Source organism: Ictidomys tridecemlineatus, chromosome 5 (assembly GCF_052094955.1).
Source record: "Ictidomys tridecemlineatus isolate mIctTri1 chromosome 5, mIctTri1.hap1, whole genome shotgun sequence".
NCBI lineage: Eukaryota > Metazoa > Chordata > Mammalia > Rodentia > Sciuridae > Ictidomys > Ictidomys tridecemlineatus.
The window spans coordinates 102,133,495-102,205,583 of NC_135481.1; the positions used below are offsets into that span (position 1 = coordinate 102,133,495).

At 36.2% G+C, this 72,089-nt stretch overlaps 1 protein-coding gene and 1 long non-coding RNA gene across 4 annotated transcripts in view; one reads left to right on the forward strand and one right to left on the reverse strand.

Moving 5' to 3' along the window:
• Positions 1 to 21,822: 21,822 nt before the first annotated feature.
• LOC144377567 (uncharacterized) lies at positions 21,823 to 44,926 on the forward strand. 3 transcript variants are annotated; one of them, XR_013438559.1, is made up of 4 exons: positions 21,839 to 21,919; positions 39,655 to 39,851; positions 43,942 to 44,111; positions 44,462 to 44,926. It is a non-coding gene; the product is annotated as an uncharacterized LOC144377567 (long non-coding RNA). The 3 variants fall into 3 exon arrangements; XR_013438560.1 differs by having other exon boundaries at positions 21,823 to 21,919; positions 39,752 to 39,851; positions 43,942 to 44,926; XR_013438558.1 differs by having other exon boundaries at positions 43,942 to 44,926.
• A 25,232-nt stretch (positions 44,927 to 70,158) lies between these two features.
• Dio2 (iodothyronine deiodinase 2) overlaps positions 70,159 to 72,089 on the reverse strand; it is an 11,114-nt gene continuing 9,183 nt past the window's right edge. Inside the window, 2 exon segments of the mRNA XM_005321287.5 lie at positions 70,159 to 71,977; positions 71,980 to 72,089. The exon segment at positions 71,980 to 72,089 is cut by the window's right edge and continues 461 nt beyond it. Coding sequence (XP_005321344.3) covers positions 71,955 to 71,977; positions 71,980 to 72,089 — 133 coding nt within the window. The 3' untranslated portion in view covers positions 70,159 to 71,954.

The window sequence follows — 72,089 nt, forward strand, 5'->3', positions numbered from 1 at the left end:
CTCTGGCTGTCCCCTCCATGATTGACGCTCTTTTGAACCCTCTAGATACTTGAAATCTCAGGGAACACTGTCGTCTCCCTCTGGCCCCTGGAAATGAAGTTGCTGACCTGGTTTTGTGCTTTCCACCCTCAGATTTCAGCGTGATTCAATTGGCCTGATGCTCTGGTGAAACGCAGTTCACCCTGAACTCTGGTGTCCGGCCTCATGGCCTGAGCTGTGGCTGCCAAGTCACCAGGGCAGCTCAGATTCCTGGCCTTCTGGCTCTTCCCTGTCAGAGTCTGGTGGGGTAATGAAGTGCAGCCCTTGCTTTCCTGGCAGTTCCCAGCGTCTGCTCCATTTTACTCGCATTTACTCCGCTGGCTTTTGACAGGTCACTTTCTACATGAAACCGCAGCTGAAACTGGAATCTGATGAGGCTCCTGAGGGCTCTCTCTGGGAATGAGGAAGAAGCCAACAACAAACAAACAAAGCCTTGAGGCAGAGCAATTAGGGCACCGTTCCTGGCTGACAAGTCCTTGCCCAGCCATTCCTCGGCTTATCTTGCCTTCTTCCCTGGTAGATGCCAACAGAGCAGTGAAGAGCAGAACAAGGAAGGACACACTGGAGAACCAGAGGAATACACAGCTTGCCTCCCCAGGCTCTGAGTTCATGGGAGGTAGCTCCGTGGCTACATTTAAAAATTGGACTTGTCTTCTGTGACTCAAATTCTCTTTTGAAGTGATGTAGAAAGACTGTGGGTTTGCAGCCTCCCCAATTAGTAGATGGAAAGTTACGAGGTATCTGTGTTTGCCACCAGAATTTCTAGTCCTTTCTGCAAAATTAGAAATCCAGCATCATATTTCCTATTTCAGGACCCTCTTCAACCAAGGATGTCACCACTCCCTGCCTAGTACCCTGACTTCCCATCTTAATTATTGTTCTAAACATGGCTCACTCTCTCTTACCACCCCAGCAGTGAAGAGCATTTAGGAAATCTCACACTCTTCCACACTGTTCAGATAAAAGATTCTACTATGAATCTCAGAAGCACTCCATAAAGAAACTCTCCATGGTCATAGATTCGTTTTCCTAAGATTTAAAAATATATATACAAAATATAAATGGTGAATCTCTTGTGACCAAGTTGGGGGACAGTAGTTAACATTTGGAATTAGTACTCTCCTTGGGGTTATTGTTTTTATCACTGGGGATGGCCGAGTTGCTAAGCTCACCCAAGATTAGAAGTGTTTCCAAACTGTCTCAGTGTGCACATAGGTCAGAACGTGTCCCCACGGGGCCGCTGGCTCTTAACTTCAACTCTTAATCAGGTTCCTTTGGGACACTGCCATGTCACAGTTTCATGAACATCATTATCAAGACTGAGTTTCGCCCTATGACGGCAACAATGGACTTTTGCCCTATTTTTGTTTTAACTTTCAGAATTAAGTTATTCTTTTTTTCCCCTTTTTCTTTTTTCCAGGTGAGATTTTTGGGAATGTGATATGGACCTCAGGTTGTTTTTTTTTTTCCCCAATTATTTTGGTAAAATACTACCTCAAATTTCACCTTTCCTGACCCCTTAGAAAACCTGGTCTCCTCCTCATAGAGAAGAGATCGTCCAATTTCCTGACAGAGGAAATTTCAAGGTAAATATTAAGAGCACAGAAATTGATGCTTACAGATCCCATTCTGTTCTCTGATCACAAGGCTGTGCATATTCAAATCTAGGAAAAACAGCCCAATTATATGTGAAGCATGTTATATTATCAGGGGCTGTGTGTGGAGGAGTCTGGGAGGATCGTGGGAAAGGGGATGGAGTGTCTTGGACCACTCTTAATCTAAGAGGATTGGAGGATTCTAAAAGCATCATAGTCATCTTGGGCATCATGTTCCCGAAATAGAACCCTTGCTTTCTCCTGTGACTCTGTTTCCATAGTAGTAAATAGCACAATCAGCTATTTAAATTGTGAAAACCAATAATCCAAGTGTCAGCCCTCATTTATCTCTGCCCCCTCATCCACCTTGACTTATGATGACTAACACTATCTTGCCACCATGCCTCCTGGGAAAAGGATCTCATCAGCTCATTGCCAGCAAGGCAAATGATGCCTGGGAATAAAACCCAAACTGACTTTAGGAATATGTCTCTTAATTTATAACAAAAACAACTCCAGGACATTTCAAGGGGAAAAAATGAGGTTTGGCTGAGCAAACCACCAGGTGTGGCAGAGCATCTCAAACAGACATGGACACCCAGGTTCCCATGAAAAGAGATCTCCTTCCCAGGAGAGGGCAGGAACAAAAGGGACTGTCACAGCAATGGAAGTGGGGGGCTATCGATAACGGTGGCATTCTTTTTCCTAAGGAGCAGAGTCACCATGGGATGAACCCATGTGTATTTTCACTGTATCAGAGAATCTCTTCCTCTCTATCCTCCCTATTCAAAAATACACAAACATAAGCCATTCACACCTGTCTGTATAATTACAATCTCAGTCTGGTTACATCCCTATTTTCTCCTACCCTCCGCAAGAAAACTGCCTGTGCTTGTATTCTTCTCCTTACTTCGAGTCCCACTTTTGCTTTTCCCATTAGTTCATCAGGTCAGCCTGGCTTTAGGCCCATCATTTCCACCAAGACTGCTCTCGTCAAAGTCAGCAGTGACCTCTGTGTTGCCAAATACTAAGAATATTTTCTGTCTCCTTCTTGACGCTTGTAATAGGATCCTCTTTCTGTGTATTTTCCCTCCTATTACTGGTCACTCCTTCTCATTTCTTTTGCTTGCCTGTCCTCCATTACCTAAACTTATTGGTATTCCTCAGGAACATTCCTTGCCTTGGACTCTCTTTGCCTTTCTTCATGCAACTCCTTCTAAGTGACTTAATTATTTTCATTAACTTAATTATCTGTGTGCTCTGCTTCTTCCTTTATATTTTTGGTCTATATATCTTCTCTAAGCTTCTTATCCAACTGCCTATTTGACAGCTTCACTTGGAAACATTATGGTCATCTCAGGCATCATGTTCCCAAAATAGAACCCTTGCTTTCTCAACTGTGCCTCTGTTTTCCATACCAGTTTATAATACAATCAACTATTTAATTGTGAAAACTGAAAATCTAAGTGTCATCCCTTATTTATCTTTGCCCCTCATCCTCCGTGTCTGATCCATCTAAATCCCAATTATTTTATCTCTAAAATTAACCTCAGCTCTGTTCCTGATGCTGCATCTCCATTGACACCATCCTGTCTCAACCAGCATATTCTTCTTGATTTTATGGCCACACCTCACTCTGCTTCCACTGCCATTCATCTCCTACCCATTTTCTTTTTTTTTTTAATTTTTTTATTGATTTAAAAAATGATAGCAGAATGCATTACAATTTTTATTACACATATATACCACAATTTTTCACATCTCTGTTTATATATAAAGTATGTTGACAACCAATTCGTGTCTTCATACGTGTACTTTGGATAATAATGTCCATCACATTCCACTATCCTTGCTAATCCACTGCCCCCTCTCTTCCCATTCCACTCCTCTTCCCTATCTAGAGTTCATCTATTCCTTCCATGCTGCCCCTCCCTACCCCACTATGAATCAGTCTCCTTATATCAGAGAAAACATTTGGCATTTGTTTTTTGGGGATTGGCTAACTTCACATAACTTAACAAGATCATTATCTTCTCCAACGTCATCCATTTATCTGCAAATGCCATAATTTTATTCTCTTTTATTGCTGAGTAAAATTATATTGTGTATATATGCCACATTTTTTTTATCCATTCATCTAATGAAGGGCATCTAGGTTGGCTCCACAGTTTAGCTATTGTGAATTGTGCTTCTATAAACATTGATGTGGCTGTGTCCCTGTAATATGCTGTTTTTAAGTTCTTTAGGTATAGTCTGAGGAGAGGGATAGCTGGGTCAAATGGTGGTTCCATTCCCAGATTTCCAAGGAATCTCCATACTGCTTTCCATACTGGCTATACCAATTTGCAATTCCACCACAATGTATGAGTGTACCTTTTCCCCCACATCCTTGCCAACACTTATTGATTTTTGTATGCATAATATCTGCCATTCTGACTGCAGTGAGATGATATCTTAGAGTAGTTTTGATTTGCATTTCTCTAATTGCTAGAGATGCTGAGCATTTTTAATATATTTGTTGATTGATTGTACATCCTCTTCTGAGAAATATATGTTCAGGTCCTTGGACCATTTGTTGATTGGGTTATTTGTATTTTCAGTGCTTGGCTTTTTGAGTTCTTTATATACCCTAGAGATTAGTGCTCTATCTGATGTGTGAGGGGTAAAAATTTGTTCCCAGGATATAGACTCTCTGTTCACCTCACAGGTTGTTCCTTTTGCTGAGGAGAAACTTTTTAGTTTAATTTCATCCCATTTATTGATTCTTGGTTTTAATTCTTGTGCTATAGGAGACTTATTAAGGAAGTTGGGGCCTAATACCACACGATGAAGATTAGGACCTAGTTTTTCTTCTAATGGACACAGAGTCTCTGGTCTAATTCCTAGGTCCTTGATCCATTTGGAGTTAAATTTGTACATGGTGAGAGATAGGGGTTTAATTTCATTTTGTTGCATATGGATTTTCAGTTTTTCCAGCACCATTTATTGAAGATGCTATCTTTTCTCCAGTGCATGTTTTTGGCACCTTTGTGTAATATAAGATAATTGTAATCTTGTGGGTTAGTCTCTGTGCCCTCTATTCTTTACCATTGATCTACCAGTCTGTTTTGGTGCCAATACCATGCTACTTTTGTTACTATTGCTCTGTAGTATAGTTTAAGGTCTGGTATAGTGATGCCGCCTGCTTCGCTCTTCCTGCTAAGCATTGCTTTAGTTATTCTGGGTCTCTTATTTTTCTAGACCTTTGTAAACATGTAAATCAAATTCCACTGCCTTTCTAATTCAGTTTTTAGATGAGTTCCCAAAGCATTTAGAATAAAATCTAGACACCTGCAAGGCTTTAAATGCTCAAATCTTAGTCCCTTTCTGGTTTAGTTTTTATTACTAGCTTCCATCCATCAACATTATCGTCCTTCATGGTTCCTTATTTTTTTTCCCTCTATATAGTGTGTGGTAGGCAGAAAAATGACCTTCAAAAGGTATCCAGGTCCTAATCTCTGAATCCTGTTGATGTCTCCTTATACAGAAAAAAAAAAAAATTTGTGGATATGATTTGTTTAGGGATCTTGAGATGGATAAATTATCCTGCATTTTCCAGGAAGGCCCTAAATACAACCATCCTTATAAGAGGAAAACTAAGGGAAATTTCACTGCAGGAAAGGAAAAGACAGAAACAGAAGTGATGCAAACAGCAATCAAAGAATGCAAGCAGAAACTGAAGAGCAAGTTTGTATGCCCCTCTAGAGCCCCTTGAGCATATAGCCCTGCTGTCCTGTTCATTTCAATCCAGTGGTATTTATTCAAATTTATGGCCTACATAAAGAAGTTTGTAAAAAGAAGAAATGTTTATGGTCCAAGACACCATGTTTGTGCTAACTTATTACGGCAGCCATTGACACTGATCTGGGCTTCTCATAGTGTGTGATTAATTTATCAATTTATTTGGTTATGGTCTCTCATACAGTTTGCAAGCACTACAAGAGAAGAGAACACATCTGTCTCTAATATTCATGATTTTATGTTTAGTAGTCTCTTGTTAGCAGGATTTCAATGAATTAATCTCTTTGAATAAAATTACTGTTCTTTCAACAACTTTAATTTAGTCCTTTGTCCAAAAGCTAAGATCTTTCAATTTAGTCCTTTGTCCAAAAGCTAAGATCTTCCATATCAACCAACAAAGCAAGCAGTTTTTCATCCTACCTCACATCCCCCTAATCCCATCGATTACCTATTCTTTAATCTCAAGGTGTGCATCTTTCTCCAACAGCGCCACTCCCCTATCTTCTCATGGTATTTTTAAGCCCTCAATATTCACTTTACTCTTTTCCACTACAAAGCTTTGGACCATACTTACATCCATATCTATCTCTATCTCTCTCTCTCTCTCTCTCTCTCTCTCTCTCTCTCTCTCATCTCCATTTTCGTTGTTGTTAGTCTCCTTCAGTAGACCCTCTAAGAGGGTATGAGGTAGAAATTATAAGTTTAAAAATCATGACAATAACTGCATAATTTAGCAGTGTTCCGTACAGTGACAGATTTCATAAAAAATTGTTAAATGATGACTCCAGTAAAAACATAGTTTTTACTTTCAGAAGACACTTGATTTTTTATGATGACTTCAAATGCTTTAAAGCAACTTTACCACAATTGCACTTAATACTCCTAGGGATCTTGTGATAAAGACAGGATAGATAGTGTAATTCTTTCCACTTCACAAGAGCCTCAACCAGTTGCATGGTAAATTTTAAAAGATATAATGATATTATATACAAACCTATGAGATAATTTGTACATTACATATAAAAAAATCCATAATGTGTCCAAGGTATAGCATATCAAGCAATTGGTGCTAAACCTTGTAAGTGCATTAATTTATGTAATCTAGGAAAAAACCTTACATTGGAAGTACTGTTGTGTTCCCATCTTAAGGATGAAGTAATTGATCTTTGACTGAGTAGCTGTTTCAAAACACATGGCTATTTATTATCTAGGAAAACCAAGAATTAAACTTAGGCCTGTGTTACTTCACAGCCCCAAATTCTTAACCACTCACCTGGGCATTTAAAAAAAAATGTATAAAAGTAGTTTAATAAAAATCCATAGATTCATCATTCAACAAAAGAAATAAAACACTATAGATAAGTGATGTCTCCTAAGTCTCCTATCATATTCCCTTCTCTTACTAGTAGAGCTACTTACTAGAATTTATTTGATTATTTCTGTCCAAGTTTATATTTTTACTACATATGTATGTGTTACTAAATAATTTGAGTCATTGTTAAACACATTATATAAATGCTATCCAACTATTTCCTTCTATGACTTTCTTTATTTATTTGAATATGCATTCTTCCAGCTATCTGTGGCTCTCCTTCACTTATGCTGAAAGTAATTTCTCTGCAAACTTAGATTTCCACCAAGGAAACCAACTAATCTTTTGTAGGGGAAGGATCCCTCTACTGTTCTAAACTATGAATGGGGAAAAGTGGACAAAGGAAGAATAGTTTTACACCTCTCCTCCTCTCCTTGCCATAATTATCCCATAATTATTTTGAACTTACTTTTCCTTACTTTGCAAGGGAAAAAAAAAAGTAATCTCACTCTTCTTGTCAAGTCAGAGACAATGAGAACCTAGCCAATAAGGAGGTACCCTTAAAAGGAGACCTTTGGAAAATACCCCAGTAACCTAGCTTAACAAGTTTCCGCTGACAGAGCCCTAGAACCCTCCTGAGAGCAGGGAACTATTTCTGCTGTATCTCCTTAATTCCACAGAGGGCTAATTTAAAATTTCAATGGGGTTTTAGATAAAGTATTTTTCAGAATACTTGGAAACCAAATCTTTGAGGGAATCAAGCTTCTTTGTCAATTAATTGGTTAGTGGAAAGAAACAAGTTAGATGAGAAATAACACTGTATTTTTGACCAACTAATGGGATTTTTTTTTGATACAAAGAAGACCTGGTTGTAGAATTCATGGAATAGTCCTCCAACATTGCCCTGTTTAACTTGGAGAGAGCCTGCCTGCAGGAAAAGAAAATGGAACAGATGGTTGTTTTCCATGACAAACATATAAAATATTTCATCTTAAATTCTCCTTCATCAGCTGGTTATTTTGAACCTGAGCTCTGGCTTGTATCATTAATTCAAAAGGCTTGTAATAGCATGCAATGGTATGTCCATTAGCCATAATACTTTCCCTAATTGTGAGTATTAGGTAATGCCATTTCCTTTATGGTTCTTCCATATTCTAGAAAAATGTCCTGGTCATATAAGCAAGGCAAAGGCCTATTTTATTGATGCTTATTGCATGTCACTCTGTCAATTACTTAAGATTACAGAGTCACTCTATAATTTAGAGTGGATCTCTATATAGTTGTATACTTGTAAAAACATAGAAAATAACTAAAACAAAAAATAAGAATACTTTCTCTATAAACCACAGTGAACTAAACATGTTTTGATCCTTCTTCGAGTAAATTACTCCTTTCCTTTACATAATAACATCAAGTTAAAGTTGAAGATTGGCCCAAAGGGCAAACAAATGAAGAAGAATAAGGGAAATTTCGTTCCATTTTCAATAAATTGATAAAAGTAAAAGAAAAGTGCAATGCATATAGCCTTCTAAAAAGAAATTGTGGGCTGGGGATATAGCTCAGTTGGTACAATGCTTGCCTTGCATGCACAAGGCCCTGGGTTCAATCCCCAGAAGCAAAGAAAGAAAGAAAGAAAGAAAGAAAGAAAGAAAGAAAGAAAGAAAGAAAGAAAGAAAGAAAGAAAGAAAGAGAAATCTGCAAAAATTATTTTGCAGTTCGTGTCTATGAAAAGACTTTTTAATAAATCCCGGACAGACTGGCTCTCGGAATGGATACAAGACAGGTCATCCTGGAAAAGTCAAATGGACTTTACTAAATATCCCCAAATCAAATATGAAAGTGCTTGGTTCCAGGCAGCTGCAGGTGGAAATGTGTCCTGACATTGGGCATCAGTGTTTGCTCTTGTCCGGGATGTTTTCACATTTCACATTTAATTCCCTACCTCCTTCCTCCCTACCCCACCCTCTCCCACTTCTACTCCCTGCAGTCAAAAAAGATTCATAATGGAATGTTGACTTGGTGATCTCATTTCAAGGCCCTGTCTATTTAGACACAATAATTTGAAAAGGAAATAAAACTGGTCATAGTGGGAAAGGAAAACTAATAAAGAGTTTTCACTCTGTCACTTAAAAGGAATAAACTGAATTAAATCTCTGTTTCATTCCCAAAAGCTGGTTTATGCATGAAGTCCAAGGTTGGGTAGAACACAAATCCAAAGAATTGGAATTCTGTTTATGAGATACTCAACATGTAGCCAAAAGGCCCTAATATTGGGGTTCTGCATTCATGGCTGATTTGCAGTCAGTTCTGGGGCAGAACGTGGCATCTGTCTCACAGCTGGCTAACATTAAAGACCAGCAATGACATTAGACAATGACAAATAACTTACTGAATTTGCACTGTCAAGCTAGTAAGGAAAAAAAGGAAGGAAGGAAGGAAGGAAAGAAAGAAGGAAAAGGAAAGGAAAGAAAAAAAAAGCGGAATTAAATCCAAATTCCAGGTTGGAACATAGCTAAAATTTTGAATTCACTTTTCCAATATTAGTGAAAAGAAGTCAAAGAGACTGATGAGCCATACACAAAAAAAGTTACAGATGATTCCATTAGGAGCGGTCTCTCCAACACATAAGGAATCAACAAACCAAAATTTTGGGAAAGATAACTTCTAAGAAAGAATGTATTTTAATGAAATTTAATTTTATATTATTTCCTTGGGGTTAAAAAAATGTCTATTCAACATTCACCTCATGTCAGGCTTGGTTCTGGAAAATTTACATGTTTCATCCCACTAAATTGTAATAATACTCCAATGAGTTCCTGCAAAGAGAAGTAAAAGTCCATAGCAATACTCCCTTTTAGTAATGTGTGTTTGTGTGTGGGCGTGGGTGTGGGTGTGGGTGTATTTTTAAAACCGCAGATGATAAAATGTAAAGCAATCAGATAGTTCTCCCATCTACCCTAGACAGAGAAGAACTTGAACTGAACACTGACAACCACCCTAGTGACTGAGATATTGGACATCTTGGAGATACAAGGATCCTCCACAATAGTAGTAAAGTAGAGGTTTGTTCAGTGGAAAAATTTTATGAATTTAGCAGAAGGACATTTTCTTAAATAGGATCCAAAGGGACTTGATTTGGAAGTGAACTAAGAACAATTACATAATTCTGCCTCTCGATCGAAATATTTGCCCTTTGATCTCCAAATTTTGATAAAAGATCATTCTATTTGACTAAAATATATTTAATAACTCTTTACTATATGAGGCAGGGAAATCTGTAATGACAACCAAAGTATGGTCACTTCTTTCAAATAGTTAATTACCTAACTATCACATATAGTTATGGGTAGGATCATCTCTGCAGCATCCAGTGGTTTCTCCTCCACCCTTTGGGGTCTTACTGTACCAAATTACTTCTCAATTCTTTTCTGAACCATAATCAGTTAGTTAAAACCATGGTTTAGTTTCTATATTTACTCATAACCTTGATTGTTTGACTAGTTGCTTTGGTGACTAGCCTATTCAACCCAAATAGTCAATCTTTTAAGCCTCAGGTAAATCCAACTATTAAAAACTTAATTCCTTATGACTTTAGGGATGATGTCAGTGTGCAAAGTTGTTTTTCAAAGGATAGTGTGAACTGACAGTCTGTTTGGGAAAACTTGAGCACCTATATCCAATCATGGTGTCAGTACTTTGACAGCATGGTCATAAAAAGTTATAGCACAATTCAACCACATATATCACCACATCTGGTGTTCTCTGTTGAGAGAGGGCATATTGTATTGCCAGGCCTATGTGAGATTAAGATATTAATTTTTAACAATCATAGACCAAAGGCATTGGGAAATATTTATTCATAATATTGAGCAATTCCTACCTTGGATTTTGGCCTGAGTGCTGCATTGTCATTAAGGTATATCTGATTTATACTGCTTGGATATTTTGGTATCATCAAGAGAACAATGTATCCTGCATATTGTGTTGGAACTGCCACCAATGTTCTACATGAGTTTCATTCTCTAAGTATGGAGTGATACATTTGCAGAGTAAGAATTCTGAGAGATCTGGGGGAAAAAAAACATCTGGAATTCTACTGAGACTTAATGCCCTTGAAACTTTTCACTGACTCATGGTTTTGGAATATAATCTGGGCAACCTTGTTTAAGAAGCTGATGCCTTATGAAAGAACGGGACAGTAATTGTTTATCTTGGATAATTATCTTGATAATCAGCAGCCTTTGATATCATTGGACCTCGGGTCTAACTAAGGTGACTGTGATGTTTATAAGAGACGGATAGATTTCATTACAGTGGTTCTTTTCAAGTTTCTTGGAAGAGATCTAGAATGAAGTGTTGGAAGACTTCTTGTCTACCTAAAAGATCAGTTTATGCCTCTCCTAATCACCACCTATTAGGAAAGAGAATAAATGAGGACATTGGATGGCAGTCTTACCATTATCTCAATAAGTAGCAACAATCAAACTGACATTGCCACTTATGACTCCCTACATTACATTCTCCCTTCTTCTAATAGATGGTTTCCCTCCAAATCCACTCTATAAATGCATCACTCACCATTAGATCACTGGAAATCTCACCTTTTCCATAAAGACTAAGTAGAAAGGCGATATTGTGACTAGGTAATCTCTTTGGCTAAAGAATAAGAGGGAACAAAGTTATTTTGATTCTCTTCCTAATGAATTCCTAAAAAGTAATTTTAAAATGTTGATGAAATATCTTAATTATAGTTCATTAAATGTTTTAAAGTATTTTAAAGTATATTAAAATAAAGTACCATATATATTTAAAAAGATTTTTAAAGTCTTAATATAACAGGATGATCCCCTTCTTTAAAACACTTAAAAGATTTTCCAAATTTTCTTACATTAAGGTAAATAGAGTTCTTACAAGCATCTATAAAGCAAAATAAAATGGCAACGGGATTTAAGTCCATACTGGCCTTTTAAGGCTCTTTTAAGACATTTGTGTTTATAGATCAATTAAATTCTCATGTTTGTCACAGATTATCTGTTCATGTCACAGTCGTCAAACCACCATGGTATAATGATTTAACACTTGGCTTCTTGTGCCATATTGCCTGGATTTGAAATCTGTTTTCTTCACTTTGCAGGCAAGTGCCCTCAAGCAGTAAGGTGACGTTACTCTATCTGTCCTTGTCTGTGAAATGAGCATCCAAACTCTGTCTGCCTCAATGGATTATCATCAACTGGATTAAGATATTATTTATATTATGTAATGTTATATGTTGCATTGCATATAATATCCATGTATTATCCATTATACATATATGTATTATTATTTATTATTATATCAATGAACATGAAGGGTTTAGAATAGTGCCTGGTACTAAGTAAGGTGGCAATAATTAAAAGGGTTTTCACTTGGTGCTAGTCCACTTGTACTCATATCACATCAGTAGCTTTCCCTTGTCACCTTCTCTATCATGCTCCAAATTTCTCTCTTTTGATTTGCCCATGCCAACACCTCACCCTGACTCAAAGCACCACAGAAACTCCTTAAAGTCAGAGAGCATGTCCTGTACACCTTTGAACTTCCCCCATGATCTGGCATTGCTTTCAGTATTAGGTGGCTAAAGACCAAGTGGTTTTCAAAACATATTTCCCTGTTTGTCCCCTATGGAAAAATTGTCAGCCAGGCACATATCGCTCTCTACTTCCTAGTGAGATGACTTAATGCCACTCTTGAGATTTATTAAAAGAAATATTATAAGTAGCATGGCTGTAATTAAGTCATTAAATATTACAGGGTGTGATCTGCAATATATTCATTACTTTGCACTCCGTGAATTATTGGGCAAATGGATAAAGGCCAAGAACATGTGTGAAAATAGATGCCAGCCAATGGACCCTGATATTCAGATTATGGACTATCATGGTCCAAGTATTCTTTCTGAAAGAATAACTGTATTATTAGTAAGAGATAGCGTGGTGAGGAATCCAATTAAAATTCCAAGAATCCGGCCTACCAAACGCTTTCTACCTGAATACCTGACTGATTTCTGAGACAATAAACAAAACTAAATACTAGTAAAATATGTGGGACAATTCAAACAATGCAGAAAAAAAATGAATGATCATCAAAAATCACACCATTTTACCTCTTTCAAGTTCTTGTTTTGTTTTATTTTCTCATCCACATGAGAAGAGAGCTACACCTCCATATGATAGACAGAGTGCTCTTTCCGGATTCTATGATTCTAACTTTGTTTAGGCTATCAGAAGCAGAATATACGGTATACTTCCCAACCACTCATGCTGACATGGTCTATGGCCATACAAAAATAAATGGAACCAAAGAAAGTCTAATAGGAGAGCCCTGAGTCACCACTTAATATGATATGGTAAATGATGTGCATAACAAAAACAAAAGATGAACCCTCTTACTGGTCAACCTTACCGCTCCAAGTTTCAGTCAGGCATTTTAGATCTACAGGAGTTGACAAATAAACATGAGAAGCACAATTTGTATACTTTTTAAACATGCATTTTGGAAAGATTCTCTCTACATTAATGCTTTGTGAATTTGATGGTACTTGAAATGTGGTAGAAAAGAATGGTATTTTAAGAAACTCTGTGATGATTGTTTTCCCAAGTAGCCAATAATTGACAGCTCATGTGTATGACTGATGGATTCACTCTTTCCTTTATGCACAGTCCACCCTTAGCAGAAAATGAGGTGCCATAATGCCAGGGTTTCTCATCAGGTTTGTTCTTGCCTTTGTTTTGTGAAGATTAAGCAAGTTAATATATGTAAAGCCCTTCAAACCCAGCCCAACAGCTGTAAGCATTCAAGAAATGTCAGCTTCTGTCATTCATGTTGCATTTTTTTCTTTGTGAGAGTATATTCATAAATTCCCAAATATTCCTTAGTGAGGTGGGTTGGAGAAAACTCTTTGCTTTTCATAGAAAAGACTTCTTTTCTACGAACCTCTTCTTACTACCAGATTCTCCCTGAGGCAAATAAAAACTCTAACTGGAAAAACAGGATTCAACTAAATTCTTGAGAGGATTTCACAATCAGATTCAGCCCGAGTAATGCATTATTCATCACACTGAGTTCCTATTTTGGCAAAGATAGAAAGCCAGCTATAGGCCTTGGTGATATTACTGATATTAACTTCAATAGTAAAATCACATTTGTATTTAGTGTTTTGTTTTTTTCAAATAGGGTCTCACTAAATTGCCTGGCTTGTCCTTAAACTTGTACTCACACTGCCGCAACATCCTGAATAGCTGGGATTACAAAGCAAGGGCCTCTACATGGAGCTTGTATTTATCCTTTCATTGTCAAATCAAATGACTTAATTTGTTGAAGTTTATTTACCTTCGTTATCACCTGTGAAAATTGAAGAGTTTCATTAAGGTTTTTATTTTTAATTGATAGGTTCATTTAAATTTCAAATATTTTACAACTTAAAAACACAGATATATGTTAATACTACCAGTTCTGACACAAAGTATAAAGTAGGCAGCATAGCATAGCTTTAAAACCTGGGTTTGGGAATCCAATACAACCAGGCTCATTCTTTAGCCATGAAGCCGGAGGATCATTACTTATCCTTTTCTAACTTCAGTTTCTTTATTTCTATTGTAGGGCCAAAAGAGTTCAGAGTTCTTGGAGATATTGGGAAGAATTAAATTATTTAAAATAAATGGTCAAGACCTTAATACATGGTTAAGTTCACAATATGTGTAATTCTACAAGAATTGCTGAAGTGAGCAGAATTTCAGGGGCCATTAGCATATCTTTGAAGAGGTAATTATTAACCTCAGCAACTATTCCTTTACTGAAAGAATCAATGGAAATACAATACATATAGGCTCCTTAAGTAGATATTTACTTGTACATTTTACATTAACCTTCACTTGAATTTAAGCACACATACACACACACACAACATTTATATGTGCATTTGTATATTCAATGTGTATATTACTAGTCTATAACTTCCTTTGCACAAATTTAAGGACACAGTATCTGTGTATCTTTTAATCTTGAGATTAGCTCAGTGTTCTCTCATTGAAAATCAAATGTTCTGTGACCTAATGTTTTCATACAGCATTTTACAACACCCATTATTATGTATTCTTAATCCAGTATAAATCTGAAGACCTTAGTGATTTATGTCTAAATTTGGACTACCTATCAAAACTTTAGAAGGAGCCAAGAGTGGTAGTGCATGCATGTAATCCAGCAACTAGAGAGGCTGATGCAGGAGGTCAAGTTCAAGGTCAGCTTCAGCAACTTAGCAAGGACCTGAGCAACTTAAAAATAAAAAGGGCTGGTTATGTGGATCAGTGGTTAAGCACCCCTGGATTCAATCCCTGGTACCAAAAACAAACAAACAAAAAGAACTTTAGATAGAGTATTTCTTTATCATTAAACATTTCCAAAACATCAAATACATTAACCATGTTACAAGGTCACTTGGGCCCTGCAGTACTTAGTTAGGTAATACTAAAATTTCTCTTGCTAAAAGTGTGCAAAATTACCCAAGTGTAGGAAAGTATCCAATACAGAAATAACTGGATACTTTTAGGGTTGAGTAACCTACTGATTTTAGGAAATAATAATATCTTATACTTTGTAGTAAAGATGCTGGTACTATCTAACCTTCACAGCACAGGAATTTTGAGTTGCTTTTGCCAATATAGTAATGCAAATCATGAATATTCTCCTTTTAAAATAAGTTTTGCCCTGCCTGCTCCCACCTTTCAATCCACTTCACTCCTTTCATAATCAAATACATTTATGGCAAGGTTAACATGGGCTTAGAGTATAGCACGTGTCTCCAACAGATCTCCAGGCTTAACTGGCACATATGGAACACGTGACCCCAACATCATTAAGAACTTACACTTATTAATGAAACTAACTGGATTACACTTAATTAATATTATTTGGATTATTGAATAAATTGAATTAACCCCAATATGATTTTAATTCCCTTATGGTCTCAGGAAAAACCCCAGCTCACAGTGAAGTTACTTTATTCACAACCCTCTCTCTCTTTTACAAATATTAATAGGGTAACTAAAACAAGACCATCTTAACTCTTCAGGGTTCTGCTTTGTTTCTTTTTTTGTAATATGTGTGTGTGTGTGTGTGTATGTGTGTGTGTGTGTAATTGTTGTTGTTTGTTCTACTTAGTTGTACATGACAGCAGAATGCATTTCAATTCATCATACACAAATGGAGCTCAACATTTCAATTCTCTGGTTGTACACGACGTAGAGATGCACCATTCGTGCAATCATACACGTACCTAGGGAAATGATGTCTATCTCATTCCACCATCTTTCCTACCCTCATAACCCCTCCACATCTTCCCATTGGTCCACTCCAAATTTCCTCCATTCTTCCCACATACCTGCCCCCCATCATAGATCAGCATCCACTAATCAAAGAAAAATTTCAGCCTCTATTTTTTTTGGAATTGGCTTACTTAGCATAATATTCTTCATCTCCATCCAACTACCTACAAATTCCATAATTTTTATTCTTTTTTAATGCTGAGTAATATTTCATTGTATATATAATCACCATTTGACCCAGCTATCCCACTCCTCTGTCTATACCCAAAGGACTTAAAATCAGCATACTATAGTGTCATAGCCACACCAATGTTTATAGCAGCTGACTTCACAATAGCTAAACTATGGAACCAACCTAGATGCCCATCAATAAATGAATGGATAAAGAAACTGTGGTATATATACACAATGGAATATTACTCAGCATTAAAAGAGAATAAAATTATGGCATTTGCAGGTAAACAGATGGGGTTGGAGAATATTATGTGGCTTTGTTTCTGATTGGTATTTTTTCACATTGTATATTGGCATGTGCTTGCATTTAGGGTTTTATGTTATTTGACACTGAGGATTGAACCCAAGGGCACTTAACCACCGAGCCACATTCCCAGCTCATCTTTTATATTTTACTTAGAGATAGGTCTCACTGCAGTTTTTTAGGGGCTCGTTAAGTTGTTGAACCTAACTTTGAATTTACAATCCTCCTGGTTCAGCCTCCAGAGCCACTGGGATTAACAGGTGTATGCCACTGTGCCTAGCTGCATTTATGGTTTTCTTTTATATTTAAATCCATTGTTTCTTCATCCCAATTTCTCTTATTGTTCATAAAAATGCTAAATATTGTTGGTATGATATCTCATTTCTGTGTTTTCTGTGAAGTTGGTTGTCTCCACATTATTTTATTTATTTCTTCATCTTTTTTAAAAGTTTACCATCTGCTTTTTCCTTTAAACTGTATTTTCCTCTTGTTTCTGAACTTTCACTTAAAGCAGAATTTCACTATTAGAGAATTAAGACAAAGAATAGGAAGGTATACATTCACCTAAGTCATTAAAAAAGAGAAACAATTTAATGCAGTCTGGAGCCTGTTTTAGGGAAATTCTATTTTGTGCTCAGTTATCTATAGATGAACTTGAGCAATTTCAGGCCAACAGACAATGCTTATATTAAATAATAACAACAATGTGAATATATAGTTATATAATTTTATAAAACAATTTGAATTATATAAATATTAGTACAAATTATGCATTCGAGTTTATAATTGGATATTTAAAATAAAATATACAATGAGTAAACATGTTAGAACTATTAATATCAATTTATATGGTATAATTGAAGACTCTGCAATGATAAACAGCATAATAGCCTTATGCTATTTATATTATTAAATGTTGTTTTAGTATTATTAACTCACTTATAGAATTAATTACAGGAGCAATGCTTTGGACATCATTTTTGGCCTCATTGTGCTACTTAGTAAATATAAATCAGAAATCATCAGATATCCCTTACTCATTTGTTTGACACTGAATTCACTCTTGTGCCTCTTAGGCTCTTTGTTGAGAACTGAGGACACTGCTTAAAACAGGGCAGCAGTGCCCACTGCCCTGATGTGACCTGCATTCTTGGGTGATGCAAGCAACATTAGAGTAACATTCTGTATCTTACACCACCAAATGCTTCTCTCCTCTGGAGAGGTGGGGTGGTGGCTCATCAGATTTGTGAGTTCTCAGCATGCCTATTCCATCCCTTTCATTTTCCACTGTTGGGATGATCCCTCTGATAGGTACCATTCTGAATATAGCATTAAATATTTGGAAGCTCCCTTTGGCCGCACATCTAAGGCATTTCTTCCAGTCTAGTATTCAGTAATAAAACTTAAATTTTGACCTCCAGGATTATCTTTACATTTTCGGTTGCATCCCCCATGTGTGTCCAAATTCAGATGGTAAAGACTCTTGCTCTTTCATGGATTTCCTCCAGCCAAACACTGAGCTAGAAAAAAACCTGGGAACTGATTCCAGGTAAGATAACTTCTACCTGCCAGGATTTCTAGTTCTTCTCTTGTGACCATACAGACTGTAATTCCTTACCTCATCAAATTGGGCCATGGACTTTTGCATCAGCCAATGAGCAGAGGACCTGTGTGACTTGCATATGGATGTATTCAAGAGCCAGCATTTCAGTGCAATATCCAGTGTGCCTATTCTGTTCTGCCAGGGATTTCATAGAGGGAAACCCATCAGCTTAGAATCCTGAATGACTACAGTGAACAGAATCGTCCTGCTGAGTTGTGCTGGACTTGACATGTGAATGAGGAACAGAATTTTGATGTTTTAGGCCATAGAGACTTTGGTGTTCTCAGACATGAATGCAGACGGTCACATTAAGATTCATCTTTCTGAGGAAGGACAGTGACAAGGGAGTTAAGGCTAGGGATAAGAAAAAAGCAACACCAATGAGGAGCAGAAAGATAATTTTAAACATACACTGAAGAAACAGCTGGCACAAAGGACCTGACTAAGTAAAGAGCATGGATTATTTAAGGAATTGATGGAATTCCAGCTTGAATAGGATTTGAAAGAAAAAGACAGTGGCTAGAGGGTGTCCTGCCCACTTATTCTACAGAACATCAACCCCAGAGAATTGACATGTGATTTTTATTGACCCAGCATGTTACCAATCCTGATTTTCCTGCTCAATGAGGAGGTATAAAAGGGAATGTTTAGGAGAAATTAGAGAAACACAACTTGGGCAAATAATTTTCTTAATAGAAAGGCATCACCATTTGAGCCATGATAGATAAACTATCCTAGTGAGCACAGATGCAAAATGATTAGTACAAAGTCATCTGTGTCCTGTCTGAAGTATATGCCATCTTGGGGGAGAGGTCTCTTTAGGGCTTTGAAGATGGAGGTCTCAGAAGTTTAAACTTCATCAACTCAAGTCAACATACCTTTTGTGTGTGTGTGTGTGTGTGTGTGTGTGTGTATGTGTGTGCCTACTTTAGTACTTCTCAAGCTTTTTAAAATTTAGTACTTCTCAAGCTTTTTAAAATTCAAGTTTCTTTTGAGCTACATGAAAGTCTCATGATTCCTCACCACCCATTGATTCAGACATCCTGTAGGGACATTAAATACCTTCACCAGTAGACCCCAGTCTGTATTTGTAGACCTATCATTTTCACAGGTGTCCCTCAGCCAAACCACAAGGCTTTCTGTGTATCTTTAACTTGTGCTAAAGTGTTTTCTTAAACTACAAATCTCTGACTCCTACGTTCTCGATGATTGCCCAAACTGTGGTCATTCTTCAAATTTCAGTTTGAATGTCTTTCATCAGGTTAATACTGTTTCAGACCTATTTATTCAATTAAGCAACTCTTTTTGTGTGCTCCTCAGAATTCCATCCTAGCGCAGAATAAAATGCATTGTTATTTGTAAATGCATCTCTCTCCACCATGAACTGTCAACTTCTGTGGATAAAGCATTATTTGTTGGTGGTTCAACAAATGTTTGCTGATGAAAGGCTTGAAGGAAAGGAAGGAGGGAAGCAGCACTAAAAGGGAGGTAGAAGAGGCCGCGTAGTTGAGAAGTATTTGTATTTTTATGAAACTGCCGTATCAACACTTGGCTTTTGGGTCCTTGTGATTTTTTTTTTCTATTTCAAAAGTGATGCATGTTAAGTGTAGAATTTTAATGTAGAGAATTTAAAGAAAAAAATCACCTGCAATCTCCTTCATATTGCTCTAAATTAGTGTTTTTCCTTGGGCCTTCAAATTTCCCATGACTTTGAAAATTCCTTTTTGTGTAAACTGTGAAAACAGATTTTTGTTATTTTGAAGAAATTATGTTCATTTAAAAAATGAATTGAAAAATATATCAACATCCTCATATGGTTTGACTTTAAATGCTGACTATAATTTGTGGTGGGCAAATATCTAAAAATGATGAACATGTGTTATGATATTTACTCTGTATTTCCATGAATTTAGCTAATTTAAATAGAAAATGAACTTTTGATGTATTATACTAGTTTCAGCCATTGTTTCCTAATTGACTATCAAATGAAAGTATTGTATATTACAATTTGTGGAAGACAAAATAGCAAAATAGGCTGAAAACTTATTTTAGAGAAAAGATAATTTTTAGATATTAAATTTTTAAAGTAATATATGCTCATGATTAAAATTCTAAGAGTCAGAAAAACAAAAATGGATTCTATTGCCCAAGATAAAACTAATAAAAACAGCTTCTTGGCATCCATGCAGAGTTTTCTATTCATTTATAAGCTTTTTAATCAAATTATTCCATGCTATTAAAAATTCTTGTGCAACTTCTTTTCAGATAACAGAATATTTTAGCTTTATCCATGTATTAGCGAGTTTTCTATACCTCTAAGCGAGTGGATTTGCAAACAGATAGACAAATGATGGGTACCTATCTCAGTCTTCTTCTTTTATTTCTGTGTTCTCTGGTATGGCTGAGCCAAAACACATTTATGCCCTCCAATTGACTGAAATATAGGCTTTTTTCCAGGTATATTAGTCAGGATTCTCCAAAGAGACAGAACCAGGAGAATACAGACACACACCACCAACACACCCACAGATAGGAGAGGGGATTTCCTAGGGGAATTATCTTATGCGGATACAGAGAGGCTCAAATTCCCACCATATGCCGTTGGAAAACTGAAGAACCAAGAAAGCGGTAGCATGGGTTGGTCTAAATCCAAAGGCCACAGACCAGAGAGTCAATGATGTAACTCTCAGTCTGAGTTCAAAATCCTGAGAAGCTGGAGTTCTGATGGCCAAGGATAGGAGAGAAAGGGTGTCCAGCTCCAGATCTTCACCATTCAGACAATTGAGACACCAATCTCCTCCAACAGCATGCTCAGGGACCCGTCAGAAGTAATGCTTTACCAGCTATCCAACTACTTCTTTGTCTAGTCGAACTGACACCTAAAATTGACCATCACTCCAGGGTTTTTATATTTTAACAGTACAGATTTTTTTTATCTGATTGTAATTTGTTTTAAATCCAAACGAAACATATTTTTCTTTCAAAAGTAATTTTATTTTATTTATCAGTTTTTCTTATAATAGGTAAGTTGGATCTTAAACGAATTTTTATGACACCCTATTAAATTTATTTTGGGGTTTCTAACCATTGCTATATGTTGTTTTATCCATTTTGCTTTATTTCTTTCTTATAGTAGTTGTCTTCGTGATTATATTTAAATTTCATTTTGAATACTCTAATATGGAAATTGCTAGTTCTTGACGTTTTTTTTTTTTTTTTTCAACTTCAGGTAGCTTTCATAGTTTGTAATACTGGCAGCTATAAAACATACGATTTCCCCATCAGCATTTTCTTTCACCTATTCTGGCTTCCAAGTCAGATAATTGCTTTCTCTCCTTTAAGTTCGCATTGTTAAAGCTTTAACGTTTATATCCAGTTTGCCATCATAATCCCATTGATGTTCAGGAGAAGTCTTACATTTAAATTGATTTTATGTTCCTTGACAATTCTTTCAAGGCAATTTTTTTTTCCCCTGACTTCTTTGATTCATCTCTTAGAAAGCTGAATTATATCATCAAGGAAGTTTTTTCATTTTGGTTTTTGTTATCTTTATCTAAGACCTAGTCATGAGTACTATATTTCATGATTACTTGTTTGTACTTTTCTTTAAAAACAGAACTTTGAGAAGGTTGCAAATTCTTGCCTCTCATTGGTCTCAGGGTTCGGCTCTGGCAATGAGTTCTGATGGCCAAGGGCAGAGAGGAAGGGTGTCCAGCTCCAGATTTTCTGCTCTGAGACGGAAAACACTTAAAGGTAAACTGCTTTTTTTTCTGTTTCTGTTTATAGATTTGGTCTCCCACACCTACCAACGGGATTTTTTTTTTTTTATCTTTACTTTTGAAAATTTTCTTCTGCTTCATCTTTGGATATTTTTCCATTTCTGTATGCTATACCTCACATGTATTCATTATATGATCATTTGATATTTTTTGTTTTCCATATCTATCAATTCTCTAATTATATGTTTCTTTGTGGCATATGTAACCCTATGGTGTTAATAACATATTTGAGGTTTAAAAAATTTTGAATAATATCTATTCTATTTTTATTATTGCCTTTAGTATATTTTCTAATTATTCAAGTGTTATTTTTAAAACTTCATTCTTGAACTTTTCCAGTTTCCTAACATTGTCTTATATCTTTAATCACTCATATCGCACGAATTTTATAAAAATATTCACATCTCTCTCTAATTCTCTGAGGATTTATATAAAGAAGTACTGGGCTAAATTTTTCCTCTCTGTGTTGTACTAAAGTGTACTTTCACCTGCCCTTTATGATAAAGTCTGTCTGTTTCATCCTCTTATTTGTGTAGCATCCATGCTAAGGTCCTGTTGGGCTATCTTTTGCTTATCATCCATCTTTGGATATTAGCTGCTCTAAGCTGGCCTACTTTTCCCTAAAGAACATTATGGGGAAGGGCCAGGTATGACCTGCATCAACTGATTTGTCATCTCTGAACTCTTTTTCACCAAATCTGTTTTCTGTCCTGGGGACATCACTCTGCCACAGATTAGCCAGGCAATTAGTTCTATGTGACTTGCAGAGAAGCATCACAAAGTTCCTTAATTGTATGGTTAATTTTTCTCCTTGGCCAGCAAGCAGTACAAGCCCAACCATCATGTTCTTCATTTTTCTCATGACTATCCGCACCTTCACTTCCTCTATTCCCAAGTTTAATCATCATCATCATCATGGGATGGAATCATAAGGACACTTACTCACTTTGAGAGAATGTATATTCTGCTTAAAGCCCCCCTCCAGAGATATATATGGGTTTTCATTGTCTTCCCTCCATTTGCTCCAAGTTACACTATGTTGGATGTATAGTTACAATTCATAGATTGTGTGTTGGGTTATAATCATCTCCAAGTTTCAATGAAAATAAGATTTTGCATTTCCAAATTTAAGTTTGTATTTTTGAGGTTCCTGGCATGGGGAAAAAATAGACATTAAATAAATATGATTTTATATCACCACATTTTGTAGGAAATGTTCTTTGTGTGACAGCAGTCTGTTTTAGGGAATTCATTTTCATATATCAGTCACAAAGTTTTTGCTAAGTTTAATTCAAAAAATAAAATAAGAATAGGGGGTGGGTGTAGCTCAGTGGTAGAGTGAATGTCTAGTATATGCAAAGATCTGAGTTTGGTTCCCAACACTGAAGAAAGAAAGAAATAAAGGAAGGAAGGAAGGAAGGAAAGAAAGAAGGAAAAATTACTGATGTTTACTATCTATATTTCTGGTTATGGGGATGTTCTAACTATTTTCAACACTTGAAAATCAACTTTTTTCTGAAAATAAAAGTAATACATTTCAACATCTCTAGCAATTAGAGAAATACAAATTAAAACTACTCTAAGATTTCATCTCACTCCAGTCAGAATGGCAATCATCAAGAATACAAGCAACAATAAATGTTGGCAAGGATGAGGGAGAAAAAGGTACACTCATACGTTGCTGGTGGGACTGCAAATTGGTGCAACTGCTATGGAAAGCAGTATGGAGTCCTCAGAAGACTTGGTATGGAACCATCATTTGACCCAGCTATCCCATTCCTTGGTTTATACCCAAAGGACTTGAAATCAACCTACTACTGTTACATGGCCATGACAATGTTTATAGCAGCTCAATTCACAATAGCTAAACTATGGAACCAACCTATGTGCCCTTCAACACATGAATGGATAAAGAAAATGAGGCATGTATATTTGATGGACTACTACTCAGCTTTAAAGAAAAATGAAATTATGACATTTACTGACAAATGGATGGAGCTAGAGAATATCATGCTAAGCAAAATAAGCCAATTCCAAAAAACCAAAGGCCAAATATTCTCTCTGATATGGGGATGCTAATTCACAATAAGGGTGGGGGTTACTAGGGAAGAATAGAGTTACTTTAGATTTGATAGAGGGGAGTAAATGGAGGGTAGGAGATATGGGGATAGGAAGGATAGTAGAAGGAAACAGATATTATTATATTATGTACATATATGACTGCATGACTGAAGTGATTCTACAACATGTGCAATCAGAAAAATGAGACATTATACCCCATTTATGTATATCAAAGTGCATAAATGCATTCTACTATCATGTATAATTAATTAAAATAAATACAAAACTATTTCATTTTAAAAAGTAATATATGTTAAGTGCCAAAAATTTATAAATGCACAAATTATAAAAAGGGAATTCAAACTATGCATAATTCTACTACTCAATAACCAATATATTTAATAAGATGGGATTTTTTTCACATTTTAATCTCTCCTAAAAGGGTTGTGACTTACAATTGGTGGCATGTCAAATTTAATTGAAAGCATATTTTATTTTTAGTGGCATATGAATAATGGTGTTTTATCAGAATACCATTTAATGCCATCTTAGATTTAATGAAATAGCACTCAATATAATGTCATATTTTTTCAAATATGCTACGACAGGTTGTTTATCCCTAATCCAAAATTCAAAGATTTTTGAATTATAACATATCACTCAAAAAGTTTTAAATTTTGGAGCATTTCAGATTTGGAATTTTCAAATTAGAGATACTCAACCGGTAAAGTCTGAAAATATTTAAAAAAAAAAAAAAACTCCCCAAATGGGAATACTTCTAATCTAAGCATTTCAGCTAAGGAATACTCAACCTGTATTAAAACCAGAATTGGGGTCGTATTTATGTAATCTTGTGGCCAAGGTTAAATGAAACAAAATAATGAGATCCTTGTATAGTAAAGAAACTGTATAATATCATGATAGTTTTACAAAGTACAATTTTTAAAAATAAGTCTAAGCCAACTGCATAATTTAAAATACAAAGAAAAAAAGGATTATTTCAAAATCAACAGGTCACTTAACTTCTCTAAGTCAGTTCTATGAATCTCTAAAATGAACTTATGACCAGTACCTACTGCCTAGAGAAGGTATGATGACCCAGTGAAGTTACCACCTCACTGCAGCACATATTAAATACTCAAAAAATGTTGAGTACTAGCTCAACCATTACTAGTGGCAGTATTATTAGTGGTTCTCCTTCAGGGAATGGTTCCTTGTGCATTTGCTTCGAAGAACAGGTGACAAGCTCTATTTTATTAAATTGACTTTGCTAGGCACTGGGAACACATCACATCTCCTGCCTAGGATCCTCTATGAACCGGTTCAGTTTCAGGATCTTGTCTCTTTTTGTTTGTGTTTTAGTTAACAGATCAATTTTCTCTGAACTGATCCTTCCTGTCCATTAACCTCCAGCCAAATCTCTATGAACTATATGCTCACACATGACCTGCCACACTTTCTCAGACTGTCACCCTATTTCTGCAATTGTCTTCTAGTCCCTTCTTCCTTTAGAATGCTCTTCTTTCCTATTTTCAGAAATTCAAATCTTCCCTAATCCAAAGAATATTTTAGAATTGAGAAAGAGGTTCTCTTTCACTTATGTTCTGTTCAACCAAAAGCAAAATGAGGAACAAGAAGTAGATAATAAATTAGTTCAGAATGTTGAGCAATGGCATTCACCTCAACTCTCCTGGCTCCCTCCCCTAATCCAGCTACTCTAACATTACTCTTCCTCCATACTCCCCAGAGCATTATTTGCAACATTTCATTTTACCTTTTCCATCATAGTATTTGTGTGTATGTCTTATTTGCCCTACATTGAGAGGTCCTTGAACAGAAAAATGTTATTTGTCTCTATAACATCTGGCACACAGCACATTGAATAAGTAATTTTTGAATTAAAATTGTTCTTGTTGCCTCTTAAGAATATCATCAGAGATACTTAGCCTTTGAAACGAAAGATACCATATCACATATATGTGTATATTGATATATATGAAAAATCATAATATATATAATAAAATATCGTATTTATATATAATACATGATATGTATATTACATATATGTATAATTTTATATACACAAGTGTGTGTATATATATGTATAGATATACATATATGTGTATATGTGTGTTTATATGTGTGTGTGTGTGTATATATATATATATATATTATATATTCACACACAGACACATAGGTTTTTCTTTTTTTTAATTTCAATTTTCAAAAGTTTTCAAGACAAAAAACTGTCATCTCATTGAGCTTCTTCCCACCCTGGCCTCATCCTCAGAGGCAAACATTTCAATCCCTTGTAGCTAATCCTTCCTGCCACTTGTTCCTGTATATATACACAGTGTAGAGTGATTTTCCTAACCTTTCCCATGTTATTTAGTGGAAGATGAACATTGAGCTTTGTACTGCCTTCCCTTCCCTCACACATGTTTTGCCTCCCTCCACACTCCATCATTGTTCAGTTTAACCCTCCTCAGTTCTTCTGCCGTCTCTTTCCAATCTGGACTATTGTTCCTAAGGTCTGTTGGACAGCCACCATCCAGAGTTTTTCTTCAGCCTCATCTTAACTATTCCTTTCTGTCCTCTCCTATGTGGGTTCCCATGTTTCCTGGATCCCAGACATTTGTATTTGGGGTTTATTTCTTACTTTGGTGCATCACTTCCTTGGCACCTTTTTCAAGAAAATTTTTATCAAAAAATAGTATTTAAAAATACAACTGTTCTCAAATCTTTCTTTTTTCTGAAGTGAGATGAAATCTTAGAGTGGTTTTGATTTGCATTTCTCTAAATACTAATGATGATGAACATTTTTTCATATATTTTGTTGATTGATTGTATATCCTCTTCTGATAAGTGTCTGTTTAAGTCCTTAGACCATTTATTGATTAGGTTATTTGTTTTTTTGGTGCTTAGCTTTTTGAGTTCTTTATATATCCTAGAGATTAGTGCTCTATCTGATGTGTGAGGGGGAACCAACCTAGATGCCCTTCAATACATGAATGGATAAAAAAATGTGGCATATATACACAATGGAATATTACTCAGCAATAAAAGAGAATAAAATCATGGTATTTGCAGGTAAATGTATGGAGTTGGAGAAGATAATAATAAGTGAAGTTAGCCCAATCCCCATAAAAACAAAATCCGAATATTTTCTTTGATAAAAGGAGGCTAATCCATAGTGGGATAGGGAGACGAAGCATGGGAGGAATAGACGATCTCTAGATAGGGCACAGGGGTGGAGGGGAAGGGAGGGGCATGGGGTTATAAATGCTGGTGGAATCTGATGATCATTATTATTCAAAGTACATGTATGAAGACAAAAAATGGTGTGAATATACTTTGTATACAACCAGAGATATGAAAAATTGTGCTGTATATGTGTAATAAGAATTGTAATGCATTCTGTTGTCATATGAAAATACAATTTCTGACCACAAAAAAAAAAATAGTATTTACTCTTTGGGGAAGTAACATTTTAAAAATCTTGCATGTCGTAAAAAAAAATAAATAAATGAAAACCTTCATTCCACTTTTCACATGTGATTAGAAGTTTGTCTTAGAATAGAAATTCCAAGTTAGAGATGACAATTTGGAAGGCATCACCTACCTCCAGAGGCCTCAAGGAAGCTCAAGCAAAGGATCTCTAAAATTATGTGAAAAGGCGAATCATTGCTTGTCCATGAAATGCAAGATACAAATCCAAGTTAGGCAACATTGGCAGAGACTGGGAAGAGGGACAGTGCCAAGTTTAAGGAGAGGCAGAGCTTCCAAATCATCAGTGATTTAATAATGATAGAACAGGGTAAAACTGAGAAAGTCCCCTGAGAACAAAGGGATTGGCTATGCAAACAATTATGTGGACCCAGAAAAAAAAATTGTCCTGCGACAAAAAAATACATAAAATAAACTATATCTACTTTCAACTGGGTGCCAACAATTGGCTGAGGCAGAGCCCCTTTAGGTGCTAACTAAAATCTTGACACCCCGATACCATTTTCTTAGGCAAGATTAGCTTGGCTCTCAACAAATTATATATGATCCTGAAATATGAAATGCAATCACCACCAGGAAGTTTTCTTACACTGATGATCTTTTCAGTCCAGCAAATAAGGCCAAGAACAAAATGACTCAAGAGCTCTTTCAAACGATCTTGCTGAAGAGGACCCTTCAGTTCTACAACATTAGGCAGCTGCCATCTCTGAGATGGGATGGTTAGGGATACTAGCCAGGAAAATAACAACCTATCTGGCTACTGAGCAATCAGAATTATCACTGCGTGCAGAATTCCATGAAGATACAGGATTCCAACTGAATCTGCACAACTACAAACAAGTGTGCGGTTATGCGTATGCTTAGACTGATGGAAAGCATCTCTTTGGTTAGTGGTATACACAACACAGCTTGATCTTTCATACTTATTGTGGAGAGTCTCAGGATAATTCAGGTGCTGATCCCATACCAGACCACAATACAATAGTATTTCCTACTTGTGGATATCAGATGATATTAACAGTCTGAGGCTATCCACTATTATTATTAGGTACGATGTGCTTGGATCTTCTGCCTCTTCCAAAAAAGATCTGCTATATATCTGCTCTGAGAAAGAAACACTTATGGTACAAGCAAATCCTTCATTGAAAGCTTCTTCCCTGCAAATACTACTTATTTGAGTTTGGTATATTTATGATGCTAAAAAAGCACTGGAGAAAGAAAAGAATCCCAGCATATCCCAAGTAAGGTAAAGGAGATTCTAAGGGAAGGTCATAAAAGAGATATGAATACTCTCCCTTCTTTTCCCCCTTTGCTAAAGTTTGTGGGGTTTTCATATGGGCCTTGATTCATAAAGTGTGGTTCCCTTGACGTTAACATCGGATCACCAAGGATCTTGTTAGAAACTTAGTCTTTTCAGACCTCCTCATTCAGAATCTTCTACTTAACAAGATCCCTAGGTGAAACATATAAATATTAAAACTTGAGAAGCGCTACCTGTAGAATCATTGCAACATATCAGAAAGGCATAGGATGCCAATATCTTTCAATACTAGTGAAATGGTTGAAGTGATTGTTTGGTTAAGGCTATGTCTGCAAGGTTCCTCCACTATAAAGGTACAGTAGTCCTCCCTTAACTGCGGTTTTGGTTTCTGTGGTTTCAGTTATTGTCAGTTAACCAAAGTCTTGAAATAATAAATGAAAAATTCTGGAAATAAACGGTTTATAAATTTTAAATTTTGCCTCATTCTTAGTAGTGATGAAATCTTGCCCCTGCCCACTCTATCCCACCTGGGTTGTGAATTAATCCTTTGTCTAGGTTATTCATGCTGTATATATAACACACCTATGTGTCACTTAGTAGGTTTCTTTCTCAGTTGTTGGATTAACAGTCATAGTATTACAGTATGCTCAAGTAATATTGATTTTATTTAATAATGGCCACAAAATGCAAGAGTAGTGAGCTGATCACCAAAATATGCCAAAGAGAAACTGTAAAGTACTTCCTTTAAGTAAAAAGGTAAAACTTCTCAACTTAATAAGGAAAAAAATTGTATGTTGATATTACTAAAACCTATAGTATGATAATATATTTTAAGATAGACCATGTTCATATAATTTTTATTACAGTATGTTGTTATAATTACTCTATTTTACTATTAGTTTATTTTCATTGACTTTTTACTGTGCCTGTTAAACTTTATCATAAGGTATGTGTAAGGAAAAAATATAGTGTATAGAGGGTTCAGAAATATCCATGGTTTCAGGCATTCTCTGGAGTCGAGGAATGTATTCCCTGTGGTAAGAGGGGACTATTCTACTCTGTAAGAATCAGAATTTTGTGATGAGATACTTTAAACTGCACAAATACTTTGCCCACTAATTTTAGGATCCATTAGTCATACTTGATCACAGCAATTATTACTATGGTATTTGTCAAAAGGTTATTTTATTATTTTTAATGGACTATTTCAGAACAATTTAAAAATACACATATATTCTAAAGTTTCCCCTATCACTAACATATTAATATGATGTATTGGTTATCATTAATATACAAATATTGATACATTCTGACTAAAATTCATAGATTATTCATATTTCTTTTTCTTTAGCTAATGTCCTTTTCAATTCCAGAATTCTATTTGGTTGTCTTATCTCCTTTGACTCTACCGCAGCCCGGCTGGTTGGGCAAAATAACTGGGGGGGGGTGACGAGCAACTTGTGTAGATTGATTCAGCAGGAGTGGGAGCCGTTTATTGTAGGACAGGAGGGGTATATATACATTCACACAGCTTATCTTAATTAACATAAACTAGATACAGCAGTCAACCAATAAGGAATCTCCACACTTAATGGCTCGCTGGCCTTACTTCACAAACCACTCCCTCTGGCAAAATGCGAGGAGCCATCTTGACTTGTTTACAGACCCTAACATTCTATTTGGTTGTCCTATCTCCTTTGACTGGTTTGTGACACTTTCTCAGTTCTCTACTTCTACCACTCCTTCCTCTTAACACAAACCGACTCAGATGCTATTTAGGAAGTTTTTGAAATTGATTTCCTGACATGTATATCAGTTTTTGTTGTTGTTTTAGTTCTTTTCTAGTTTCTACTATCATGAAATGCTCTAGGTTTATCTTGTACTTTCCTGATTTCAGCTCTTGAGCCAGATATTTGTCTGGTATGGAGTCTGGATCCTCTAATTTGTAAATGATATTTAGAAACCAAGATCTGGGGGTTAGATGTCCTTTTTGCTATGGGGATGTCATTACTTCTAGGTTACTTCAGCAGCAGAACTTGAAAGTATATGTATGTGTGTTAACCCCTGCATACAAATACATCCATGTTTCCATGTATGTTAAAACCCATGAGCTCAGCCAGACACAGTGGCACATGCCTGTAATCCCAGTGGCTTAGGAGGGTGAGGCAGGAGGATCACAAGTTCAAAGCCAGCCTCATCAAAAGCGAGGAACTAAGCAACTCAGTGAGACACCACCCCCCACCTCCTAAATGAAATACAACATAGGGCTGGGGATGTGGTTCAGTGATTGAATACCTCTGAGTTCAATCCCCTGTACCAAACAAAGAGACAAAACAAAAAGCCCATGAGCTCATACTGAGACCTCAGATCCCAGCCTAACAGCATGAGGTTCTCTTTAGCCTTCCTCTTTTACTTATTTGCAAGTTTTCTGACAACAAGAAATTTGTTTTTCATTATCTAAGATATCCACTTAATTATCTGGTTCTAGAATACAAATAAAGAAGTTTCAGAAATGCTTATTCATGTTTCTGTGAAAAATAAATCAACTAAGGAAAATGTTTGTGTAAAGTTCTTTTTATCTACAACCTTTCAGTATTCAGCTGAAGTTATGTTTCCCAAAAGTAGGTAGATTGGCTCTTCTCTTCTCCATCCACTTCACTATAGTTATGTGAGTCACTTGTAATACAGTGAGATTCATCTATTGCTTTGTGAGATTTATTTTGAGATTCATTCATTTATTATTATATTCAATCTTAGATTCTAGAGAAGGGGATTGTGTCAAATGTCAATGAATCCCACCTGTAACAAAGAGCCAGAAGCAGAGCAATCAATATTCCAGGACCTTTTGGCATTATGAGGTATTCAATGGGTATTGACAGAAACTTAAACCTCTTTGATCGGGATATGATTATGAATATTTTTAATTATTATTTTAAATAAAACCCCCAAAGAAAAGTGAGATATAGTCCAGAAAAGAGATGTATTCCTAATTTATGCTTGCCCTAGAACAATGATATACTTCTCTTACTCATTTAATGAAATTTCTAACCTGAATTTATACATTCAAATAAAACTTGGTTGAAAAGAGAAGGATGTGACAATCAAAAAGCCATTATTGAAAAATATATTAGGCATTTACAAAATAAAACAGGGAAATCAAAAACAAGTGTAGGAAGTCTAAAAGATATCTAATATTCCATAAAACAGAAAAAGCACAAATAACTGAAAAAAATATAATAATTTACAAGAGAAAAATATATATCCCTTTGGGGACTAGGTATCTAAAACTCACTATAACCATATACGTTTTTTGTGGACTCAAGACAGATGTTCAGGATCGTAAATTCATAGAAAACCCTTTCTTAATACAGGCCCACAAATAATATCCCAAGCCTTAGTATGGCCCCTGAGGGTCTGAGTCAATACCTCTAGTCTCACTCTTATTGGTGTGCTTTCCTACTGATAGCTAAATCCCAGAAAGTCTCTCCTCTGAGTAAAAATTCTGGAACAAGATCTTTCTCACTCTCCTTATTGATTAGGAGAAAACAGTTTAATAGCTCTTTAGAAACAAATAGGCATACATTGAGAAATTCATGGGCCAGGCCTGGAAGTGATACATATCACTTTTGTCCACTATCCAATGGCAGAACCCAGTCATGTTGTCATGGCCAACTGTAGGGAGGCTGAAAAATGAGTACAACTGAGCACCTTTCAGAAAGGAGTAAGAGTTGGATCAATAGTCAAACTGCTGCACCATGGCTAATAAATTCCCATCTGATGAATTCTTTTTTTTGCTTAAACTCATTTGATTTGGCATATTATACTTGCAACCAAGGATATAGTCTAATATAGACCTTGATGATAATGATTGTTATGGTTTGGATGTGAGGTGTCCCCCAAAACCTCACATGTAAGACAATTCAAGAAAGTTAAGAGAAGAAATGACTGGGCTACAAGAGCCCTACCACAATCAGTGAATTAATCACCTGATGGGATTAATTGAATGATGACTGAAGGCAGGTGGGGTGTGGCTAGAGGAGATGTGGCATTGGGGTACACGGCTTTGGGGTACATTTTGTGTCTGGCAAGTGGACTGACTCACTCTCTCTCTCTCTCTCTCTCTCTCTCTCTCTCTCTCTCTCTCTCTCTCTCTCTCTCTCTCTCTCTCCTTCCTGATTATATGAGCTGGTTCTCAGTGCCACACTCTTCTGCCATGATGTTCTGCCTCACCCCGAGGAATGGGAATAGCCTTCTGTGGATTAAGACCTCTGAAACCAGGGGCCCTCAAATAAACTTTTCTTGCTTAAAATTGTTCTGGTCAGATCTTTTAGTTACTGCAGCAAAAAAGCTGACTAAAACAATGATATAAGATTGGCCAAGAACAAGTCCTAAATCCCCCAGCTGAGCATTCAATTAATTGTGGTATAAATTCCATTTCATTATTTTTCTTATGAAAAATAAGAACAAAGACAAAACATAAAGAAAGAAGTTAAACATGCAATGAGAAGGGTTACACTATTTTGCAAAATATTAAAGATCTGGGGGATTTTTTTTTTTGAGTTAAACTTTTTCTCTATTCTCTAATATGCAATGCTGTCTTATAAAGTGACAGATTTCTTTATACTTTCTAAAAAAAATTCAAACTTAAACACTCAGAGGTTTTATAAACTCTACAGTTATTTTCTACAGGTCTCCACACACACACACACCTGTGGTTCTTATATTTGTACATGATCAAAATAAGGAGCTGATTTAAAACATTGATAACCGGGCCAAAATCCCAGACATCATCAATCATTGGTCTAGGTTAGGGCCTGTGTGTCTGGGTTTATTTCATGCCACAGGTGATTCTGATACACAACTAATTGGAGAACCACCATCATAAATTGGAAGAATAAATGTGAATCTTATTTTTAGCAACCATCATCTATTTTCCATAGTTCTTAAAGTTGAATTTGCAATTAAAGTAATTAAAACATTGGCTTATAAGAACCTTATGGAAGATATCCAAAAATATCTGTAAGAATATTTTCCATAAAACAGATAGTAAGCACTTTGAATTTACTTATCTCTCTGGCTGAGCCGGTCTGCACAGGCTTCCTACAGAAAAATAATTTGACCTGGACCCTGGTACATGGGTAGAATCTGATAAGGAGACCATAGCAGAGGCCATGTCAGACAGGTGGGAGTAGCATAAGCTAAATCACAGTTGGAAATACACCAGACAGAATCCAGGGATAACAAGAAATGATGAAGGGAAAAAAACCACAGTAGCCTAACTGAAGGCTACACTGTGCACTGCAAGCTCAGAACGCTATGGAAATTCCAAGAAGAGAGTCATTTGGTTAGAACAGCCAAGAAGACTTCATGAAGAAAGCAGAACTTGAGCTGGGTCACGAAGGACAAGTGAGATTTTGTTAACCAGAGAGGAAAAGGGAAAAAAAATTATTATTTTTTTGATGTTCCTAAAAGCCAACTAATGAAATGAAACACTACATAACCGAAATAGTTTATTTTTCACACAGATGTACTAGGGTCTTAGGTATACAATGTAAGGCTATTGTCAGGATAATTGCTAATTGTTGAAGTGTTGATTTGCCACAGAGGGTTTGAGTGAGTTTTTCAGAAATAGGTAAAATTCTTTTAGGTAGATTTCTTTTAAAACTAAAATCAGCAAAAGATTCAAATAAAAATAAGCACTGAAGAAACGGGAGAATGGAGCACAAATGTATAATTATCATATAAGCATAGATGTATAGCACCACTGGTTCATGGTAGACAAAATTTTGTCTCGGAATGGACTGGAAATTAAAACAAAAACAGAACTAGGATGAGTTTCACAGTTCTCAATATCCATGAGAATGAACTGCACTCATTTTTTTTATAGGAGAGAAAATTTAGCTTGCACCTAGAAGTAAAAGAAATATATCAACTACATTTTAAATATTGGACTATTTCCTCAGGGATGGAGTTGCATGTTTTCTTTATTGCAATCCCAGAAGATTAGCAAATCACAGAAGCTACCCATTGGGTACGGCCATTACAGCCTCTTTGTTGAACTTTATGACACATCAATGGCTCACTCATGAGAGCCAAAGCAAACTTGATTCTCAGTGTTTTCCCTGCTGCAAGCTCTAAAACCTTGGAAGAACCAGGATCATCAGAAAGGAATGTTTCTGATGTGTCTATACAGAGTTGGTTCAGCTGCTTTGATTTAATTAACAACCAGTCAATTCAATCAATTAACAATTTGATTCCATGAAAAACATTCCATCAAAATTTAGTAATATGAAAATGAAGTAACTTGCTAATATCCTAGATTTTTATCTATTCAGATTGCTATGTAGGCCATGGACAGACACAGCTTTTTTCTTTTCCTTCTTTTTCTTTTTAGTGCAGTTCTGAGTATTTCCAAGGAGTGACTATCTGATGATAATGACTTACATTTGAATGATGCTTTGAGAACTTCTTCACAAGTACAACCACCCTGTGAGGTCGTATTCCACCAATGAAACAGGGGATTCATGACTTGACCAAAGTCTGAGATTTAATTATAAATATCAGAGGAGAAAATGTAGTATCATACAAAGAGCTTCAGAGTCATGTTAATAAAATGGGTTTATTGTCCAAATCCTGCATTTACTAGTTGGGTGGTTTAATATCATCTGCTAAGTTTCAGACTCTTAAATCTATGCCTTCAACATTGATCCCATGTTTGGCCCCTCCAGATTTAGTTTTTACCTTACTTATCACCTGAAATTTGGTACTTAACTCTGTTCTTATTCTTTTTTGACTAAGTCAACTCCATTGGCCTCAGTATCTCTGTTGTCTTGGATGAGAATCCCTGTCTCCAGAGTTCCATACAGAGTTCAACTCCTAGGCTGGTGCCTTGGTTGGTTCAGCTCTATAGATCCCCAGGGTATCTAAAGTCAGCCCAGACAACTCCCACAAGTACTAGAGACTAGCACAGGACTGATGACAAATTGGGGGCATGGGAGGAGGCTGAGGCAGGAAAGATAATTAACCCATATATACAGAATATACATTGATACATACCAAGTCCTTTAACCTGATGTGTGGGGGGTGTTGAGATAAGTTTCAAGTAAGAGTCTGTAAGTAATATCTCATCAGCAAATGCAAAAGCATAATCCTCTCCACTTCTGTTTATTTCAAGTAAACAGCAAATCAATTTCTACCAGAGGAAGGTATTTTTTTAAAGCATGCTATGGATTGCCCTGTCAAAGTGGAATAATATAGAATTTAGTCCCTTAATCCAATACCACTGTTTTGTTCCCAAAATACATTGGCAAAATCAGATTAAGAGTGCCTTTAATTAAAGTGCTATCAATGAATAAATAGACTGAGTGACACTGGATAGTGGCAGAGACAATTAAAGCAAAGTTACTTGGTGTCCTGTTTATCTGTCATATGGTTTGATTTATAACCTTCCTATGAGAGGTAATTTAATGACTCTTTAATAGAAGGAGGCTTGATAAAATACCAGCAGATGGTATTGTGGGTAATGACCCAGGCTATAATGATTTTAGTAATGACTTGTCTTATCCATTTACCTGTACTTGAACAAAGACCGAACTTGCATACATGCATGTGTATGTGCAAGTACACACACTCTTCTGCCTGAAAGGCTGCTGAAAACACTAAAGAATTTAGAAACAATCAAAATACACATAAAATTCAAGAAAGGAGCATAGAATGGAGATGAAGATGTGATAATAAAAAGTAATAGATGATGATAATAATAAAATGAAAACAAAAATTTGTTGCATGCTTTCTGCCTATGTTAAGTTTCCATCAAAAGTTTATAGCATGCATCTTCCTATATATCTATCCTACTGGGAATGTGTCTTTTACCCACATAGTTTATTCCTTTAACTAGCTTCATGGTATCTATAGACACACTCCTATAAGCAGTAAGGTATGGTACAGGTCTCATTCTAAATGGTATCTCTCTTACTGATCAATTTCTCTAGGTCTCTGTTGTTTCAACAATATGTCCAACAGCTACAGCCATGTCTTCAGCAAATTCCCCTAAACTTGCAGGAGTAAAAATATAATTGGAACTTGACACAGAAAGGATGGACCAGGTCAAGGGGTGTGGTGTCCTATCTACAGTTTGATGTTAAGTATTGGCAACTAGGTGGTCTATCAGGGTCAGGAGATGAGGACAAAAGGGAAAAAGTCCACAGTGACTGACTCTGCTGATCATCCTAGACAATGGAGTTAAGGAATCTCAAGGACTGATTCTTTTCTTTTGCCTCAGCCAGAACTGAGTCATTTTTTAGCCACCATCCATAACTGGTCTCTATGAGTGGAAACATCAACGCATTATTTCAGGGAAGTGGAGCTCGCCTCTGACCTCTCCTCCTGGTGTCCCAGACAGTACTACTTGCCTCTGGCCATGATGAGAAGGTCTGTGAGCTCATTTCTGGGCAAACGTTTCTGTGGAATGGAGACAGGGTCCACTGGGGCTAATATGTGAGGGAAATTTCAGGGCCTTGCTTCCTAAGAGAGCTGGGAAAGACATTATTAGGTGTTGAGGAGAGTAGCCTGTGGGCTTTTTAAATAAAATAATAAAAGGAAAGCAAAATGAGAATTTTCCCAGGAAAACTTGACTTGGACATACTTTCTTTGGGTGGAGTAGCAGACACCAGAACTGACCTTACTGGCCAGCTATGGATAAAAATCAGGGAACACACAAAGCTTGTCCTCTGGACTCTTGTTAAGCCTCTCACCCACCATCAGCCTCAACCTCCCCTGTGTTCCAGTGCTCGGTTTACCCTCTCTGGGGGTGTCTCAACCTGTTCCCAGTTTGTACTAGCTAAAATTAAGGAACTGGTTATCTAAGTTGTCCAGTACAATAACCAATAACCACATATGTCAGTTGAGCAACTGAATCATTGCTAACCAGAATTGGGATGTATTGTGAATGTAAAATAGATAGCAGATTTCTAGTCTTTAGTTTAAAAAAAATGCAAAATAGCATATGAAAAAAAAATTTGTTATATGTTGAAACAAAAACATTTGGGACATATTATGTTAAATTAAATATATTATTAAAACTAAACTGTCCATACTTCTTTAAAAAAAATGTGGCTACTACAAATTTTAAAATTACATTCGTGGTTTGAGTCTGTGGCTCACATGATATTTCTGACGGACCACACAGTTCTCTATACTTGGACTCTTAATTCTAGTATATGAATTTGCCCTTGACAATGATAAACTTTCTTAAATAACACATTTTGATTTTAAGAGGAGTCAGTGGAAAAAGGTCTATGGAGGAACAGGTAATCCCTTAACTAAGAATAAGCTTCCTCCTCGGCATCCTGGAGTGCTCTTATTCATTCACCAAGACCAGATCAAATGCCTTCTTCACCAGAGCTTTCCCAAACTCTTCCAGCAGAGATATTTACTCCCATTCTTCCTGTATTCAAGTCCCATTCAAATCTCTACCAGAGCATTCCAAATCATGCCATAATGTACCTTAAATGCAAATGTCTTTCCTTCTAAGCTGTGAATTCCTTCATAAAAGGCCACCGATTTTAATAAAGTAATGCTGTAATAATCATACTAAAATATTTTCTGATTCTCAATTTATTCATTGATAAATTTATTCATTCACACTGATGGATAACCTTCCATTCAATCAGCTGCAGGAATCTGCCCACATCCCTTACTTTTCAAATAACCCATAATTATGGACTGCGGACTGAGATTTTTCCCCTCATGAATTGCCAACCCAACTACTTCCAATAAACTCACTTAGAAATAAATGCCTTAATGACCATTGAAGACAGAGTTTTAACTCTGTCCTTGACTCTCCTGCCTACGTAAGGATCCTGGATTTATTTCCTTATACACGTTACATACACGTGATCCACTCTAGGCCAGCTTCATCTCCCATTCTAGAATATTCTCCACTCTCTTTCTATTGCTACTCTCAAGGTTCTGTCGTAAACTATATCCTTACCTCACCCCTGTGTATATACTCCTGCTTCCAAATGAAATGTTTTTTTTTGCAGTGATTGGGTGTTGACTCTTCTCAAAGCCAGTAGAATATGGGATTCATTAAAAAGAGGATGACTTTATGAATTATCGAGGATAATATCTTGTCCTGTTTCCTGACAACTGCCCAAACTGAGGACTAACAAAGTCAGATTTCTGAACAGGCTCAAACCAGGTTGTCCTTTTGAATCTGCCTGTGGCTTTGTCAGTTTCTGTCAGGTAGAGAGACATGAAGAACACCTAGTCAAAGTCAGATATTTGCTTAGTTGTTTGGAGGCATTTTCCTTCTACATACATGCCCCCTGGGATCTCGGGGACACAGATTGTTCCAGAAGTCAGTATCTCCCTTTCTCAGGGATACTGTGCAAATAGCTCATACTCCTGCCTTTGAAAAAGTAGGTTCCAACATTTGCAAAACAGTGGCCTCAAAAGAGGAGGCAGTCTTGGTGTAGTTAACAACAGAACCTTGAGAGCAACAATAGAAAGAGAGTGGAGAAAATTCTAGAATGGGAGATGAAGCTGACCTAGACTGGATCACATGCATGTAACATGTACAAGGAAATATCCCACAACCCTTACGTAGGCAGGTTGTCCATAGTCGTCAAAACCCTGTCTTCAATTATCATTGAGATAATTAAAAAAAAAAACAGATTACCAAACAATTATTACTAAGTTATTAAAAACCAACCAAAAGGTATTTTGAAAACTATCAATTTTTTTTTTGGTTTTGAGGAGACATTCAATACGATTCTTAAAGGAAATCTATTTGATGAATGTCTTCATCTTTTAAATATGAGATTACACATTTGTGGAACTTTAATTCTTAGCTTCCTTGCCTAATTTCTATTTTTCAGATCCACTGGAAAAAAAAGATAAAAATGTGGTCTGCCTGGAATGTTCCCAGACCTCCCACTTTGCCTGAATAACATCTATCGCTTCTTCCCTTCTCAGCCTGGATATCACTCCTGTTGAGAAATATTTTCTGATCTCCCACAATGAAAAATGAACTTCACTACTGTGTGCCTGGCTTTCAGCAAGGTACCCAAACTAGGTAGGTATCCAAGAAAGGTTTATTGAGTGAATAAATAAAGAAATGAATGGCAGCAAGAAATATCCTTGACTCTAGATTATCCTTGTTTGAAGGAGACATGATATGATATACAGAAAAATCTAAAGACTTCAGCAAAATGCTCTTCAAACTTATAAGTGAATTAAGTAGTTGAAAGATACAAAATAAACATACAAAAAATCCAAAGCATTTTTATATCATCAGTAATGAGCTTACTAATGAAGAAATGAAGAACATAATTCCATAATCCCCTTCACAAGAGCTATAAAAATAAGAAAATACCAAAAATATACTTAATCAGAAGGTGAATGGTTCCAACACTGAAATTTACTAAGAACTGATGAGGAATATTGAAGAGAACATTAAAAAAACGGGAGGCTCATCCATATTTGTTGACTAGTAGAATTGCAGTATTGCTAAAATGTCCTTGCTTCTCAGAGCAAGCAATAGATTCAATGCAATCACAATCAAAATATTAATGGCTTTCTTTACAGAAATGAGGGTGGAGGGAAGAACCTAAAATTTGTATGGAACCACAAAAGACCTTGTTAAATCAATCTTTTAAAACAAAAAAAACCCTCTCAAATCTGGAGACATTTCAATCCACACCTGATCTCAAATCTATAAAGCTACAGTAACTAAAATAGCTTTGTACTGTCATAAAAAGCCAATAAATAAAACAATGAAATAATGGAATACAACAAAGAATGCAGGAATAAATCTGTTTCTATGGACAACTCATCTACAAAGCCACCAAAGCTATATTTGAGTTATATTGGAGAAGGATAGTCTCTTCAATAAATGGTGCTATGGAAACCAGATATCCATATTCAGAAGAACAAAATTAGACTCCTATTAAAATATACAAAAAATCAATCCTAAATGGATCAAAAACCTAAATTTAAGACCTCTAAGTATGAAACTACTAGAAGAAAACATAGGAAAGACACTTCAGGACATGGGCACAGGTAATAATTTTTGTTGTTGTTAAAATCCCAAAAGCATAAGAAACAAAAGCAAAATAGGCAAGTAGGATTATATCAAACTGAGAAACTTCTGCATAGCAAAGGAAACAGTTAACAAAGTGAGGAAACACCCTGAAAAACAGGAGAAAAATTTTTGTAAATTATTCATTCAGCAAGGAATTAATATACTGAATATGTAAGAGACTGGAAAAACTCAGGCAATCCAATTTTAAAATGGCCAAATGATCAGAATAGAAGACACATTTTAAAAGATATAAACAGACAATAAGCATAGAAAAATTCTTGAGATCGATAATATTCAAAGAAATGCAAATCAAAACCACAATGAGATATCATGTCACCTCAGTTAGAATGATTATAATAAAAAAGAATACAAAAAGTAATAAATGTTGGCAAGGCTGTAGAGGAGAGGAAACTCTTATACATTATTGATAAGAATGTAAATTAGAATAGTCATTATGGCAAACAGCATGGAGCTTCCTCACAAAGGAAAACTTGAATACGATCCAGCTATTCCACTACTATGTCTATATCCAAAGGTCATGAAATCAGGATAGCAAAGAGATACCTGCACTGGCATGTTTATTAACCTCAGCACTATTCACAGTATCTAACCTCGAGTATCAATCAAGGTGCTCAGAAACAGATGAATGGATAAGGGAAATGTGGTATACATGCATGATGGAATATTATTCAGCCATAAATGAAATGAAATCTTGTCATTTGTGACAACGTAAATGGAACTAGGAGATATTATGTATTGAGAAGTGAAATATCTGAAGAAAAGAAAATACCACATGATCTTATGTAGAATCTGAAAAAGTTGATTTCATAAAAGTAGAGCATAGAGTTTAGGAAGTATGGGAGGAGGATGGGTAAAGGAAATCAAATATCAAAATATAGTTAGATAGGAGGAATAAGTTCTAGAGTTCTGCAATACAGCAAGGTGAATGTAGTTTATAATTTATTGTGTATTCTGTAAAAAACTAGAAGAGCAGCTTCCAAACTTTATAACAGAATGAAATGGTAATTATTGAAGGATATGGAAATGTTAATTATCCTGATTTGATTATTACATATTGTATGCATATACTGAGTTATCACATTGAATTGGATAAGTACAATTATGTTTGAATTAAAAACAAAAATACATAGAGATCAAGTTCTAGCTCTACTGTCTATCAAAGTCATTAATTTTTCTGATTCTTGTATGCTCAACTGTAAAACAGAGATAATAGCATCACAGCTTTCTCAGAGCACATAACACATCAAGAGAGCATGAAAATATTTTGTAAAGTGAAATGCCATATAAAATTTGAAGCTATGGCTTGAATCCTTTTCCCTTTTACCTATATACTTTCCATGAAGGATTAAATATAATGCAACATCTGGGCACATGAGCCAAAATGGTCTGGGAGGCAGGTTGAATAGCCTACAAACCATGCCCTGGGCAGAGTGGTGATTCCACAATGAATTAAACATAAGCCAGAGCTGGTGTGCAGAAAATTCTCACTGGCTAAGCCAGGTAGCTCAACTCAGAGGTCCTTAGATATCAGAGCAACAAAGCAACCATACAGGCAGTGGATAAAAGAGCTGGCTTCATGCCTCTCATCCTCTGTGACTTTGTCCACAGTAAGGATGGACTGAGTTTTGAGACTTGAGGTCAGTGGGAGAGCTATGATGTCCTGTCCAAATATTTGAATAATTTTGCCAAATGATTGGGTTGAGTAGGAAATTTTTAATCTTGCCTTCTCAGGGAGCAGTTTCTAACAAAGCCTGGAATATTGTTTTGGTGATGTGTGAAGAGTAAAAGAGATGCATACAGAATCTGTGTTCACTCTCCTCTTGATTCAGCTTAGCATTTAGAATGACCAGAATGAAGGACTGACTATAAAGTAAAAAATAGTTAACAAGGGAAAATTGAATGTAGTAGACCTTGAACTTAGGGGCTTGGGTATGTTTGTGATAAGACACTGGTGACCTCATTAATGTTGGTGGTATTTATTAGACAGGCACTGAGCTCTGAAGAGTTTAGTATGAAGATAGCTGAAGAAAGAAAACTGAGATAAGATTTCTCACCTAAATCTGCCGTGTGTTGCCTGAGTGACCTTGACAGCTGTGTTACCTGTCATGCCCAAACATCTTTATAAGACAGATGAAAGGTCAGCGTGATCCAAATCCAGTAGAGTCAATTATTGCATCTGAAAGGTGAAAGGATTGAAGTTCTTCCAAGTGTGGTTGACATAGTATCTTTGTGATAGTTACAAGGAACAGAAACCCAGCTCGCTTAAACAAAAGATTTATACTACAAGGAATCACAAGGGAATTCACAGACAGCTGAGAGAAAAAAAAAAAAGAGGAAAGAAAAAAAAAGAGGGGCTTCACAAGAACTAAATGTGAAACTGAAAAATCTAGAGGTGGGACAAATTTGTTTCTCTTGGGCACCTCAGCCTTCTGCTTCGTGGATTCTCTTTGTGTCTTCCTTATCTTGATTGGCCTCCTTTTTACATGTGGTCCAACATGGTATCTTAGGCAATCTGCCATCACAACATTGTAGCTGCTGGGAATGTTGGCTCAGGTACCAACCCTTTGATCCAACCAGCCATGGTCACTAAGTGCAGGACCACATGATGAAAGAGGGCAGTGGGGCTCTGGGTAAGAGGCAGAGGTACAGCCGTCACTTAAGCTCAGGGATTATAAGTGGCACTGAAGATGTGGAAGAAAGCATGGATTGAGGGGGAACATGAGAGTGATGGCCTTTTTTATGTAGGAACCATGCCATTAGGACTAACAACCAGGATAGACCAAAGTGTGAAACATCTCCTCCCTTTTCTTATGTTTCCAATCAATAGGCTTCCTAAGGAAATGGTGATTTCAGTCTGCTGTGAGTCACAAAGGGCTAGGAAGATTCCTTAAGTGGGCCTCTAATTGTGGTTTGGAAAAAAGCCTTACTAAAATCTGTGCCTAATTTTTCCCTTACCAGCCAGTATGCTCAGTATATTAGCACCAATAACCAAAATATTAAAATGATTTTAGATTTTAAGTCCCTTTCATTGCTCTGAACATTCATTCCCTTGTCTTTGCAGGGTGGATTGGCCCCCATGGATTCCATGATCCCTGTCAAGAAGGTCCTGTCTTTTCCCAAACCCACCTCCATTTTTCACCACTAAGAGCCTTCCATGTCTGCAAAGCGTGTATACTGAAATCTACCTCGGCCCACATCCTTCCTGCAAAATAATCACCTCTTAACCTTCCTGTGAGTCAGGAGAAATGCAACATCAGCATAGCTCACTCTAGGGAGCACTGACTGGGGAAGAGTATTGAGCTATTCCTGAGGACTGGCTTCAACATTTCAGGTTCCCATAGCAGTACACATGTAGGGGCAGGGCTGGAGTGGGGAGATACTCCTGATCCCAGGGCTCAGCAGACTCATTACACCCCATGGGAGAGGCAAGCTTCTGAAATGCTTAGTCCAGGCCTGGGGTCCTAGCTGCTAAAGTCTAAGAACAGTCCTGACTGAAATGTTAGAAATCACCTAGAAACTCCTTGACCTAGAGTAGGATCTGTGGCATGGGAACTAGAGTTATGCTTCCAATCTCTTGTCAGGAAAAGAAGCAGGCACGGTGTGTGTCATCAGCCACAGGGGACTGGAAGGAAATGAGCATGGGATCATCACAGATCCAAGGGAGGACTTCCTAAGAGAAATCCCATTAAAACAGAAGGTTCAATTTTGCAGCCTTTATCCCATAAAAACTTCAATGATGTGATATCGCCTCAACACCAGAAACTTAACATATTTAAAATCACACTCACTGTCCTTATCAATGCTAAGTGTATTGTTTTATCCCAATATATATCTTTGACTCCTTATCAAAATTGGCTTCTCTTGTTTCTGACACCTTCTAACATTAAATACTGTCACGATGTCCCCTTGATTATTCCTGTCTATCACATCAAATGCCTCTCCTCTTTCCCATCCCTGATGCCAAGATGTACTTCTGGCCCTTATCACTTCCTGTCTAGACCTCTATAATAAATTTCAGTCAATTTTCCACTCAAATCCAACATAAACAGTAGCAATACCTGTCTTGATCTTCTTAAAATACAAACCTGTTCACATTGCTGCCCTTCTTTAAAAGCTCCAGTGGTTCCCCACTGACTGAACAATGCATCCAAATTCTTTAACCTGGTATTGGAGTCCTTCACTGCCAGAGCCCCTGCCAACACTCTGCATGGACTTGTCTTCTTATTTATTTGCTTTATTGTTATTATTTTTTTAAAAAAGAGTCCCCATGTGATTATAGAAAATTTTTGCAAAAAAATATGAAAATGATGTAAATCTTAATTCTGATTTCACCAAAGATATTTTTGTCCATCTACATGTTCTTATTTACAAAAGTAGAAACATCCTGGTTCTTTTCATTGGATAGTATTATCAGCATTTTTCTATATTTAAAAATAATTTTTACTTATTTCATATAATTTGTTACCCTGATCAAAAAATGTATATTAGCTGTTATTATGTAGTTAATCTGTTTATATAAAAAGTATGTAAGGTATGTACAACTTAAGTAAATAAGTAAACTTATTCCATACTTAGGTATACAACTAACCAGTGTTGACATTTTCATATAGTTACCATTTATTTTATTTAACTACTGTAACATATTAGTTGGGGGTCATCTTTTTTCTTTTTCTGTTTATTGCAAATCTTTACATCATGCTTTCTATGTAGTAATAATGAACTAAATAATTTCTATTTTAAAAATATATTAGAACCAAGCTTTGGTCTTATTAATATAAAAAATGAAGAGTACAGCTTTATTCCCATAGTAAATAAGGCATGACTTTACTTTCTCACTCTCCCATTTCCTCACCAATTTTCCAGTTTATATTGATATAATCTGAGTTGAGGTTTTGGATCAAATTTTATTGTTACTTTTCTTAACATGTATCTGAAGTTGAAGGTTATTTTTATATGTAAAATGTTTCATTACCAAAAAATAACCATTGATATTCAAATAGTTTTATTGTTCAATACCTAATCTTTTTTTAATTTTTTACTTTCTTAGTTTTGAGTTGATGATTTTATTTCTCAATTGCTTTCCCAGAATGTGTGCTCTAGTAAATTATTTTTTCAGGAAGTACACCCTTATGTGATAATCTCCTAATCCCTGCAAATCTGAAACATGTTTCCTTTCTCAAAACATATCTATGACACTTTTGCAGCATATTGAATTCTTACATTACAATCCTTTAAAATCCAAAGCACTTTTGCTCATTCTCTATCCTTGTGAGGATCAGTATTTAGAGAAGCCCCGATGTGAGTCTCATCTTTGTTCTACTTAATTAACTAGTTTCAATTAGCTTTAATGTTTTTAAGCTATAATCTATCTTTGTTTTAAAAAATGTCAATAAGCTATCACTGGATGTTAGAAAATTGACATTATATTTATCTAAATAATTATTGAGTCCTTTCAGTCAAAAACTTGGGTCCTTCTTCAGTTCAGCACAATTTCTTCTTTTTTTTTTTTACTTGTTTTCCTTGTTCTTTCTATTCTGTCATGCTACATATTCTATGTTTGGCTTTTTTTTCCCTAAATCTGTGTTTAATTCCCTCTCTCCTCCTCCTCCTTCTCCTCCTCCTCCTCCTTCTTCTTCTTCCTGTCAAGAATGCCATTTTATTACCTCCCAGATTCTTGGAAAAATTTTCAAAGTTTTCAACATCATTATTCTGTTTTCAGTCAACTTTTTGTATTCTGTTTTCAGTCAACAGTCTGTATTCAGTCAACTTTTCACTAATTCCTTTTAATTAAGCATTTTCAAAATTCCTATAAATATGTCTTTCCTTAACAATATTCCTTTTCACATCTGCTTGCTCAACTTTCATAGCTGTAATAACTTCTTGAATTATGTTGATAATGGAAATGGAAATATTCTACATCTCTCTTCTTCCAATAAAGAGAAGGTGGTCAAATCCTCTTGAATCCCAGTATAATTTATATGTGTCTGATGAACTAATCCTATTTACTTCTCAGAGATGAAGAAAGAAAGTCTATCATACTTGGCCCTTGCTAGAACAGTAGAAGCTAGAGCAGGATTTCCTCTGCTTTTCTTGGATGAAAATTTTTGACCTGCTAGTGTTTTCTTCTCACACAGCTCTGCCTGCCATTCCTCTGAACTAGAGTTCAATCAACACTTTCATGGTCTCCTTGAAACCCTGCTTTCCCAAGCACAGAACCTGCTCCTATGGGAAAGGAAGTTTGAGGTCACTTTTCTGTGCTTTATTTAAACTGCCTTTTTTTTACATGTATCTAGCTGAAATTACTTGATGTTTTCAGAAAGTGATGTGCTAGTCATTCATCACAATAATAAAATATCTGAGATAATTAACGTATAAGGATAAAGAGGTTATTTTTGCTCCATGATTGATTAACTCCATTGCCTTGGGCTTGTGGTGAGGCAGCACATCATGGCAGGAACACATAGTGGAGCAAAAAAATTCACCTCAAGGCCCAGGAGCAAAAATGGGAGCAAGAGGAAGAGGCTAGGGCTCCACAATTCCCTCTGCAGTTATGGTTCCAGTGACCTAGGGACCTTCCACGGGGCTCCACCTCCCAAAGATTCTACCACCTCTGAATAACACTATCCTAGTGACTAAGCATTGGACACATGACCTTTGGAGAAAAATCAAGATCTAAATATTGCAGGTGGATTTCACAGTGTCTCATGTTCCCACATTTTTACATGATCTTATTCATCTGTACTGTAATCTTGTGATAGGGACGTTGTATACCACTACTAATGCCACCACCTTCCCAAACCTTTCCTTCCAATCCTTCCTCTTACATCCTCCATCATCTTCCATCAATATCTTCACTATCTCTCCTATGCTTTCTGGAAACTATGCAATTTTTTTCTTACTGTTTTCTTCTTCTGGAAAGTCTTTCCTAGAGACTCTTCTCAACCTACCTCTTCCTACTAAAATAAGCAAGATTCAAATAAGTGTTAACTATAACAAAAGTGTTCACAAGGGAGGCAATTTAGAACTCTCTTGTGCTTTCATGACTTGTTTGTTAATATGTACTAGAGTGTGCCATGAATGATAGCCATGCATGGTTATATTTTGTTTATACAACTAAAGTATTCAGTCTTTAAAAACAAGAATAATGCTTTGTTCATGTTTATTGTCTTTATGAAGCATAAAATTTCACATAACCATCTTCCCCAGAACAATGTTGAATGTAAGTGTGGCTACCATTTTCATGCACTTCATATCAGCACATATGTTATTTCTATTTGCCATAGCAGTTTTCAGAAGTGAGTCTTATTATCCCTTTTTGTAAAAGTTATCTGAGGCATAGACAAGATTAATAACTCAAAGATCATCCAGTTAGTCACTGAAATTACATTCACACCCAAGTCTGATTTCAATGTCCATGTGATTTTCCTGCCACACCATTCTGATTCAATTAAATTTCAATTAAGTTGAAGTGACATCATCAGGCATAAAACTTGTTGAAGGAATATAATTAGTAAGATATGAAACAGCATTCCTCCCTTACTGAGTCTACTTTACGTCTTCTCTGTTGGAAAACGAAGAATAGATCTCAAGGTTTCTACTGAATTATTAGCTACATACTTCCTAAGCACTTTCTAGACATCTCTTTCCATTTCCTAAATAATATGACAATTTTCTGACTAGGATCCTACATCAAATAATGCAGACACATCCTACCTTGGAAATCTGAAGTCAGATTTGACCAAGAAGATAGCTTTTCCACATGTCATACCTACAATTTCATCCTGCAGTACTAACCTTACATGCCTTATGATCCAACACTATGCTTTGTGGGTGCAGCAGAAAAATAATGCACAGCAGCTGTTGTTCATTGGCCAGAAAAGTAGTCATTGAAAATGGTAAGGGCAGAAAAGAAAAAAGAAACAAACTTGAAAGCATGAACTGACAGCCCGTGGGCTGGGTTCAATTCATGCTACGTTTTGCTTGGATTGAGCAGCAGTTTGAAGCTATTGGACTTTGTGGCCAATATTTAAAAGTTTGAAATTCTCATGAAATTTTGAATTTCTGGCTTTCTTTTTAAAATATGAAGGTCTTATCACACTGAACTTGCATCTCTGTGTAAAATTTATGTAGTCAGGCTGAGCAGCAGCAAGGATGGCTAGTGTCTTTAACTGCAGACCAGTAACTTTGGAACATGCTATATATGTAGGGTAAGTGTTAAATAAAGAAAATTAGAGTGAAAAGAGAACTTAGCAAAAGTAAGTTTGGTAAAAGCCTTTTCATTTTAGAAATTAGACCAGAAAGGTAACGTGAGGTCACCCAAGATGGTTAGAACTATAATAAGCTAGATATTTTGACCACTAAGGCCATTGCTGTACTTATAAACAAGCTTCAAAATGCAATAAGGACCTCTTATAAAATTACATATTGGGGGCCAGGCATGGTGGCACATGCCTGTAATCCCAGTGGCTCAGGAGGCTGATATAGGAGGATCGCCAGTTCAAAGCCAGCCTCAGCAAAGGTGAGGCACTAAGCAACTCAGTGAGACCCTATCTCTAAACAAAAAAATATATATATAAAATAGGGCTGGGGATGTGGCTCAGTGTTTGAGTGCCTCTGAGTTCAATCTCTGGTACCCTCCCCCCAAAATTAAATATTGGTGATTAAAAAGTATAGTGCATTATAAAACATGTGTCTGCTCTTCCTTTAACCACCCCCCTATACACTTGCATTCACACATTACCTCATTTACTGACAAATAAATTCTCCAAAATAGGAACATCAATTTTCCAGAGTAACCACATATGAATATCATTCTGATGTGGAATAACATACAAGGTCCAACTAGTCTAGACATAAGTGTTAGTCCTATATTAACCATACCATCAACACATTATTTTGTTCTTTTATTCAACATATATTTATTGAGCACCTACTGTGTTCAAGGAACTGTTTGGGGCACTCACTGAAGATGAAAGGAATGAACAAGACAAATAAAAATTTTACCCTCATAGTTATAAATTAACAATACCACACACAACTGAATCTAGACATGTTTCTCCAGATCTAAAAAAAGAATTTTCTTAGCACACAGCAAATATAGCATGCCTAATCCATAATTTTCTAAATCATTATTAGTGACAAATCAGAATCAGAGACCCAAATTAAGTCAGTAGCTTCATGTTTCAAATGACAGAACAAAGTTTGTGACCAAGTAAAAATACTTTTAATGATCCATGTTTCTAGCCCAATAATTACATTGTTTTGTTTGAAGCTTAATTTTTAAAGCATTTCTACGATGCAAGAATATTTATATTTGAAGAAAATATTTTCAGCCATCCATAAGTCACAAAGAACTGAGTGTGTGGTTATAAGAGGAGTGAGCATTTATCATTTCCCAGGGAGTAGTCATTACTCCACAAAATACAGTCTAGTAAACATGTATTAAGTACTATGAAAGAGGCATCCTGCTTATCACTGGAAAGAGAGAAAAAAGGACTACAGGATATTTGCTTTCTTATAATAAAATTCATTAAGGACAGGAATGCAGAGAGAAAAAAAATACTTAATTCTGAGCTACTTCTGGTTTTACTGTTTTGTTCTAAAACACAGAAAATAAATATAGTAGACATACAGAAGTAGGAAGCAAACAATGAGAGGAGTCAAGACAGGCATCAAAGGGCCATGAGTCTTGAGTTACTAGTAATAACAGTAGAGGTCACAGGAAGTGGGCTGACATCTCAGGGCACTGAAAGATCAAAACCTCCCCAGTGGTGGAGAACGAGGATTCTTGTTATTACAGAAATTAAACCCCAGTGAAACCCCTAGTTGGAATGAAAGATGGCTGGAATAAAATAATAGACTTGCTGTTAAAAGAGAAAAAAAAGTGAGCAAGAAGAAATTGAAGAAGAAAGGAAGGAGGGGAATTAATTGACTTATTAGCTGGGTTTTCCAAGTATGGCCAGATCTAGGTAATAAAATGATGTCATCAGAAACCCCTCTCAGCTCACGGCTCTGCTATCCTTTTGGATTGTCTTTAGTCTCCCTTCCTAACTCTGGAAAACGCTGAAATATCTCCTTTCTTGTCCCCACCCATAATGGGGTGGGGACATTCATTTCCTGACTCAGACATTTAGGCAATTGATTATATTTAGTCAATAATTTATGAATTTATTAAACAACCTCTTTTTATTAGTCTTATAAATCCAAGTATCTTAAGGGCCAAGCAATGCGTGCCCTTTGTTCAATAAGTATCAGCCTGTATGCCACTTTTCACAAAGCAGATGATCAACAGATATTAGGTGCATTGAAATCACATTGAATTAATCTTAAGCGAGGTGGTTAGGGCCTTGTATTTGGAGAAGGGATGGAAAATGATAATTTATAATGTAGGTAGTGGGGCAAATAAAGTTGTCAGTGACAAGTTGTATGAAAGATACAAATTCACACTAGTCTTTTCTGGTATTTCAAAGTTTACATGCTAAAAATGAGGAATAATGTTAACATGTAGCAATAACCAAATATCAAAGTTTGACTTAAAAAAATCAATTTGTGGAAAAAAAAATTCTACTTTGGACATCTTGAGTTTTAACAGCTAATGAAATATTTTAGTGACTAATTCATATTTCCAAATGCCTACAGAAAAAATAGAAGAGGTTGAGGTGTAACAATAGGAATTCAGGAGTCACTGTTATTAACATAGGCTTGAGGATGATGGCCCTTAAAATGGACAACATTTCAAAGGAGCGAATGACAGCAAGTTTGGCTTTCAGCCATTGGATGGGCTACATATTCTGGTGAAATCTTCTACCATCAATGCTACAAAATTCTGGGACAAATAGACTTTCAACTGTATAATGAACAACATACAAAATAAGAGAAATTCATAGGTTTTTCTTAATGATTAAAGAGCCTAAAACTAAATGTAAACAAGTGATAAAGTCACCTAGTACTCTAGGGTGTCTCAGACAGCAGGAATCTAGATTCTCAGGTTTTAATAATGATGATGAGAAAAGATGTAAAAGACCTTAGTCTGGCTTAAGGTAATAAGCCAAATCTGAGACTCCTATAGAAAGTGGGTTACTTGATGAGATTAAAATCCTCAATAAAAACTTAATCCACAAATTAAAATGTCATCTACTGAGAAGGCAGCAACAGCAGAACCAGTTTGCCTTGGACCTTGGTAGAAAGGAAAAATGAGTCCCCCTCACCTGGAAATACGTAACGACAAGCCTGCCTTCACCTGGGTGGGGTACTCAAACCCTTGTCCACTTTTCATTCTAGTAAACTGCAAGCAAAATTAATTTTTAAGGGTTTTCAGGCTGTTAGGGCACCTGGCTGCAGGAAACATATATTTTGTTTAGAGAAACATTCCTTCAGCTAGATTCCTCAGGATCTCCATAAATTAATATCAGCCAAATGGTACAATAGAATAGAAAATTATCAAAGACCCAAATATTAGAGTCAGCAGAAAAACATAATCAAACAAATTATATAAAGGTATTATTTAAACATTTTGGGGGGAAAGAGAAAAGGTACTTTTAAGAATTATCCAGGCATACATGAGAAAGAGCTAAAAAAATTACCATAAATAGTTGAAATGATGGACTTCAAAACTCATGGATTGCTTAAACAGAATAAACACAGCTGAAAAGAGAATTAGAGAACTCATGACAAAAATTCAGAGTGACTTGGAGAATAGAGTTATAAGGACACATATATATATGTATTTGAAGTCAACAAAGGGAAAAAATATACAGAAATGAAGAGAATTGCTATTCAAAGCAACATTGAATAAAACATATAAATGTCAACAGACTCTTAATAACAATCTTTTTCTTTTTTTAAATATTTTTTAGTTGCCCGTGGACTTTTCACTTTATTTATTTATTTATGAAGCTGAGGATTGAACCCAGGGCCTCACACATGCTAGGCAAGTGCTCTACCACTGAGCCACAGCCTCAGTCTTAAAAATATCAGTGGAGAATATATCTCTAAGGGGTTCAGGGAAAATATTGGTCAACATGTAATTATATCCCAACCTACACTTCTATTCAAAAATGTAAGTGAAATAAAGACATTTTGGTAATAATGTAACAAAATAAGAGAGAGAGAGAGAGAGAGAGAAAGAGAGAGAGAGAGAGAGAGAAAGAGAGAGAGAGAGAGAGAGAGAGAGAAATGTACTACCAACATACCCACATCAAAAGAAGTCATAAAGTGCTTCAGAAAGAAAGAAACTCAGGTCGAGATAGGTCTGGTATTCAAGAAATGCTGAGCAAATCCACTGATAAATATGTAGGCAAATATCAACAAACAAGGCGGCTTGAAAAGCATAAGACTAAAATACTATGCCACAGTAGCATGAAAGAAGATGTGGGAGATACACATGGAAAAATAGTATAAAACTTCATTGAAAAACATTAAAGAAAACCTAAATGGAAATACACGCCTTTATTACAGATAAGAAGATGCAATGCTGAAGAGATGTCAGTGATGCCACAAAATGATCTGTGAATTCAACAAAATTCAAATTTAAATGCTAGAAGTGTTTGTTTTTCTGGAAACTTAGCTGATTCCAAAACTTATGTGAAAAAGCAAAATGCTAACAAGAACCAAATTCTCTTGGAAAGAAAAGTCTGAATGATAAAAAGTGTTGGAGGGGAGATTGGTGATAACAAAGCATCTGAAACCCCAATATTAGTTTTGAAGCAAATGAAACTGGCATTTTTTATAGGTCAAAACCAAAAATTTATCATGATTCAGTCTGATAATGAAGATGTCACATAGTATTGGTATTGGGAAAAACAATGGACAAGGAAAATCTAGAATAGAAAGCATTTAGATAAGCAGATATCTATCTGGAAACTTGTGGTCAAAACTGCCATTATAGATCATTGGGAGAAAATTAACAAAGGATGTTTCAATAATTACCTAATAGGAAAATAAGGTCAAACTAGATTTCTTGCCTAATGACATAAACAAAATAGCTTCAGATAGATAAAACACATGCTTATGAAAATCAAATATTAAAACTGCTAGAAGAAAATATAGGAGACTGTCTTTACAAATTATCTGTTTTCTTTTTCTATAGTAATGGAACTTTCATAGAGCTACATGACTGTCCAGAATAACAATTACATTTCCTATCCTTTCTTGCAAGAAGGTAACTGTGTCAAAGTTCTGTTCAGAAGGATGTACTTTAAAAAGTCTATAAAACAGCCTCCAAGGGCCTCCTTAAAAGACAGCTAGATCCAGATATGATGGTATAAGCTTAAAATCCCAGCAATTCAGGAGGTTGAGGTAGGAGAGTTCCAAGTTCCAGCCAGCCTCAGCAACGTAGCAAGGCTCTCAGCAATTTAGCAAGACCCTGTCTCACTAAAATAAAAAATAAAAAGGGGGAGGGGATGTAGCTCAGTGGTAAAGTGTATCTGGGTTCAATCCCCATTAAAAAAAATAAAATAAAAAACAGCTGAAACACATGTCCTTTAACCTTCCCCCTCCTTTTCCTTTTCCTTTTTCTAACCATCTGCCTGAGGTATAGCTATATGAGGACAACACAGCATCATGGCAGTAGAGAAGAAAGACGGAATGGTTCTAGAACTCTGAGGAATTCCTGGAACATAGCTTCAACCAAATTGCCTCCTTGAGATTTTTTTGCATGAGAAAGAAAAATAAGGTTCTGTCTTATTTCAGTCACTATTATGTTACACCTCTCTTCCTCACAGTCAGATCTAATGCTAAATGGTACAATCTGCAATGACATTTTTTTCTTATTTCAAAAGAATCTCCAGAAAGCATAAGAGAATACATAGACATAATCCTATAGGAATAACCAATCTTGATACCCTAAAGAAAAATATAAAAGAAAATTGACACAAGTTAGAAATACCAAATGCTGTTAAAATATGGACAGTGAGAAAAAATACAGAAAAAAAATACTCCTACATTTATCTAAATTAGAAGGAGGTCACTCATGACTTTAGAGGACTGTTTCCCAAAGAGTGACTAAGAAGCCAATGAAGCAACTCATCACCCAAGGGATTATTGCCACTTGCACGTTACTTGGAAGCCTTCCAGTTGCATACGAAACCAGCATACAAACACGTTTGGTGGTTTGGGGCTACGGGTGTAACTAGGTGCACCTGAATCATCAAGAAGTAGAAATAGCCCTTGCCCTGGATAATTTCCTGATGCTTTTTGGTAATCATGGCATACCCAATAGGAATGTACCTGGTATAGGTCTCTGGTCACCAGGTATCTATTGCCAATTTAATTGCAATTTAACCTATCTTTGTACTGAACTATATGAAATATTTTTCCCCCCTCTAGGATTTAGAAGGTATCTATTGCATGCCTTGGAATTACTCCGTGAGCTACTATTAGCAAGATAATCATGTATGTACACAAAAAACAATTATTGGTAATAGAAAATGACAACTCTCCTAAAGTGCAACTAAAAGGTGATCCATCTATTAATTACCAGTCTCTGTACAGAAGGCCTGAGCACCAGAACACGGGAAGCAGAAGTGGATGCAGGCCAGAACTTTGAACTTTGCAAAGTCCAAATAGGCATTCTTTGACATACCCAAGGGAGGTACTTTTGAAAAAGTGTACACAAACTAAAAACGCACTTGCCAAAATAAAATTTTCCATAAGAATTTGCAGCAAAGAATGAATTTAGAAGATTTCAGCCATTGGAACATATAATAGCTGTATTTATTTGTCCTTAAAGTATAATTAGGAGCACACTTGATTTGGTAGATTCAGTGGTGGAACTGACAAAAAAAAAATAACAGTTGGGTTTGATGGAGAAGACCGGAACTATCATAAAAGCAGGGGAAGTTTGTCTCCAAAGGATAAGGACTCTATTAGAAATGGGAGATAAGCTTCCCCTATTACCATTAGAGGGTGGTAGTTTCTAAAACTTCCCTCAGGATTTTTTTTTTTTTTACTTTAAAAAAAATCCCACCACCATATACATCCACAAGCATGAGACTCTAAATAGAATAAGATATATTCCGTGATTGTATATTTATATCAAAGTGGATTCTGCTATCATGTACAGTTAAAAAAAATCCAAGAATTTTTTTAAAGGCCTCTACTAGGTGAGACATTTACTTTGCACTCCTTCTCCCATTAGAATTGGTAGAATGCTCAACCTTGAAACAGTTAAGGTAGTGCAGGTAACCCATAGGGAACAAACACACAAAAAGGCCACACGTACCTAATGAGGGGCTGTCCTGCAGCATTAGGTGCAGCACAGGTGCCTCCAGGAGTGGTCAGTGACCTGACTCACGTGTCATCTAGCAATCAAGATTTTTCTCCCTGAGTCACATACACTGTATTACCTAGATTAAGTGCATGCCATGCCATCCCACATCTGTGTTCCTCACATGCTGAAGTTATCCTTTTCTAGAAGGACTGAGGAAATACCTACGGGAGGGAAAAGCCAGGAGAGGAAACACAACTCAACCTCTCTTTTCCCGAAGCAAGAATAGAGGTGGTGGGTTCATGGTGAAATTCTGAAATTCTCTCAGCCAAATCTCTCTGATTTTGATCAGTTACAATAACCACAATTTATCAAAATATTTCTGGAATCGCTGCCACTATCCTGGAAGACCAAGGCATTATTTCTCCTATGTCAGCCAGAAGGTACAAATGCCTACATGGACTCCACAGGGAGCCAGAAGCAGTTGTTCAGCTCTGGCCAGCCGTGGTTCCTGCAAACAGACCTCTTATACTAGAAATATAGGCACACCCAGGACCTCTCATTAAACTCACAATAACAGGCTATGCATTGTCCTGATTCAAAGTTTGCAACTTTTTGCATTAGTCTATGGTAAGGATTTAATTCTACACTTCTTAAACACTAGCTTATTTTCCTTTTGACTACTGAACAGATTTAAGATACAGTGGTTGACCAAATTGTCTAAGCTACAGAGAATCCTCACCCATGTGAAAGTGGAGAGATTGTGAGTACCCAAATACAATGCATTATGCTAAGAAATTTTGTTTTTACATAATTTCCTGGAATATCTGAAGGACTCAATGATAGCCAGAAGACTTTCAAAATGTTCTTTTCTATATATTTATTCTCCATTTCTTTTAAAGGTCACTTAGATGGAGTTACATGCAAAAGCTTCAAGGTTTCAAGGCTCAGTGTACTTGGAACTTATGTCTAGGATATTAGATATCTTTGTGTTTACATTTTTCATTTACCAATTATACTGTGAACTGTAATATTGTGGGAAAACATATTATATACAATTTGTATACCACCTACTGAATGCAGTACTTTATAATGACTAGTGGTTTATTTATGAGTTAATAGGTACTCAAAACATTCATTGTTGATTATATTTTAATTATTTAAATGTCTGCTCACCCAAGAGAGGGAGGAATACAAAGAAATGTAACAATGTAATTCATATCTTCAGTTCCTTTTACTTTTACTGAATTGAGTTGAATTCTCCCTTCTAAGTATGCTTGACATATTTAGTGTCTTTGCTTTTTTTTTCTTTTTTTCCCCACTAATTTTGTCTCTTTCGTCACAAAGATCTCTTAGTAAATATATATTGATAGCTCATCTTTTCCCTCTAAATCTTGCCCATCCTCCTAGCTCCAGTCACCTTGTAGATCTCTATTCATGGGGTATATCCTTCCTTTAAAGTGATTTCATTGATTCTATAATATTTAATAACTAAGGAAGGTACCCTGTACTCATTTCATATTTATTATTGGGGAAGTTAAAAATGATCACTGAGACTTCTGATTTCCAAAGCCACCTGTAAGGAACTTGCAAGTCAACACTTCATCCTAAAAACAACTGCAAAGCTGAACAAAACAACACCAGCGATTCTTTTAAGGTCCATAAGTGAGGTACGAACACAGTATGATACACTGTTCCCAGGACTGGAGAGACAGACAGGCAAATGCAGCAACCATAACTTACCAGAAAAGAGGTTCACAAGTGGAAAGCACTGCGGGAACCCATTGCTGGAGTAGGAAAACCTGACCTGTAATTGACAATGTGTTGGAGGCTGCATGAGCAAATCCGAGAGTTAAAAATTCCAGGAGGTCCAAGCCATGGGATGTCCCCACATCCTTGTGAGTTTCACCCACAGAGACATGGCCAGGTGCTCAGTAAATACTGGAGAAAAATCCTCTCTGACATCCGGCAGGAGGAATGTGAAAAGAACCATTTTGAAACGCACCAGAGTTCTCTGTTCTTTCAACAAGCCTCAGGAGAAGTGAGTTTACCAGAACCTAACCTGCAGGGTATTATCAGGGCTAAAAGATCTCAGCAAAGGAAAATACCCAATTTGAGGCAATTCTAGTCATCTGTTTTACCTACAGTAAGGGGGAAAGATAGAGAAACACTTTGAAGTTCACAGTTTAAGGATAAGCTGACTAAAAGAGGCCCCCAAACAGACTATAGAACACTTCCCCTTCTCTGCTTCACCAAAGGCCTATTTCTTATGTCTACCTATCGAGAAAAATTACAAGGCATACTAAGAAAAATAAACAGAAAAAATTTGAAAAAACAGAGCAAGCATGAGAACCAAACATAAAAGAGATGTTGGAATTATCAGGCTAGGATTTTAGAACAACTACAATTAATTTGCTGAGAGCTTGAATGGACAAAGTAACTAGCACACAGCAACAGATAGGCAATATAATAAGAGAGATATTCAAGAAAGGACCAAAAATAAATGCTAGGGTCAAAAACACTGAAACAGAGAAAGCCTTCCCAGTCTTCTAAACATGAATGGATGCTGTACTTTGTCAGATGCTTTTTCTGCATTGACTGAGATGATCATGTGGCTCTTGACTTTAAGTCTATTTATGTGATATATTACATTTATTAATTTTGGGATGCTGAACCAACCTTGCGTCCCTGGGATGAAACCCACTTGACTTCCTGAGCAAGATTCCTAAAGCACAAGAAATAAAATTAAAAAATCAATAAATGAGATGACATCAAACTAAAAAGCTTCTTCACAGCAAAAGAAACAATCAAGAGTTCAAAGAAAGGACATATAAAATTGGAGAAAATATTTGCCACCTGTATCTCAGGTAGGATGTTAATTTCCAGGATATACAAAGAACTCAAAAATTTTAACACCAAAAAAAAGTCTCAAGTACTCCAACCAATAAATGGGCAAAGGAACTGAAGAGACTCTTCTCAGAAGAAGAAATACAAATGATCAACAAATATATGAAAAAATGTTTTACATTTTTAGCAATTAGAGAAATGTGAATTAAAACTACACTGAGATTCCATCTCACTCCAGTCTAAATGGAAATTATTAGGAACATAAGTAACAATAAATATTGGTGAGGATGTGGGGAAAAGGGAATGTTCATACATAGCTGATGGAACTGCAAATTGATGCAATCCTGAAAGCATAATAAAGAATCCTCAACAAACTAGGAATGGACCACCATTTGACCTTGTTATCCCACTCCTTAGGATATATCCAAAGGATTTAAAATCAGCATACTGCAGTGACACAACCACATCAATGTTTATAGCATTTCAATTAACAATAGCTAAGCTATGGAATCAACCTAGATGCCCGTCAACAGATGAACAAAGAAATTGTGGTATATATACACATGAAATATTACTCATCCATAAAGAAGAACTACTTTATAACATTTGCCAGTAAGTGGATGGATCTAGAGAATAACATACTAAGTAAAATAAGCCAATCCCCCCGCCCCAAAAAATCAAAGGTCAAATATGTTTGCTGATATGTGGAAGTTAAACCACAATGAAAGGATGGGGAGGGTAAGAAGAGAAGTTCAGTAGACTAGATAAAGTAGAATAAAAGGAATGGAGGGGTGATAGAAATAGGAAAGAAATAGAATAAATCCAACATAATTTACCTATGTACACATATGAAAATATATAAGTGAATACCACCATCTGCCCACCTGCAAGAATGGTGTCCTAATTAGAGTAAGATATATCCGATGCTTGTATAATTTTATCAAAGTGTATTCTACTGTTATGTATAGCTAAGAAAAACCAATAAGATAATTTTTTAAAAAAGAATACCTTTGATGGTCCTATTAGTAGAATTAACACAGCAGAGAAATGAATCTCTGAGCTTGAGCATATATCAAAGAAACTCCCAAACCGAAAAACAAAGAGAATAAAGACTTAAAAAGAAAGGAATACCCAAATGCTGGTGACAACTACTAAATGTGTACAATTTGCATCATGGGAATATTAAAGGAGAACAAAGAAAGAAAAAATAAGAAGAAATATTTGGTACAATGATTGAGAATTTCCCTCAAGTAATGTCAGACACCAAAACAGAAATAGGAAGCTCAGAGATCACCAGTCAGGTGATCGAAGATTATATAAAAGATAAAGGACAAATACTGAAAGAAGCCAGAGAGGGAAAACACCCCTAACCTACAGAAAAACAAAGATAAAAATTATCACTGTGTTCTTCTCCAAAACCATGCAAGTCAGGAGAAATTGGAGTGACGTTTTCAAAGTATTGTGGGCTAGGGATGTGGCTCAAGCAATAGCGCACTCGCCTGGCATGCGTGTGGCCGGGTTGCATCCTCAGCACCACATACAAAGATGTTGTGTCCACCAAAAACTAAAAAGTAAATATTAAAAAATTCTCTCTCTCTCTCTCTCTCTCTCTCTCTCTCTCTCTCTCTCTCTCTCTCTCTCTCAAAAAAAAAAAAAAAGTGTTGAGAGAAACAAAGCAAAAGAATGAAAAAAAAATTTCTAATCTAGAAATCTGTAGACTGCAAATTCATCCTTCAAAAACTGAAAAGAAATACTTTCTTGGGCAAAGTAAACTTTAGAAAATGTTTTACCAGTAAAACCAGCCTTATTCTTTAGAGAAGGAAAATAATATAGGTTAGAACTCAGATCTACAGACAGAAAGTAAGAAAATGAAGGTAAAATAATTTTTTTTGTACTAAAAAGATGAATCCCAGGGGTGCTTAAAAACCACTAAGCCACATCTCCAGCCATTTATCATACATATATATTATTATTTATTTTATGACAGGGTCTCACTACTGAGGCTGGCTTTGAACTTGCAATCTTGCCTTAGCCTCCTGAGCTGTTGGTATTACAGGTGTGGGCCACTATGCCTGGCTCATATTTCTTATTATTTACTCTTCTAACAGATAAAAGTTTACCCAAAATTATAACAATGAATTTAATTATGTATGCTGACATATGTGTCTTGTATATGTGTATATACTTATGTATCTTACATTTAAGTGAAATGAATGGTAACAATATTACAAGGGAGAGAAAGGAGAAGTCGGGATTATTTTGTTATAGGAATTTATACTTTCTATGAAACAATTTGGGGTTATTTGACAGTGGACTTGGCTTAATTGTTATTGTATATTGCAAACTTTTAGGGAAAGCAGTTCTTTAGAGAACCACCTAAAAAAAGTAAAGGCAGAAATATAACTGATAGGCTAAAATAGAGAGAAAATGGAATCGTATAAAATGTTCAATTAACTGCAGAGTTAGAAAACAAGATAAAAATTGAGACAAAGACCAAGGACAACAAATATGTAACAATAATAAATACAGTAGTTAATAATCCAACCATATCAATAATTACTTTGAACACCAAAATGATCCAAATATATTAATTAAAAGACAGAGATTGTCAGAGTGAATGGAAAAAAACACAACCAAGCTAGATGTTTGATACAAGAAACTAACTCACTTTAAATATTAAGACACATTTAGGTTAAAGAACATATATGGGGAAAAAATATACCATGATATTACTAAGCAGAAGAAAATAGGAGTGGGGCAAGTTAATTTCAGGCAGGGCAGAGTTGCAAGCAAGAAAATTTTCAGAGACAAAGAGTACTACATAATAATAAAAGGGTCAGTTCTCCAAGAAAACAAAATAAATTTTAAGATGCATGTACCCAACAGCAGAATGTCAAAATACATTAGCCAAAAACTCAGAAAACTACAAGGAGAAATAGATGAATCCACTATCATAGCTGAATACTTTAGCATCCCTTCATGGAAAATGGACAGATTCAGCCAGGTGGAATATCAGGATGGCATAAGTAAATCCAACACCATCATCAATCAATTGGATAACTTATATCCATAGATTACTTCATTTAATAACAGCAGAATACCACATTTTCCTCGAGCTCACCACCTTGGACTTCTTATCAAATAAGCCACATTCTGGGCCATAAAATATACTTTCAGAATATAAAAGACTAAAAATCATACAATGTCCACTCTCAGATCACAGTATAATTAAACTAGTCAGAAATAACAGAAAGATAACTGGAAAATTCCAAAAGGCATGAAGATTAAACCATCTAACTCTGAACAATACACCAGTCAAAGAAGAAATCTCACAAGCAATCAAAACATATTTGGAACTAAATTAAAATGAAATTTTGAGGGTGCCATGAGAGTGGTGTTTAAGAGGGATTTTTATGACATTAAATGCATACACTAGAAAAGAACAAGGATCTTAACTCAGTAATCAAAATTCCCACCCTGAGAAACTAGAAAAGAAGACCAAAGCAAATCCAGAGTACATAGAGGAAAAGAAACAATAAGAAATCAATGAAACTAAAAACAGAAAAACAAAAGAGAATCAAAGAAATGAAAAGCTGTTCCTTGAAAAGATCAATAAAATAGATGAACCTCTAGCCAGACTCACCAAGAGAAGAGTACAAAATAATAATTATCAGAAATGAAAGAAGGGACCTTAAAGGTATGATAAAGGAATGTTGTGAACAACTCTATGCTCACAAATTTGATAACCTATATGAAATAGACCAATTCCTCAGAATATGAAATATGCAAAAAATCATAGAAGAAAAATAAAGAATTTAAATAGTCTATATTTATTAAATAACCTTAATCAGTAATTAATAACCTTCGAAAGCAGAAAACAACAGATTCAGATGGATTTACTGGTGAATTCTACCAAATATTTAAGGAAGAAATTTTACCAATTTGCTAAAATTGTTTTCAATGGATAAAGGGGGAGAGAAACCTCCTAATTAATTATATGACCAAAGACATTGGAAGAAAACCTTAAACCAATATCTCTTTGAATATAAGTAAAAAAAAAAAAATACTCAACAAGACTTTACCCAATTAAATTCACCAGCCTAGGGGCTGGGGATTGTGGCTCAGCGGTAGAGTGCTCGCCTAATATGGGTGGGGCCCAGGTTCAATCCTCAGCACCACATAAAAATAAAGGTATTGTGTTGTGTCCATCTACACCTAATTTTTTTTAAAAAAGGTATTTAAAAAAATCCACCAGCCTATAAGAAAAATTTAACAGCATCCCAAATGTGGTTTATCCCAGTTATGAAAGGCTGAAGTCTGGTTCAATATTCAAAAAATAATAATATAATCCATCACATTAATAGGCTAAAAAAATCACATTTTTATTTTTTTCAGAAGCAGAAAAGGCATTTGACAAAATCCAATCCCCATTCATGATAAAAATTATTAAAAAAAAACCCAGTAAACTAGGAATGAATTGTTACTTCCTCAACTTGTTAAGGAAAATTACAAAAATCCTGCATCCAACATTGAACTTAATGTTGGGAAACTTAGAGCTTTTCCACTATGAACAGGAACAAGGCAAGAATGTCCCACCTTGCCACTCTTTGTCAATACAATATCATTACATCAGCAGGCCCCCCAAATTAATATAGATGCAACTACAGTAAAATAAGTTCCATATGAGGAAAGCTACAAAACTCCGATAAAATATATCAAAGAACTCAATTAAAAGAGAGATTTCATGAATCTGAAAAGAGAGACCCAGTATTATCAAGATGTCCATTTTTTCCCAATGTTTTACAGAGTTGTTACAATCCTAATCAAAATCCCAGCAAGTTATTTTGTGTGTATCACCAAACTAATTCTGAAATTTATATGAGGAGGCAAAATACCCACAAAAGCCAATACAACACTGAAATAGATGTATAGAGTCAAAAGACTTACCTTACATGTTCTCAAGTCTTAGTGGGAAGCTACAGTACACAAAACAGTTATTGTGAGAAGCAGGTAAATAGAAGGCCTAGAAATAGACTCACAGAAATATAGTATATCAGTCTTTTTTTAAAAAAATAGCTTTATTTGTTAATTTTTTTTAATGTGGTGCTGAAGATTGAACCCAGGGCCTCATGCATGTGAGGCAAGTACTCTACCACTGAGCTACAACCCAGCCCAAGTATATTAGTCTTTTTGACCAAGGAGCAAAAGAAAAACCATGAAACAAAGATCGTCTTTTCAAATTATGCTGGAACAACTGATAACCATTTGTGAAAGAGAGAGAGAGAGAGAGAGAGAGAGAAGAAAGAAAAAGAATTACAAACCTTACACCCTTTACTATAGTAAACTCAAGTTAGATCATAGACTTAAATATAAAATACAAAACATAAAACTCATAGAAAATAACATAGGAGAAAAGATTACATGATCTTACATGTAGTAATAACATTTTAGTTCCAACACTGAAGGCATGACCCATGAAAGAAATGATTGATAAACTGAACACTAAAATTAAAAATTTCTTCTGTGTAAAAGACAATGTCAAAAGAGTGAGAAGAAAATACAAGGACTGGGAGAAAATATTTGCAAGAGAAATACCTGGTAAAGAATTGTCTTCCCAAGTATAAAAATAATACTTAGAAATAATAAATAGACAAACTGACACCACCAAATGCTGACAAGAACACGGAGCATCAGGAATGCTCATTTGTTGCTGACGGGAATGCAAAATGGTACAGGAGGTAAAATAAGCAAAAAGACACAGACAACACCAATGCTGATGAGGATGGACAGCATCTGGAAGACAGTTTGCCAACATCTTATACAACTAACATGACTCTTACCGTACAATCCAGCAATTGCACTCCTTGGTATGTACCTAAAGTCAAAAAGTTTACATCTACATCACGACTGGCACATGGGTGTTTATAGCAGCTTTCTTCCTTATTACCAAAACTGGGAAGCAACCAAGATGTCCTTCAGTAGGTGAATGGATAAATAAACTGTGATACATTCAGAAAATAGGATAATATTCATGATGGAAAGAAAAGCTATCAAACCATGAAAAGACATGGGGGAACCTTTAAATGCCTACTTTTATGTAAAAGAAGTCAATCTGAATGGGGTAGGTGCTGGATAATTCCAAATATATGACATTTGGGAAAAGGTCAGACTATGAAGCAATTTTTAAAAAGTCAGTGTTGCCAGGGGTGAGGGTGGAGAGGAATGAATAGGTAGAACACAGCGTTTTAAGGGCAATGAAAATGTTATGCTTGTGGTGCTAAAATAACGTATCATTATACATTTGTCAAAACACATAGAATGCACAAAACCAAGAGTGAACTCTAACATTAATTACAGACTTTGAGTGATATGTGTCGAAGTAGGTTCATTGATTATAACAAATTTACCACTGTGACAAGGGATATTGATCATAAGGGAGATTATACATGTGTAGGGCAGGAGATATATGGGATGTTCTATATTGTACCTTCCTTTCCACATCGCTACTGTAAAATCATAGTCTATTTCTTTAAACACACACACAAAAATCACTAAGTTAATGTCTGATACCTTTGAATGTTACCAGCCCTTGTTGCTTTGATGACAAACCCTACCTGTATGCATGACAACAGAGTGGGGAGATTATATCAGTTGGTCCAGTTCAAGTGTTTTCCTGGGAAAAGGGTCAAACTCCATCTGAACCATATTATAGCTCGCACAGAAATGAGCAGCTTAGCCAGGCCACCCAACGTAAGGAGAAACTGGTCTGAGAGAAAAATCAGAGAGTAAGTAAATAGCAGAGACAAAAGATCTACCACTGAACAGCTCAAAGACCCTGGACCCAGCTGTTCCTGGGGAAAGATTTATCCCAATCATTTGCAGGGCTTGGTTCTATCATCCAATAAATTCTACATTTTTTAAGATTGAGTTCTAGAGTTTTTGTTGTTGCTGTTGTTCTCATTAATTATATGTGACAGTAGAATGCACTTTGATACATCATATACATACGGAGTATAATTTCTCATTCTTCTGGTTGTCCATGATGTAGAATCCCACCAACTGTATAGTTAGATATGTACATAGGGAATAGTGTCTGATTCATTCTACTATTCTACCTCCATAGCCCCTCCCCTCCCTTTATTCCCCTCTACCTAATCTGACAATCTCCCCTCTACCTAATCTTGTTCATAAATTCTTTAGGGAATTGTGTCTGTAAGAGTTTAGCTATACTGCTTTTGCACATGATATTGGGCCTAGTACGGGGCCCAGCAAAAAATGGAAATTCAACAAACAATTGTCAAAGTAATGGTATGTTGATGTTGTATTAAAATTCTAGAATATTTTGTAAGATGCTTCAGATGTTCATGAAATTTTTGTGTAAAAAGTCACGTGCAAGCTCAGAGTCTTGGGAGACACTAAGACTTTAGCGAAGTCAACCATTTCAAGGTACAAAAATCCCATATTTAACCATGTTACAAACATATCCCTTGTTATTAACAAGCCACTGCCTCCATTTGTCATTCATGTCATTACACCTTCTCATAGTGGAAAATGCTTACTTATAAATGTGTTTAAATGTTTTTATTATACATCACTACACTGCCAACCACATAAAAAATAATATCTGTGTATACATGACGTGTGTGTGTGTGTGTGTGTGTGTGTGTGTTTTTGTCTGTGTTGCTTCAACCGGCTTCCTGGGAAGTTCATTTATCACACTTAGAAAACCTGTGATGTGAGTTTAACAAAGTGTGTTCCAGTTTCTTAAACGGGCCCCTTTCCATGAATCCTGTGTGTGCCTTGTTCATAAATATGGAAAGTAACTGAAGGTTTTCTTTTAACTTGTCTTGATTTCCTTGAAGACTCTGGCACACAGCATGAGATTAAAATAATCTGGCATCGCTGGCTCCTTTGCCCACGAATACCAAGGAATAAATATTGGAGTGATGGATTCTCTTTTCCTTGTCAACCGTGAATGTGTTCCAGCCTGAGGCAAGGTCTAGAAAGTAATTTAAAAATAAATAGAACCAAAGAGTAACTCTATTGTTTTATTCAAAGTTTATTAAAATACAAGAACAAATTGGAAAAGCACACATACCACTCGGCACCAATATAATAACACTCTTTCTACTGATAGTGTCCAAAGCACTTCTTTTTCTGCAACAGAGCAGCAGAGATATACACACATACATTCTCACCACAGTTACCCAGGACTCTCAGCATCGTGTCCCGAGCATTCTCCTTGCTGGGGAGACAGAGATGGGGAGAGGCAAACTAATGTGACCACATCCAACCACTAACTGAGTCAAGGACTCTTTCGTCAGTAGTTATCATTCGCACACTGGTCAACTCTGCACATCTCTGTCTCCCTCTTCGGGTGCCCGATCGATTGGGCTAGGGAGTCCAGTGATAATGTGATGCAAAACTAAACAGAACTGGCCAACATTCCCTACCCAATATCTTGTAATTGCTTTGGTTATAAAGTACTGGATACTCATGTCTCCACATCCCCCAATCCTAACACATAAAAACCACACTGACCAGCAACATGGGCTGGACAAGTCTTGAGAGAATTTTATTTATTTCCCATCCCTCTCTGTGGGCTTCTTTCATTTATATGTTTACCTGTTTGCTTTTTTTCCCCCCCCGCCCCCGAGGTGGAGGGGGGAGGGCAGTTCGAGCCAAAATAGTGACTTCATTAAACATCTGCTGGGTCTCCGAAGTCTCCAGTAAATATTAAATAAACTCCCTGGAGCTCTGGTGCTGCTGCCCAAGACGGGCAGGCGGCCCTGACTGGCATGAGAAGTCTTGTTTGGATACCTGTGCGCTCGCTCTCTGCGGTTCAGACTCCGCTTGGAACAGAGCTGGGTCTGTCCAGCCTGAGACCTTGTTTCTGGTGCAATCTGGAACACAGGGCTTTAGGAAGTAGCCCAGTGCTTTGCTCATCCTAGTCACTCAGGGGCACTCAGCAGCCTTCCTCCAACCCTAAGAACTTTCTTTTCAAATCTTTCCTCCTCAGCAGACCAAACCCTCAGAGGCTGGTTCTTATCCAGTGCACAACTTTCCTCCCTTACCCAGCTCAGTTCCTTCTTTTCAAGGAGGGCTTCAGGACAGGACTAAGATAGCACCATTAGCAAACAGCAGTTGATGTTTTGCAAGTTCACATGAACAATGGGTTTGGCTCCTAGGTTGAAGGCAAAGGAGGAAGTTGGGATATAATTAAATATACTTGTAAGTTCTGATTTTTGACAGCATCATTTCTTGAAAAGCTCCTAGAATTAAAAGACTTATTGTTTGATCTCCACTTCTCAGAGACATGACATTGCACATGTTGTGAAAACCTCTAAATGTTAGGTTTCCATTAATCCTCAGATGGAGCAGACGTAGTGTCTACATGTTCCTCTTTGCAATAGCCAGGGGATTCTAATTAAACGTATTTTCCAAACCTTCAGTCAGAAGTCAGATGGAACAAATGTCCAGGTTCATTCTCTTATGATATTCAGAATTGGAAGTCCTAAAAATCAGCAAATTCCTCTTGCTGTGGGAATAGGCTTTAGGGCATGCCAAGGGCACCTTGTATCCACCTGAGAATTTTCCCAAAGCCATTAATGTTGTCTTTAACCTGCCACTCTGGTATTTTAGGCAGCAAGGCAGCCCCTACACATAACCTCGCTATGTTTCATAGTTGTTATTCAAAAGCCCTAGCAGTGAAATATACTCAGTCAAAATGAAAGACAATAGGTTTTTCTTCCCTCCCTGATCATAGAATAAACATCTCTTGGTTAATGGGGTAAGAATTTAACTAAATTTGGAGTTGATATTTCAAAAATCAGGGACACATTCTATGAATGAGACATAGGATTAAAGACACGGGATTAAAGATCCAAAATGTGAAGACAGAAGTCACTTAGGTTAAATGGCTGCCACTACACAAAGCAAGAACGTGACTAGTTTGCCTCTAAGAAGGTCAGTCACACTTTCATAGCTGTAGAAAATACTTTTAGATTATTGTGCAGGCATTTCATTCATGCCCATTCAAGAAAGTCATTGTAAATGCCACTAATATTTTCTCTAAGCAACAAAGTCAGTTTTGGATAGTCCAAACAGTAAATGTTTGAGTAAATCCAGATGTTATGATAATATCTAAAATTTCTTGGGAACTATTTCAATACTAGACAAGCTCACTCAGCTTAAGAGGCTGAAGTGATAGTTCCATGTAAACAGTCTATGAGTGGGGGTTGGGTGGAGGTTAGGTGCTAAGAGAAAGAACTCAGAGTTCTATATATATATATATTTTTTTTTTTCCTTATGAGAATTACAACTATCAATTTTCAAAAAAGGAGCATACATTATAAAACATGGTGGATATCAACAATCTAATCATTTCTTTGAGCATATCAGCTAAGCACTGGTTTTCCTCAATCTCCAAGAATGAGTTCTTCTTAATTTTACAAAAGATACATCATAGGATATCACAAAAGTTTATGTTGAGATAAATAGGTTACATAATTACAGGCTTATCAAAACACTGATAAGACCAAGCCATTCTACATATTGTAGGATTCCTGAGCTTTGTCAATCCACTTTCTCCATTGGCCCTTCAACTGCCTTTCTTCCGGTACCTCTTCCATGTTCTACTGAACATGTCTGTCTCCCTAACAATCAGCTTATACCTTTGTATGTTTACTTCCTCTGCTTCATTTCTCCTTCAGAGTTCCCTCTGGGAGAAGAATTGTCTGCATGCCCACATACACACACACAAAAAAACCTTCTTTCTTTATAAATAGAGCACAAATGGGTGATTTTTCCAACATCCTTTTCCCCAGATGACTAGCACTGTGTTAGCCAAATCTCATCCCCCCACCAGCTTCTCTGACATCCTGTTCCATTATCCGCACACTTAGAACAAAGGGGAAGTTTAAGGACAGCGATGTGGGTGTGCTGCTACCAATTTGTCATTTTACTTTGCTGGGCACCACATAAATCTCAACACCATTTTGAAGACAAAAATCAATGGGGGCTACCGATAAGGTTGACTGTAGAATTTAACAATGGCGGAATCTGAAACCATCGAGCCTCAGTATGATTTTACAGCAATTTATGAGATAACATCACATTTTCAAATTTTGCTTTGTTTGCTTGTGGGTCTTTGTTGGTAGAACTTAAAACATTGGAAAGTTTAGATGTTGTAAAAAAAATAATTTTTTTTACAACATCTAAACGATGGAGCTTTAATATCTAAACAATATACCAGCTTGTGATAGGACTGATTTCTTGCTCCAGTTTTTCTTTAAATACTTTAGGTTCCTGCACACCCAGTTTCCCACTTTTTTTCTCATTTCAGGCAACTAGTTTAAGAAGATACGTTCAAGTTTTGATTATCTTTTCCTATTAGCTTTATTTTATGATACAGCTATTAAAGAAATGGACATAAGAACGTTAGTGCCTTTAAACTATATACTGTGGTTTGATAATATACTCAAATTTTTTAAAATAAAAAAATATGGTACAAAATTGTTGTCTATTTTTTGGGGAAGTTACAATCTTTAGATATTACTTATGTATAAAACTATACTGTTTTTAATCTTAAAGGGAAACAAGATATATATATATATATATATATAATTACAAGTATGTGCTCTTGGGAAATTAGATTACTGAACCTCAGCTATGGACTAAAGGACAAACTGAAATTCAAATGTCAATAGAAAACCCATTTTATCCAATTCCCTGATACCAAGGGTAGCTGTATGAATGATTCCAAAATTACTGATAGGAATTAAACTTTCTCCAATTTTGCAACTGAAGAAAGAATGATCGTTTGCACCTTTAATTCACTGAAGTTCACCTACTTTGGGAGGAAAACACAACACGGCTGTAGCTGAATGGCCAGGGTACTGCCCCCAATGCCTTCAGCTCGGCCATCCTCTGTAGACTGAGACTAGCAATGAGTAGAGCCACGTTATAAGTGCAGGAACTGGGAATAACAGCCCAGTACCATCAGACCCACTGGGTTTTCCCTGGACAGGTATCATGAAGTATAATTCACCCACTGAAACATATACACCATATGCATGTTTCATAAAGTAATTATTATACAAAAAAAGTCCTCAATAGCACACTTATTTAAGCATGTGGGGTTTTTTTTCCTTTCAATCCCCTTTTCACCCTCAACATAGAAATATATGATAAATATCTTGTTTTCACATGTTTTCTCTATGCTATTTTTAGATAAATTTTTTCCTTTTCTGTCTTTATATAAAGTTTCTATGTTTTGGGGGCTAACAAGTTAGTCTGCCTTTGTAAGTTTCAAGGTGAAACTCTGTGAAGTCTTCTAATCTTTCTGCCTCCTCTCTTTCCTAGCTGGTACTTTGATATTCTTCCAGTTGTCTCCATCTGCCTAGAAAGTAACCCTCAAATTTCATATGGTCATTCTAAACGTGCAGATTGAGGAATCACCCCCCGGTATCTACAAATACACCTGGCAGGAAACGCTTTGGCTAGCACCTACTCTAACACATGAAACACCAAGGCCTTGACCACGTGGCCCGAGTTCAAGGATGCATTATAAGTCAGTATTTGGGAACTTTCCAGTTGAGCTCTACCCATGCTCTCTAAAGCCTAGGTGACAGACTTTACCTTTACATGGATAATAGCTTCCCTAACACAGTAATTATTCAGGTAACCCTTGGGTTCTACTTGCATCAGCAATACCACTTCTTTCTCAAGGAAGAATGAACACCCACTGAAATCAGAATTTCTTCCTTCCCCACTTGGATTTTTTCACTCAGGGGTTCTCCCCAAGAAGAGAGGTAACAGGGCTACTATTTAGCCAATGACATTTGAGTAGTTAAAGAAGTACTGGGATGTTAGAGGTTTATGCTCTTCTGACAGGTAAACGCCTGTCCTGTCTTTCAGTGAGGCAATGTGCCTCAGTTGAAATCGTGGATTCAGTTCTTGGTTTCCTCTCCTTTATATAATATCTTTTTTAAAAAATAATAAGCTCCATTACAATCATACCTTTAACCAGCTAATCTAGAATTCATCTCTTGCTGAAATTCTTCTCCAGCCAATGCCGGACTTCTTGAAGGTTGTAGCAGAAGGGGCCCTTTCCTCCTAGATAAGCAATCTTCTGTCTCTGCACAATGCACACACGT